General features: G+C 44.0%; 1 protein-coding gene across 1 annotated transcript; it reads right to left on the reverse strand.

The window, feature by feature from the left end:
• Positions 1 to 921: 921 nt before the first annotated feature.
• PLPPR5 (phospholipid phosphatase related 5) lies at positions 922 to 48,296 on the reverse strand. The gene is made up of 6 exons (XM_065669515.1): positions 47,979 to 48,296; positions 25,247 to 25,379; positions 22,819 to 23,069; positions 12,119 to 12,295; positions 10,354 to 10,473; positions 922 to 1,527 (listed from the first exon to the last, which is right to left on the reverse strand). Exons 1-6 carry the CDS (start codon positions 48,207 to 48,209, stop codon positions 1,495 to 1,497), a joined length of 945 nt encoding a protein of 314 aa, XP_065525587.1. The 5' UTR covers positions 48,210 to 48,296; the 3' UTR covers positions 922 to 1,494.
• Positions 48,297 to 72,089: the final 23,793 nt, after the last annotated feature.

The raw sequence follows: 72,089 nt of genomic DNA on the forward strand, positions 1-72,089 counted from the left end.
AAGCAGAGGTTCAAAGAATTAAAAAAGCAAGTCTTACCTGGATGACTATGTGGGAATGCATTAAAATCCATCATAAAAAAATCTATACCTGATTCTATGGCCTTATGCTGCAAACATCTTCTAACAATAAGGAATGCCCAGGAAATACATGGCCTTATGGAAAACTTAAGGCCTAGAATATTCAAAAGCCTGCACTGAACATTCCTGTTCTCAATGTGTCTCCAAGTGCCAGCACTGTACCAGCTGTTGGAAAACTTCCTGGAAGATGTTGAGAGCATCTTCAGCATCTACAATATTCAGATCCATTCGGTGCTCCGGTTTTCTAGGACAACTTCACTATGAATAGTCAAGCAAGGCTGTCTTTTGGAGGGAAGGATCAATTTGCTTATTCACAACCAGAACAGAGATCTAACAGCACTGCCTGAATTGGACGAAAAACCAATTGCACAGACTGACAGGATGGTTTTGCAAGAATCTGGCCCTGAAACACAAACAGAGATAGAAAGATTTATAGAGAGAAAATCTGCCTGTCCTGGCCACTGAGGCTGAAGGAAATGAATGAAACCAGTTTGGTTTTCCTGTGACTTCTCCAACAAGAAAATGGAGAACAGAAACTCATCTGCATGTTTCTCACTAAGCCAGTGACACTCATCGTAACACCCATTATCCCAGCACAGTATCAGGGTGTACAACAGATACAAGAAGATGCAGCCTTCCTTGATCATTTGTTGAAATTATTTATCCCATCAGATACGCTGAGCTAAGAATGGAGCCCGTAACCTTTCATGGGCTAGCATTAGTAATAAAATAGGTATCAATGATCAAACTTCCTATATTATTTTCATTTCTTTTAACCTAGATACATATATACCACCCAAGACATTCAAGAACTACAAAACAACAATTCAACTACAATTATGTCAGGAAAATATCCAAATAAATAAACTTTTAATTATGATACAATACTTACTACAGTAAAAATTGGCAATTTTTCTTTTTCTCTTCAAAAGCAGAAGCACCAGTCTTACATATAACATACTGTTGGAATGATATCTTACATGGAATACAGCGGAATACAATGTGCAAACAGCATTTTCATACAGAACGGAATATCTGTCTAGTTTATACACTGAAATCGCTTCAAATGGAAACAAGTTCATGCTGAATTAAAAACGTAGAGTTGAAAAACCAAAGTCAAACCAAAACATGAAGTGCTGCTGGAATAGGTACATTAAAAACAATGAGAAGCCAAAAGAGAATTAGTGCTCAGGTTGTCCCATCCCAAAGTAAACAGTTCATCTTTTTGCTAGGAAGTAAAGTGATGCTCTGAGATTTCAGACCTCTTTGAGATGCCGGTATCGTTTGAATGATGGAGAAACCAAGTCAGAGACAGGACTTCTAAAAACTTCTGGTTTGGGGTAACACCGCAATTATCGTGGGTGGGCTGTGAAAAGAGATGAAGTCCAATGGAGGGAATAGACCTCAGCGTCAACATCATGTAACTTCTGCAAAGGCCGTGATGTGGTTCTATGGGTTAAAGAAGAAACAAAGAGGTAAACCCCAGAAACCCCACAGGCAGGCAGCAGTTGCCGTTGTGACAATCCTTTTGCCTCTTTAGGGGCAGCTTTATGCTTCAAAACTATTGCAGGAGGATGGAAATCAAACTGGTTCTCACTGCATGCTCTCACTCACTCCCACTGCAGCTCTTTGTTAACTGTTGAAAGGTTGGCTAGGGAAGTGTGCTCAACAAAGTCATCAAGTGCAATAGTTCTACAGGATTTTAGTTTTAGATGGCTTTCTTTTTTAACTAAGTAACAATATGAATAACAGAGCTGGCTGGACTTGTACTGCTACCTTAGTCATCATTTATAGCAAAATCCCTAGAAATTAAAACAACAGGTTCTGACAGATTATAATATTCTATTCCAGTATTAATAAAATCATGGCATCCCAGACTGGTTTGGATTGGAAGAGACCTTATGACCACCCAGTTCCAACCCCCTGCCACGGGCAGGGACACCTCTCACTAGAGCAGGTTGCTCCAAGCCCCTGTGTCCAACCTGGCCTTGAACACTGCCAGGGATGGGGCAGCCACAGCTTCTCTGGGCACCCTGTGCCAGCACCTCATCACCCTCACAGGGAAGAGCTTCTGCCTTAGATCTAACCTGAACTTCCCCTGGTTCAGTATGAACCCATGAGCCCTTGTCCTATTGCATTCAGCCACTGAGGACTCATACTCAAAATTTCTATTTCAGAATCACTACAGTGTCCTCTTCCTTTGCAACGTTATTCTCTCCTCTTTCCTTCAACTGGACAATTCTTATGAGCACAAAGAATGTGCAATACACTACGAGCACCTACACAGCAAAGCTGCAGCATCCTGTGCTATTTGCCATGCTCTAACCTAAGCAAGTGAATCTGCAAACATTTGGTAGGTGAAGACTCAACCAACCGTCCAGTGATGTGCAGGATCCATAGGAACTGGATGTTCCCGTTAGGCACACAGTGACCTTGACTGCCACCATCTTTGATTAAACATGCAATGCATGAAATGAATCAAGGGAATCTTGATGTTAAGCCATGTGTTTGTTTCCCAGCACAAAAACAGACAGAGGGAAATAATACCATGCAAAGCACTGATTTCTGTCATCACCTCCCCTCCTGGAGCAGACCAAAGTCAGAAAAGAGGAAGTGTAAGGTGAAGAGGAGGGGGGATGTAGATAACCCAGTGCGAGTGGGAAAGATCTCCCTTTTTTGCTTAAGGGCAGTTGTTCAAAGTCCTTCAGAAAACCCCTTATCACACCCCATAGAAAATGCTGGGGAGAAGCAGCGGCCACCACACACGTTTCTATTTCTCAGTGCTAGATAACCTGTCTAGATATTTTCTGTCACCTTTCCTAAGAGAACACCACTAAATAGCAAACATCTATGTACATTCTTCTCCAAGAGAGAATTAATGTATTCTAAATGAATCCTTATGATTAAACCACAGCTAGCAGACTTGTCAAAAAGCATCAGAAAAAAGACTTTCAGTTCAAATGGTTGCAGTGGTGACAAATGCCACTGTTTCCACATTTTGATTCTGCAGAAGAAAAGCAAAATTAGATTTCCTAATTAGAAACCAAACCATTCACATTTCAAAGCATTTTAGCTGGCTGGCCATCTTCCGCTTTCAGTACAGGGAAGACGACATACTGGGTCAACCTCAATGACTCCAGAGTGCCTCTGAGGCTATTAGGATGTTTTCTTCATAGTATTTACTTTCTTTTTCTCCTTATTTAGACCTGAAAATCCTCCTGTCAGCTTAGACCAGTATCAGTCTAAAAGTACTCACTGTGCTAATAAGTAAGATGGTTGACAAATGAGGAACTGGAGGAATAAAACATCCTCCTTATTTATTTGAACCAATTCTTGCATGCCCTGCTGCATGTTCTTTAAGCAATACACATTTGTCTGTGATGCAGTGAACCAAATGCTCCTTCATGTAGCATTAATGCAGGACTAGATAACTATTATTTAGGAAAGGAGAATGTTGTTCATATTCCTGCCAGCTATACTACCAAAATAAGCAGGACACCATCCTTGGAAGGACATGCAGAGCATGGGCTATAACACCACAATAAACCTCAATAAACCCTCAGGAAGAACTGCTTAAGCTGCCGCTCATGGAGCTATTAATTTGGACCCTTGTGAACACTTGTCAATTCATTTCCAATGGACTCAGCAGGGCAATGCATAAGTAGGTCAGAATTAATCAGTTGCTAATGGCAAGAATCACCGTTACAGAATCATGCAGCTGTCTGAAAATGGTGCTTTTTTGCAGATGTTATCTCCAGCAAAGCTACAACTAAGCTTTGCTGAGACTCTTCACAGGCAAAACCCCAAACTAACAGCATCCCCCTTGAGTAACAACTGCATTTCAACTCTCTTACTATGCTCTTTTGCTTCTGCTTAGATTTACTGGGGCAAAGTTCAGTGTGAGAGACAAACCAGCATCAGCAGATTCACACAGATGCAGGGGACAAGCAACAAACCCCATGCACAAGACCTCAGCTGCTCCAACTCCATCAAAAATGATTTTCCCTACAGTATTCAAAAGAACTGGGATATGCTGAGGATCTGCTCAATGGCAGCAGTTTCCAGGCACACCAGCTTTTATAATGAATAATATAAGAAATAATATAGCAAATGGACAGGATCAGCTTGGAGTCAGCACCATGTGAACAAAACATGCTTCAAAGCCATGCTCTCACATCATCACCATTAAAAAGGAAAGCTAAAGGCTAAGCCTTCAGTGCAGGCTTCTGAGGGGTAATGATCCAGACCTGTGTATCTTCTGGTAAGATCTTAAATGCTAATTTATCACAGGACAATAATCATGTTACACAATTCTCTGGGTCAACAAAGTATATTTGATGCTTTTAGTGGACAAATAACATTTTTAGGGAAGAGAATGAGTTCAAGTGAAATTCCCCATTTAAAACGTGGCAGACCTGCACTGAATGCTGCCCCACACTGCATCTGCCTCTGCTTCAATTCCACACACACACTCATACGTTTGTTGCCTTATATGAAGATGTTCAAAACGGTCCATTCCTGATATCCAGGAGAAGAACCTAAGGATGCGTGCTTTGAGAGGATTTCGTTGCAAAGGATCTTCTTGATTGTTACTAATGCCTTGATTCTGTAACACCTACAACATGTACATTTGAGGATGTCACACTGAATATATTGCTCCATTTTCCATGTTTTATTTCATTTGAACATTAGACGTGGTGAGCACAGTTTGCATTCAAACAGAAGTAATTCTTGTACAATCCCACAGAAGCAGATTTAAGCAGAAGGGTAGGACATGAATGCAATTTCAAACGCTTGACATCAAAACAAAATTGCTTATGGTCTTTTCTGAGCTGCCTCTCCTGGGTACGTGTTTCTGTGTGTGAAACAATGCTGTATTGTACCTCCTTTAACAGACGTATTCTCAAGAGAGAACCATTATGACAACAGAAAACCTGCTTATAACGTAATGCAAGCACACATATCCAGTCAAGCAGTCCTGAGGATACACATATACTATACTATATACTATACCACTGCATGGATACCTATATGCACGCAACAGTATTTAGGCGCTTCTCAACTATTTTGAATCAACAGGAACAGACACAACCCCTCTCACCCATCTGCCCACAGTATGAAGAGCTAAAACATTTTTTTGTTTTTTGTGTTTTGCTTTTAGGCTGTGAGCTCAGTGAGAGGCCCAGGGACCAGACTGGGTCAAAGAGGTCCCACTGTGTCTATACACGTGCACATACCAGTGAAAGACTTAGTACCAAACTGGTTAAGACCAATTAAATAGCAGGTAACGCTGAGATTTAAGTTAAAAATACCCTTTTCTGACACTGTGATGAAATTGTTCTGTGTCTCATGCATAATCAAGATGCAGTAAATAGAAAAAACATTGTACCTTAAAAATAGAAGGGTAAAGCTTCACCAGTCATAAAACATTACCAGAATCCATTGCAGTATCAATACTTCCTATTGTTAAAATGTTTTATCACCACCGTTGCCTTTGGCACATGCACAATAAAACAAGAATTACAGTGTCAAACTCAACAAGACAACCCTGAGAGTCACTAGCAATTGCTATGATAGGCAATAAGAATGTCGTGTGAGGAATTCCAAATGTTTACCACCATTACAACTTGGAAATGGTTGAGAGAGACATGGAAAAAGACACAGAGAGAGCACCTAAACTGTCTTTTGCTTCTAGTTAACAGCGATGCTGGAGTCAGTGCTATAGATGCAGTGTAAGACACTTCATTGTAACAAAGAACAGTGACTGTGTTTGGGAATGTGGCTTGGGCACTGCTGACAGAAGTTGCACTTAGAAGGAATGCCAAGTAGAGACTTTGAGGATAAATGCAGCTTAGCTGTCAAACAGAACACTGCAAAGAACCCACTGTGCAAGTAAGTAATACTGAGCAGCTACAGAAAGCACTGATGATCAGACACAGTAATGTGCCATCACCCTATAGGAGAAGAATCACAGTGCCCCTCCTAACCCAACCTCTCACCCCAGTATTCTACCTACTGCCTCAACCGGTCCTAAACAGCTCCATGTTCCCTTTGTATTTGATTTTTTCAAAGCTAGAGTATTTAAAAACAAAAAGCCCAAAGGCTAAGAGAGTCAGCAGCTATGACAAGATGTGCATGAGCCCTCTGTAACCCCTGGCCAATTTCAAGTGACTTCAGTATGAGCTAATGTCAGTCTGCCCTGGAACAAAACCCAGAAAAAATAGGTTATGACTGCACTGAATGAAGCCGAACTTTCAGCTCTTCCAGGAACCACCCAGAATATCCTTATTTCCCAGTAACTCTTGCAAAAGAACAGGAGTCTCTAACCTTGACTGAGGTAGCAAGAGCACCTCCACTCTGTAGGACACACCAGCTAACTGAAACGTAAGTTGACTTGTAAGAGATTAAGAAGGTCGGAGACAGAGGAGAAAAAGGAGCAGATGGATGAGCAATGAGGCTGCTTGGCTTTCATTCTTTTCATTAATTCTGAATACGTCTGCCTTGCTGAGACAGCTCTGGCAAGGCTTCTTCAAGGAGACACTCTGCAACTACGGCTTGAGTGCATGAGAAGCGGGTACCCATGCAGAACAGCTTCATCATCTGCATGCACCACAATTAAAGACAAGTGTCACGCAAACAGTGATCTACCCATGTCATCAACCAGCAGCAGCTCAATTCAGAATATTACAAGTACACTTATTCCTATTTCAGCGCACTTCAAATGTAGCTCTTGACCTCCACCAGAACTCAGACAGTGGTGGCACAGTCAGCATGACAAGCATGCCAAGAGCATTCATTATCCAGCAGGAAAAAGCACTGGAATACCAAACATCAGATCTGGCAACACAACAATAAGGTGCTTCCAGGTCTGGGTGATGCATTATGTGCTTATATTCATTTACAGGTGAACTTATAATGAAATAGCAATGAGTGAGGTCCCATGTGATAGGAACATCTAATGAAGTTATTCTTTAAGGCAGCATCTTTGACTTGCTTGCTCCCAGATGCCCATATGGTTATTAAATACCAGCAAGAGTTGTATTGCCTCATGCTAGCACTGCTTTGCACATGATAACTTCCATCAGTCAGCATCTGTGCTACTCTTAGTAGCTAACTTCTGACAGGAAGCTGCCTTTGATACTGGCACAGGAACTTGCAGGCTGAGAATAAGGAAAAACAAGAGTTTCTGTAAGCCAAATGTAAATGTATGTGCATTCAGAATATGGAACTGGAACAGCCCTAACTGAAATGTAGTGAAAAGTAACTTGCACATGGCTAAAGTCAGCAAAGGCAAGTAGCACATGAATTATTTAGCACCCTTCTCTCTCCAGAGGAGAAAAAAGGATGTAAAAAAAGAAGGAAGCTAAAAAAGTAAAGGCTAAGTTAATAACTCTTGTAGTGATGGTAGTTAATGGAGATGGCTCCATTTAGACCTTAGTTCTACATAAGTGTTATTCTTAGTGCCTTTTATTTAACAGGGTCTGGCTTCTATCTAAAACTTTAGAAGCAGCATTGGGGGAAAAGGAAACATTCCACAAAGCCTCAACACCCGAATCACTCACATCAAGTAACTTTTTCATCAGTTATGTGGTGATTTCTGAGAGTGGAAACAGCAGAAAGCATTTTCCAACAACCAGCAAAGTCTCCATGCTATCAACTTCCCATCTCACTCTCTCTATTTGGAAAGCAGAAAGGCTTTGCAATATGGAAAAAGATGAACCCCTACACTGAGATCTCACCAAGTGTAACACCCTGATGATAGGCCCCACTTTAATTCTACACAGAAAAGTTCCATGGCAGCCAACAGTTACCCTCTGCTGCCACAGGAATACGGATTTGGAAGGAAAGAAGCTCATTCACATAACGGAGTCCCTGGGCAGGTCACAAATCATAGAATCCCAGACTGGTTTGTGTTGGAAGGGACCTTAAAGCTCACCCAGTTCCAACCCCTGCCATGGGCAGGGACACCTTCCACTAGAGCAGGGTGCTCCAAGCCCCTGTGTCCAACCTAGCCTTGAACACTGCCAGGGATGGGGCAGCCACAGCTTCTCTGGGCAATCTCTGCCAGTGCCTCAGCACGGGGAAGAGCTTCTGCCTTAGATCTAACCTGAACTTCCCCTGTTTCACTTTGAACCCATCACCCCTTGTCCTGTCGCTACAGGCCCTGAAGAGTCCCTCTCCAGCATCCCTGTAGCCCCCTTCAGACACTGGAAGCTGCTCTGAAGCCTCCATGCAGCTTCTCTTCTCCAGGCTGAACAGCCATCATCCTCAAGCAGAGCAAGCACTATTCCTGCCACCACATTCCCACACCCATAGACTTCCTCACAACACCTCAATCTTGCTTAGGCAAAGGCTCAGGAAAAGATCTTGCTCATCATGAGCAAAAGCGCATCAAATTGGGTAGAAATACTACGTTAACGTGAGGTCTGTATCCCAACCCCCCAAAAAATACAATTAAACAGCAAGAGAATGTACATCTATTACCTCTGCTGTCTTTTGAGCCTCAGAAATGGCTGCTATTGCAGGAGAGCCTAGCACGTAAATAAGACATGCTCTTCTTAATGCTGTATGTCCTAGGCCAACTGACAGCTTGTTTTGTTTTGACATGTTACAGAAAGCTTACTGAATGGGTGATTTGGAAGATACACATTCATCTTCTAAATGCTTGTTCAAGCAAATGAGACTCTGACCTCCTTATGACAAGGTATCAGCAGAAGGAGCTTAGACACATCTGGTTCAAAAAGCACATTAGATCATTCGGCAAAGAAACCTTCTTTCCCTTCAAGGAAAGGAAAAAGAAACTCAGAGCTAGCAGCACTGCTTACTGAAGGACAACTTCCACCACTTCCAGTGACTAAGACAGAATGGAAATGGTTAAAAGAAAAATTATTCATATTAAACATTTTTATTCATATTCAACATATGTTTGATACAAATATTAGGAATAATTTGGATTGGAAAGAATGCCACAGAAACATATTTTCAGTGCCCAACCCAGTGTAGAATTGTTTACTATCTTCAAACATGGGCATAACAGAAGAGATTGTAGGAAATAATGACAAATACAGTCATTAGAAAATTAAGAATTGCTTTCAGGCTTTGTATTAGTAGCTCAAACACTCCCCAGCTTTATATTAGTAGCTCAGACACTCCCCTAGTAAAAACACCTAAAATGTTTCATTTGGTTATGCTATTTCAGTGCTTGTTGATTTATGAAATTGTTCAGACAATCTTACCTAACACTTGCACAGTACAACATCATAGAATCATAGTAAAGTTGGGGTTGGAAAGGACCTTAAGATCATCCATTTCCACCCCCTGCCATGGGCAGGGACACCTCACACCAGACCATGTCACCCAAGGCTCTGTCCAACTTGGCCTTGAACACTGACAGGGATGGAGCATTTACCACTTACTTGGGTAACCTGTGCCAATGCCTCATCACCTTCACAGGGAAGAGCTTCTGCCTTAGATCTAACCTGAACTTCCCCTGTTTCAGTTTGCACCCATCACCCCTTGCCCTATCACTAACATCTTCAAAAAACATACACTTTTTAAATAGGAAACCAGATTTTTAACACATCACAATACTCATGCAAAAAGTCTGGGTGTACACAGGAGGCTACCACTAACACATCCTAGTCCAAAATCCCATTTGCGCTGGCTGGAGACCATGGCTTCTGTGCAGTCACTGTATGCCCCATGTCACTCCCTATTATCACTCCCTATTATTATCCACTACACTGTTTGCCCTGCTAGAGCACATGTCAGATCCCCCACATTGCAAGGTGGGTGCCCTGTCCTGAGGCCAGCATGAGAAAAGCCCCACAGCCCCATAGGTCCCCTGCACGACCCTGAGGACATATCCTAAAGAAACAGGATAAATGCCACTCATACCTGACTTGCACAACCCCTTGGGCTCAGGGGTTCAATTTTCCTTCTAAGCGTTTCAAGCTCTATGGACTCTCAGCCAAAGCATTAATCAAACTTACTTGAGGAACACAGGGAAACAGGGCTTCAGATCTATTAAGCCTGACTCCACCAACTTAGCAGTGGCTACAGCAGCAAACTGGACTGGTATGTAGTGATTGTTCTTGGAGGCGACATGAAAAGTCCCCCAAGGAATGTCTCTAAATTAATTTTTCCCTTCTTTCTTCCTCATGGCCATGGCTCCTTACTTGAACTCTGATTAACTCTCTTGTCAAGACAGTTTGGGGCCATCCTTCCAGGAAAGCTGCATTTTATATCGTTATTTTTAAGTAAGTCAGACATTACCTTTTCTAAAGGGCTTTCTACTCGGGGTATGCTGATCATGGGCATCTGGGCCAGATTATCCATATGAGAATGTTCATGTTCTGGCTGACGTCCTCTGAAGTTATTTACCACACAAACAACCTAGAAGGGATTAGAAGATAAATAGAATAGCTAAGGAACAACTCATTTCTTGGAGCTTTGATCCTGACATCCGTAACTAGGCAGAACTGACACCAGCTTTCGTCACAGTGGAGACACAGAAATGGGAAGTTCATGGTTTACAGAAAATCCTGAATTAACATTTCAAGACAAAAGATTTCCAACCAATTCGGTGTTACGTGCATTATCTGAGAACCAAAAAACCATCTTATCTACATGCAAATCCATTACCAAAGCTGAATAATAGCAATTATGAACAATATCATGAATAGATGTCCAGAGCCTGTGCAGCAGAATATGAACTTAAATTTCTAAGAAGGGCCAAGTACCATCTAAGTTTTGACCAGCAAAGACCTTCTCAAATGGACAGTGAGAAAAGGAGAATAAGAAGACAAAGACCATCTCCAAGTTTGAGCTAAGCTGTAAACCCTCTTAGGGCAGGGGTGCCTCTCACACAGGGATATTAGAATGTGATCTAGACCAGTTTGTTAGTGTTTCTATTAATTCAGACACTCATCTAAGCAGCAATGTTTGCACATTTGGTTTCCTCAAAACTCAATTAAATTGGATGCTACTAAGGGACTGATGCAGTATACATCAGAGACTGTGAGAAAATACTCCGAGACAGATTTCTAGTTTCTTTTCTGACTTTAGGGGCACAAACAGAATGGAAAAACTTAAAAATGTACAATCAAATATAACTCCTGGATAACTTCTATGGAAGGGAACGTCTGGAAGTGCGAGCAGGTTTATTTTAAAGGATACCTAAAGCTGCCCTCACATGTCTTAGAGATGCTAAGCTAACTCCCACCTCAGCCATCCTGGTGAGAGTCCTCAGCCAAGCCAAGTCTTCAGATCCAAGATCTTAAGATCAAGACTTTGAGATCCTAGAGTCAAGCTCAAAGGTGTTTTCATGGGGAAAAAATCAAAGGTGTGTTTATGACTATTCCAAGCTACCAGGCAGACAAACCTGCAGGCAGGGAACAGCAGTGACTATTCTGTGTAATAGCCTTGCAGTGAAGTTATCGGGGAAGATCATTTATAGATTAGCAGCAGCTTTCTGACACAGATCCTAGTCATTGGGAACTATGACTAACAATCTGCTTTTGGAACACGGTTCCAGAACAGGAAAAGGCTAAACAAGGATTTTTCTGATACAAAATAACATAGAAGGTCAATGTAAACTTGAATTAGTATGAAAGAAATTCAACAGGGTTACTTTAAAGCCAGAAAAGAAATGTTTATCTTATTGCTAGAATTGCCTCTTATAGCAAGTGTAGAGACCTTCACTGATTGCTTATTCCTCGATCAGTGTGGGTATCACTGTACTGAAATTCATACTTCATACATGAAATCATAAGTACAGGTTCTTCTGGAGGATCTGCAGTTTCTTAAAGTGGAGCTTGATGGAAATGCTACAATCTGGTTTGTAAGGAACTGAACAAAAAGATCATTGGATCAGTCCTTTCTTCACATTCCTGAGTTGGTGCAAATATAACTGAGGAAACTGGTAAGTCATTAAAAACGAGATTCAGAAAACCATCTTGTGCCGAGGCCCCCGGTTTTACGAGATACAAAGCTACGCACTGACTGTTTTCACACAGAAGTGACACAGATACACACTTACCAAAAATACTGCTATAGATATTCCGATAACAAATCCTGCTATTACATCTGACCAGTGATTTCGATACTCTGCTACTCTGTTGATTCCAGTAAGGAAAGCCATGCACATCAAGCCCAAACACAGAACAGGTTTTGCAAGCCTTGTTCCTCTGGCTTTTACTGTGTTGGTGATATACATCTGAAAATTAGAAAGGAAGACATTATAAAGCCTGATTGATAGCTCCCACTAAGTGCTGAATAAAAGCTCTGTATTTTGTTTGAATACACTACTTGTATTTATCTTTTCTTTTGGTAAAGAAACAAGAAATCAAGCGCTAACAACATCACACACTTTTCAGAGGGATATAGAACAAGAATTAGACCATACAGCAAAATTACATTTCATGTGAACCTAAAAAGCCCCCAAAAGAACAGGCAAATGAGTCAATCCTAAGCTATTACTCCCAATCTTTGTATTTATTTATGAAGAGAGGTACAGAGACTGATTTTTCATGGCACAGTGTTGACAGTAACAGCAAACCATCCTTACTCTGAAAGTGGCTACATCAAGGCCTTGTTATCATTACGAAATGCCATTCTTCCTCATAGTCAACTTCTCCAAGAGATTAAGTAGAGATTTATCAAAGAGCAGTGGAAATGGAGCTAAATGCCAGCATCTGCTTTTAGAAATAACATGTAATAGCTCCAACCAGCGCTGAACCAATAGAGCCTTGTGCTTCACAGATGGCAACTGAGGATGTTTAGTACCAATCCCTCCCGGCACACAACCCAATCTAAAGGCAGAAACTTTTATGCATCAAACTGAGAAATCAATGTGCCCTGCCTGCACTCTAACTCTCCCTGTGCATTACTACTGAACTAAAAGCACTGCTTGACGACAGAGCAGCTCTTCTGCCCCAAGGGTGCATTAATGACTAATAGCCAACACTTTCCAAGCTCTGATGGGCCAATGGAAGAAACCATAGAATTCCAGACTAGTTTGGGTTGGAAAGGCCCTTAAAGCTCACCCAGTTCCAGCCCCCTGCCATGGGCAGGGACACCTCACACTAGAGCAGGTTGCTCCAAGCCCCTGTGTCCAACCTGGCCTTGAACACTGACAGGGATGGGGCAGCCACAGCTTCTCTGGGCACCCTGTGCCAGCGCCTCAGCACCCTCACAGGGAAGAGCTTCTGCCTTAGATCTAACCTGAACTACCCCTGTTTCAGTTTGAACCCATCTCCCCTTGTCCTATCACTCCAGTCCCTGATGAAGAGTCCCTCTCCAGCACCCTTGGAGCCCCCTTCAGACACTGGAAGCTGCTCTGAGGTCTCCACACAGCTTCTCTTCTCCAGGCGGAACATGCATGAAAACCAAATCTTTAATTTCCATTTTCTTCAATCTTGGCTTTATGACTGCTTGAAAGTTGCCCCCTTTGATGAATTATACTTCAACTAACAAGATTTTGAGGAAAAAAAAAAGATGTTTCTGCAATTAGACCTGTGAAATCCCTAAAACCTTCACAGAGTTGAAATCTCTAGATCGAAGAATGTAAATATTTTCTCTGGAGTTTCACTGGATACTCCCCAAGTGTGGAATGCTGTGCCTTTGAACTGCAAAGGGAAACAGATACAGATGAATCTGCAATGAAGAACCAGCACCTTTTGGGCCAACAAATGGACAATGCTTTCTTTTTCCGTCCTGTCTGAAATGCAGCTGCATTTCCTGGGTAATCAGTTATGAAGTGCTGCAATAAGCCAGTCAAGAAGTAGTTTGGGAAGCATGGTTATAGCTATGATAAACTAAGTGAAGGAGGTAGGAGGCTGTCTGAAAGGAGCAACATCTGAACGCAATTTTTGTTCAGAAGCTCCATGTTTTAGAGGACAAATCAATGCTTAAGCTTAAAATCAGCTTTAGCTTATAATCACCCACTACTGCAATACAAACATCTTCAATGCACCTTACGTGATGGTCAGCAAACTAGCAGCAAGCTTTCAAGTAATGCAGACAGAGCAAAGCTGGGGCTGGGGGTGAGTTTTGAGGTGCGTGTCCAAGCCACATCTCCTCTGTTCTTCCTAGAGCATTTCAGAAACAGTGTTTCTCCATTCATTGACTATCCTTTTATCTTAGCGCCTCATATTTTCTCAGGCTCTCCTCAGTAAGTTACTCTTATCATGTGGAACTCTGGTAAGAGAACTGCAACTGGATTTCTACACGGCACTTGGTGTTCAGTGAACACCAAGTTACTCAGCAACCTTCTATTTTAGTGAGTCTCCTTGTATCCCTGGATACTACCACCATTATTCATATTCACATGACCTCCTAGAACATCTGGTGCTATGGAAAATAGTGTAATATCCTGAATATGCAGCAAGACCACCCAATTTCAAATCCAGTCTGGGTTAAGCTGACACTTCTTTAAGTGGCCTCAGTGATTTATTTCAGTTAACACCTGCTTATCAACCAAGAGGATGATCTCAGTTTTTATGAAGTCAAACCAGATGTGTGCGAAGCACTGACTCTGCAGTAATCCAGCCAAACTGCAGCAGTCCTCATTCAAAGCTAACCTGGAAAGCGCTCTGCAGAAAATCCTCACAATCTTTTTACTGTCAAGCACATCTCTCAAATGCCTACTCAGAGCACTGAGTGAGCAGAAACAACAGCAGACTTAGGCTGTGCCTCATATGAGTAGTAAAGACCTTCATTTGCTGAGTCCCTTCCTATACGTGCAGTCAAGACTGTCATGTCCAGCCCACTGTTGAAAATAACCTCAGAGTTCTGTCAGCACAGGTAACATTTCTCTTCTAGAAACACAGAATGGTTTGGGTTGGAAGAGACCTTAAAGCTCATCCAGCTCCAACCCCTGCCACAGGCAGGGACACCTCTCACTAGAGCAGGTTGCTCCAAGCCCCTGTGTCCAACCTGGCCTTCAACACTGCCAGGGATGGAACAGCCACAGCTTCTCTGGGCACCCTGTGCCAGCGCCTCAGCACCCTCACAGGGAAGAACTTCTGCCTTAGATCCAAACTGAACTTCCCCTGTTTCAGTTCTTTTCTTCAAAGAACAGACAGCACTGATGGTAATAACAGCATTAAATTAAAATATTATTCAAGAATCAATAGAAATAGGGTAAACATTTCCTGAAAGTGAAAATTCTGTACATTTGCAAAACTCTACACAGCAAATGCAGACTCTTCCAAGGCAAGATTCATAGATGTCCATTCTTAAACTTCATCCCTTGCAGCTCTAGTACAATACATTAACACTGTCAATTTATTCACAGATCTGATTTGCACTAAGAATAAAATATAAGTAAGCAGCTATTTTCTTCTTGATGCTGGAAGGAAAGCTATAAACCAGCACAATCAGCAACTGACAGCAAAGAAACATCTTGAAAGATGACAGCATTTTTCCTCTCTTACTTTTCATAAATATTAAATGCAGTATCAACAAAAGAAAATAGCTCAGTGATTTAAAACATGAGTGAGAACGAATGGCAAGTTCAGCATTACAAGCCCATTATTACGAGTCCATCTTTACAAATCCACCTCAGCTCCTTTTAAAAACAGAAACTGGGAGAGGAAAAATCTAATCAAAGAAATTGTTGAAATTAGCGAACGCAAGACCAACTAGCAGAGATTTTGCATGTAAAGTCAAGGATTAATACAGTAGTTGGAATTGATTTTGCAGCCTGCACGTTGTCCTGCGACATCAGGTCAGTGGTGAAGCTTCTCTTGAAGAACTTCAGCTATTGCTTTTCCTTCTTCCTGAAATAAGATTTTAGTATAAATAGATATAAAAGGTGATACCAGCAAGTAGACAGTGGCAGAGAGCCATGTAAGGAGGTGCATGTTATCTGACTGTTCTATAGGGTCATACATAGAGTCAGAATGGTTAGGGTTGGAAAGACCTTAAGATCATCTATATACCAATATTTACTGGCTTTTAAGGAAAACAAACATTTGTCCTTCAATCCTCAAGGTGATGGAAGTGAAATCTTCAGAGAACCTCATAAATTGAAAGGAGAACTTTACTTGAAGTGGGTTTGAAAACAGGTATTTGAAAGAGTCAGAATCACCACCAGCACCCCGAAGACAAAGCTACCTTTAACCTGAGGCTGCTGACATGACTGTCTCAGGTCACAATTTAAGGAATAATCATAGTGTTGGAATTCAGCTTGTAGTGGGAAAGCTTCCCAAAGCATCATGTTGCAAGTCTGACTCATATGAAGTATGTCCTAAACCTAGTGCAACCAAAATCATTCCAAAACCAGGTAAGAGGAGAACAGGACATATTTGTCAAGTATGCTCACCAACGCAAATGCCTGTGCCCACAAACACACAAGTAACAGGTCCCAGAGCCCTGTTCTAGTGAGAGCAGTGCTAGTTGTCAGGCTGGCTGAACCAGCCAGGACGGAGGTTAGTTTTCCTAGCTGATTCCATCAGCCTGGGGCCCAGGGATGCAGGTAGGAAGATCCCCTCTGCGCTTGCTATTTCAGTCCTCCCTGAAGCAGATGGTCTGGGGGACTGTCAAAGAGACAGACCAGTCCATTAGTGGGCAGAGAACAGTGACTCATGAAGCCACAAGCAGGAAGAGAAAGGAATCACGGTCCAGGCACCTATCCCAGGCAGTGCTACAAATATAAGGTCTGCCGTGTTTTATGTCGCTTTTATGATGTGCTTTCAACGTCAGGGCTGGCAAAGGGAAAAGAAAGCTCTAGAAATGCTGGACCTTACTATAAAGATTCCCATTAGGAGCTCCCCACAGCTGTAACTCTAAACAACTGGAGAAGGAAAGAAGCATCCTTCAATGTACCAGGACTGTAAGATACATCCAAATATTAATTAAAGCTAATTCAGTCTCCAGAGGCCATTATCTTGAGCAACTGAATTGTAATGAAGAACTGACTGACAGGGAATACCCCCATGTCTTTAGATAAATCCCTGGATCACATTGTAATGTTAGTTTACTATCCAGCTGGCAAGTAACTAATACATCCAATACATGAAGCCCATGATATATACTGTACAAGCGGTGTCAAGGGACACTTTCATTTGCTGTGGCAGACACTGCAAAGAAATTCCCTGTTCTTAACACTGCCCCTGAAAAGCAGCCAAGAGAATCCGTTAGTTCTTCAATTTCCTAACAGGAAAATGGACAACAAAGCTGACTCTACAACAAGGTGCCTCTGCTACTCCTTTTCCTCCTGAACACTCCCTGAAGCTTATCAAAGAAAGGCCTGTAACGCCTCTCCACCAGCGGCCCAAACAGGCACTTCAAGATGAAGGAGAGGCGAGACAAGGCTGGATGAAGGAGTGACACGAGGCAGAATGTCACCACGCTGCCAGCACTGTGACCCACACTGCCTTGCTGTCTTTTCCCAGTGACCTATAAACACAGTGAACAGCAAAGATGATACAGCAGAATGCCAGGAGCTAGAACCTTGCAGAAAGATGATCACAGCCCCAACAAGAGCTCTGCAGTGAGGAAAATGTCAGCTTTACCTGCTAGCCCTGCCTGAGGCTGCAGCTGAAGAAAGCTGAAGAAAGCCACATAAGCAGGCTACAGAGCTAAGGGCTATGTCAATTATGAAGACATTAAACCTACTCCACTGTCATTACAAATCCAAAGCAGGACTGAAATGTAGGCAGTAGCACTGAGTTCAAACATCAGCCTACAGAGGTTGGCTGCCAATTGCTCTTGTCCATTGCAATAAGAATAGAACAACAAAAGAGCAAGATTTTATAGAATGAATTGAGATTTGTCTTAAACTCCAAGTATCAATCCCCTAGGTCTGCAGCACCAAAGGGCTGCTGTTAGTCATAAGTCTTGTATTTCAATCCATGGAAATAGACTGACTAAATCTTCATATATCACTTCAGAAATCCTACTAAAAAAAAAAAGACTCATGACTTCTCATTTCTATGTCTCAGTTGCGGAAAAAACCCAAGTATGTGCATACTTGGCTGCTTCAGAATAGACCTCTAATTGTCCAGGCCGTGTCCACTTACATGTATCAAAGTGTGGCACATCCAATTATATTCTATGTCATAAACTTGCAGTATTTGCCTTAATACCTATGTTAGCAGATGTTGTTCCAGCTGAGAAAGGGTGAACTGCAATGCTGATAGGAAACAAAAGCAGATACACTCAAGTTATTATCCCAACTCAAGCAAAACAGAGCAAACAGAAGACCTAAGATGAGCTGGGCAGCCACCTAAGGAGAAATCCAAGTAGCAGCCAGAACGGTTGGACATTTTGGGATAGAGTTACAACATTTCATTTTGAAGACTGTGGTACCCTGTGAAAAATAATCCTGAAAGCCTGAAGAAGACAGGAAATACATCCTTAAAATTTTCTGCATTTGGAGCAGGGTAGAGAAGACACTTCACAATAGTGCTGCCATTCAGCATTTCCATTGCTAAGTCTTTCTTGATAGGTACTGAGGGAAAGGAGGCAAAAAAAGAGAGATCTAAATATTAGCAATACAATTGTTGGCAAAAGGCTGTACTTTGAGCAAGAGAGGAATTCAGAGTTACCATAGCAGCCACCCACTCTTGAAAGGAGGGAGGGGGAAAAAGAGGAAGACTCAAGAACTTAGATTAAAAAAAAGGAGCTTATTGTTAACAAGACAATGTGCACAGATGCCAAGAGATAAGGACCTGGCTGCACTTAGATAGAACGAGATAGGGGAATTAGTAGATATAGGCTTTGCTTCTAAATGGGTTGATGAGTGAAATCACACAAGTCTGACATTGTTTACTCCCAGCAAGGATCAGCTTGTTGCCTGTTTACGACTCTAAGCTGGTGTTTTGTGCACAGCTGGCTGAAACTCCCAGGGAGGATTCGGGAACAATCCCTCCCTCTCTTCCAAACATTTCTGCTAACCAAAAAGAATGTGCATTTTGTACCAGAGATTCTATGCTCATGAAATCCTAGCTAGTATGTGACCGTGCTCTCAGTAACTGTTGTACCACAGCTCACACAATGACCACGGTACTCTTTAAACCTTCTACTCGAGAGAACAGTGATGAGGAAGCTGTTATTCAGGGCCAGCTATCCTGATAAAATGACAGTGTAAGGACATGACCCCAAATATTGGAACAAGGAATTTCCTTCCCTGATTTTTAGCTGCAACCAGGCAATAGGATTAAAAATCTTAAGGATTGCCAATATTGCATCTAGGACCTACTTTTGCAGGCTACAACCCAGCTAAAATATGATAGCAATTCACTTTATTAAGTAGCATGTAAGAATTCAGAAGTCCTGAGAGCAGTTTCTAGTGCTTTAGTTAAATGACGACAGTGTTGTGTATCTATAAAGTCATGAAACAGATCACAACAGTTCTAATGGTTGATGCTGCTAACTACAATAACTACAGACAGCATAAGGTTTGCATACTCTCACTCATGTCAAAAGCCACTGATACTATAGGCATTGATTACCATTGACAGATATTACTCTTTACTAATGTCTACTTCTTATTTTTAAAACTCATTAATACTCTTTTCCTTCCTGCTTTGCAGTAGCTGAACAGTTGGTTTCCTTTGGTTACTATGATTCATGGCAACAGTGGAAATCCAACTTTACAGATGGATGAGAAAAATAGGAGCAATTAAAATGAAGAATGCTGGATATTGTCTAAAATAGCTTGTGCCAAATTTAGAGGTATGTTTCAGTGAAGCAAAGCCTTAGATATCTCCCCAAATAAAGACAATACTATGAGGAGTCTTACACTTGCCTCAAGTTAGAATAGAAGTTTATTGCTCATCTCTTATTTGCAGATAGCACTTGCCTGTACTAACTCAAGATCCACATGTCTTAAATAGACATTGCTCACAAGGAACCTCTGGTAAATGTGACTGTCGGTACTGCAGATTTGAAGCAAGTGGCTCCAGAACCATATTCACAAGTTCACAGAGTTGGCAGACTGTGGATGGGGCTGGGACCTTTGCCATGTTGCCAAGGATCAGTTTCCAGATCAACCAAGAATTAAAAGTCAGCTCATTAAATATATGCTCAAGAGCAACACACACACATATATATGCCTATATATATGCACACATCCATATATAGAATCATAGAATGGCTTGGGTTGGAAAGGACCTCAAAGCTCACCCAGTTCCAACCCCTGCCGGGACACCTCACAATAAAGCAGGTTGCTCCAAGCCCTGTCCAACCTTTCAAACATAACAAGGACCCAGTCTGTCTCTTCCCACCCTGACAAGAGTGCAAGCAATACAAAGTTCTTCTTCTGATTTCCTACAAAACCTTGACCTCTCTGTATCTCCTGCTGTGTATTTCCTCCTATTACTCTTAATTGCTTCTCCACACTTAGATATCTCAAAACCAGAGAACTGTATTTGGAACAATACAATACACACTTTAGAAACTTGGATCTTGCTTGTGGTTATGTTTGAGGTTTTTTTCTGGTCATATATTTTCTGGTTTAAAATCCTGACTTGTCTGCCAGGCTAAAGAATTCATACATGCTGGGTTAATAAAAAGGCAGTATTTCAAAACTAATTACTTCCAAGTTTTGCTCCTTTTAGCATCTGGCCAAAGGGCACTAAAGATCCCAAAGCTGGTACGAAGCTATATGGAAGATGACTAAACAGAAGCATGAGGTAACATTTAAATTCTTCAACCCAATTTGAAGAGCAATTAGCCTTCCTGTCCTGCCCAGAGATTATATCTATTTAAAGGCAACGACTACTGCAGTAACCCAGAATAACACACTCAGTTTGTGTTCTGGTTTACATTAAAACCAGCTGGTTGGAGATGGCATCAGTGTTGTTCTGGTAGCTCAGCTTCTGTGTTGCAATAACATGGAATGCTGTTTGTGGTGACCTTTCTGCTCATCATGCAATAATTGATAGCTGTTCAGCATCTTTGTCAGTGACATGGACAGTGGGATTAAGGTGCCCTCAGCAAGTCTGTGATGGCACCAAGCTGTGTGGTGCAGTTGACACACTGGAGGGAAGGGATGGGATCCAGAGGGACCTGGACACGCTGGAGAGGTGGCCAATGCCAACCTCATGGAGTTCAACCAAGTGCAAGGGCCTGTACCTGGGTCAGGGCAATCCCAGGCACAGCTACAGGTTGTGCAAAGAGACTCAGAGCAGCCTGAGGAGAAGGACTTGGGGGTGCTGGTGGATGAGAAACTGGACATGAACTGAACATGAACTTCAGTGTGTGTTGAGCCCAGAACCCCCCATGTGCTGGGCTGCATCAACAGGAGCGTGAGCAGCAGGTCGGGAGAGGGGATCCTGCCCCTCTGCTCTGCTTTCGTGAGACCCCACTTGCAGCACTGTGTGCAGTGCTGGTGTCCCCAGCATAAGAAGTACATGGAGCTGTTGGAGCAAGTCCAGAGGAGGCCACGAGGATGAGCAGGGGCTGCAGCACCTCCTGTATGGAGACAGGCTGAGAATATTGGGGCTGTTCAGCCTGGAGAAGAGAAGCTGCATGGAGACCTCAGAGCAGCTTCCAGTGTCTGAAGGGGGCTCCAAGGGTGCTGGAGAGGGACTCTTCATCAGGGACTGGAGTGATAGGACAAGGGGAGATGGGTTCAAACTGAAACAGGGGAAGTTCAGGTTAGATCTAAGGCAGAAGCTCTTCCCTGTGAGGGTGCTGAGGCGCTGGCACAGGGTGCCCAGAGAACCTGTGGCTGCCCCATCCCTGTCAGTGTTCAAGGCCAGGTTGGACACAGGGGCTTGGAGCAACCTCCTCTAGTGTGAGGTGTCCCTGCCCATGGCAGGGGGCTGGAACTGAGTGAGCTTTAAGGTCCTTTGCAATCCAAACCATTCCGTGATACTAAGAATTGAGTGAGAGGATAAGCCTGGCCACAGAGGTATGCACTGTCTCATCTCCCACTGACATTATTAGGGCAGCCCTCAGCCCGTCCAAAGGAACGAGAAAGGAAACTGAGAAGCACAGGTCAGGGAATAGACTCCCACAGGCATGTGCTGTTTACTTAAGAACAAGTCGTGCTTCTGCCAAGACGAGAATGACATGCACTCCCAACTAAGCCAGGCACAGAGCTACGTCTGTGCGATTCATTAGTCACTCTGCCTCCCCACACTTCTTAGTAGCCTCTAAACCAGCTCTAATACCAGCTAGCAGACACCTTTTTTCCCATCCCTGCTCATCACTCCCTGTATCAGAGAGAAGGAAGAAGAGCTGTAGTGTCTTGTAGCCCACCTCATTGCAGAATAAGTGCCAAGTGGACTTCACATGAGCACTGAGGTACCTGCAAATACCAATTCTGGCATGTAGAGACATACACAGATCTGGAGAAACCTGCAGAGATCAGACACTTACATAAACCCACTCTTCTGCTTTACCCCACCAAAGAATGTGCAATTCTACTAATCTGTACTGGGTTAAAACATGGAGAGGAACAACTACCAGTCACAAGCAAACCTTACCCTTATTCTTTACCACCCAGCAAACCTGGTTATCCTAAATCTCTCACCCCTTTTGGGCAGTTAGCCCTCTCAGCATTGCCTTAGCTTTCAAGGCTCAGAGAACCAGTACGTGTGTGATGCTCAGAATGAAGTCCAATGAACCAAGTTCTCCAAGCCCTCACCATAACTCATAGAAGATTTGCACACATAAAATCAGCCAACAGTTGTTGCATCTTCTCCCCATTCCTCCCTCCTCCCCTCATTGTGAGCTGTTTGCTCCCAACAAATACAGTGGTATTAAATCGTATAATATACTTACAGCCAGATACATAGCTGCATATACGCTTAGTGCTGCTTCTTTGGATGGGAATGTCTTTCTGGCTTTCATGATAAGGTCTGGATTTCCAGTACAGGCATGTACGCTACTGATGAACTGTGTATACTGTTTACATCCAAGTGCTGTATAGTTGGGTTTACAAAGTGCAAGAAAATGTGGTGCAAGATTCCCTGTTACTACTTGTCCAGCATTTACAAAGATGTCCGTAGCAAACAGTCCAAATGCGTAAATTCCTGAGGAGGGAAACAAAGAGTTACACTTAGTGACAATCTCACTCCAGGGCAACATATTATAGGATTTATCATAGTAAACACCAGCTCCTTCCATTCAAGAACATGAAAAACCCTCACATGTACCATACCCTAAAGATCCTGGCTCATGTTGGAGATGTACCTTCACAACCACATCGCATGTACCTACACACTTGATGTCTCTGCACCCTCCAGAGGGGCGTGCTCAGCTCTTATACAAGTAGCCTGCTTCCCCAGGCCCCATAGGCACGAATCTCCCTTGTTGAGGACAGCTAGCTACACTGGTATCTAACTTTGACCCATGTTCACTGAACAGCAGTGACAGAGGCAAATTCTTCACCCTATAAATCTGCTGGAGAACCAAGGAAGCCAGGCCGTGATGGAGAAGTAACCTGAAAAGTCACAACACAGACTGGACATCATTTTCTCTTCCCCTGCAGCTGTAAAGAAGCTGAAGTACTGAATAATTTAACATTGCCACGCATGAGTTGTCTTCATCTTGCCTGCTACTGGGTATGTCTCTACGCAGAGCATATTAATCACAAGATCAACACAGTGAGCTAAAGATCTATATATCGGAGGAGCTACTTATGCTAAAGAGGGTTTGTTTTCTGAGACCTATCAGCAAGACATTAAACACATGTACTCATTCATTAGAATGGAAATGCATGTATCTGATCACTTAAAACAGATGAGGTCCCTTCCTACTCTTTTGGAAGCAGAAAATGAGCTCTGGAAGGAAATGCAAACACAGCACCCTGACTGGGAGGCAAAGCCAGCAGTTCTGTGTTCAAATCCCACCTGAGCTACAGATTTCCTCATGGATTTCCATGGGCAAATCACTTTACCTTTCCCATACTTCAACTCACTGTGAATTCTGGCCATCCCAGCTACATGGGGCACCATGAGGGCTCTTCCAAGAGAAACACCACAGCAGACATGATCCCACAGAAACATGTGTGTTTCTACAGGCTGTTGTTTTCTCCAGCAAACCTAGAGGACTGTGGATGAGCTCTGGGATCCTGGCTGGTCGGCAGCATCACACTGACATTAATTCACTCGAGCTGCTTGATACTAGTGAGCAGTGGATTGTGGCTGGCCAAGTGGCTGCACAGAACGGTCCTCTCAGCAAACCCTGAGGGTGTGCACTGCCCCATCATAGGTGGGTGGCCACATCCATCACTTGGTGTGAATGCAATGGGTGGTGATGCCTCATCTCGTACAATAGTGCTTTCTTTAACTTCTGTGAGCAAGGAGAACCCCCCAAATGGGAAGGAAAAGCAGGCACTGATTGCACACAGAACAAATGGGGCAGGAGGATCTCCTCATCATCACCCCCCACCTCCTCTGGACCTATGCAAGACAGTCGGATTCTTAATGACTTTTAGCAATCCAGCAAGCAATGGGCTCTCAAAAGCAGGCCCAGCTGTTACACAAACACTGCAAATACAGACACAGCTGCCCATCCCCTCCTTTCCCCGCGACTGGGGCACGCAGGAGGATTAGCTGCCCCAAGGCTTCCTTCCTCCAGCTGCTTTGCTTAGATACAACCATCAGCAAACATCAGTGAGCCCTGCTATGGCAGCCCTGCACGTACTGAAAAGCAGCATCTGGGAATATTCAACAGCCATTTGGAGCAGCGGTACTTCTCCCTCTGAACACATTTACAATGAACTAAGTTGAAAGGATGACATATCTACTAAGGTCAATGGGAGAGTTACAGCTGACTTCAGTAGAGTGCAGATTTTGCTGTTTTCTAATAGGGCCTGTAAAATAATCTCTAGGCTCAGAAAGTACCTAAACTGTGCTTCAAACGTCCCCATGTCTTCAACTTTGGCTGCTACGTGTGTGCATAACCAAAAGAAAACTATCGGCTATAGCTATGGCACAAGGACATCTCCTTTCTCCAGGCCTGCTGGTTGTTCTTCCTCCTTGTGATCCCAATTTCTTCGCTTTTTACTGCTGCTTCTGCAACTGGTCTTTACCCCAACTTCCAAGAAGCTTCAGCTGCTACCCAAAAGGAGAGAACTCGCTGCACCTTAGCTAAGACTGCGCATGAAATGGTGTATGGCTATGTGAATGTTCTCCCTGGGTCAAAATTAAGACACAATCGATCACTATCAGCATTCAGAAAAGGAAAGCATTGGTTTTGCTCATACCAAGGAATCTGATGGTCCTGCGCACCAGTGGATTTATATAACAACAGTCTCCAGTTAATATTGTTTTCTCTTGGTTTTCAAAATCCTTTGTAGCTAACTGTAGACAAAACACTGCAGTTTCTCCAACGATAATCTTAGGGAAGGAGAAAAAAGGGGAGAGAAATGGTACATCAGGTTACAGCAAGTCAAACATAACTGGTGTTACAGAGATAGCTATGGCATCTTACAGAAACAAGACCAAACCAGCACAAAAAGATAATGTTAAGTGAACCAGATGTTAATCTTCTTATGAGGGAAACATGCATTATGGCTGTACTTTATTTGCATTAGAGGAGAATAAACTTCTATAACCAAGACTTGGAATTAACATAAATGAGTTTCCAGAATGAGGGGAAAGAGAAAGAAATCTGTCGGTTCAACACCACAGATTGCACAACACACAAGATGTGGACCAAAGCAAAAGCCTCACCCTGGGAAATGCTGAACATTTCAGTTCCCACATGGCTTTCACTGACACCCAGCACTTCACAGGGCTCTGAATTCTGAACCATGAGGTCTACAGGGGCAAATCACAACAGAGTTCCTGTTCACATCAGAGGACTGGTTTGCCAGGAGGTGTTTAACAGGGTTTGATGCAGATTTTGCCAGCGCAGTTTATCAGGTCTGGCTTTAGCTTTGCTCCTCACGCTTGAGCAAAGTGTCACCACTGATATTTTAACATTAAGCATGGCCTGTTTCACATTCATGACACCAAAATGAATAAAGTTCTCTATAGATCATTCACATTCTGGTTGGCAAAAAAGAAAAGAAATAAATGGAAGAGTACAGAATTTGAATGTAAAATATCCCCTCTAAGATGTGCAAGAAAACATGACCTTTAACTTCCTTATGATAGTTATGGTATTGAGATTTATTAGCCAAAGCCAAGCCTTAAGCATGGATCTACCTAAACCCATGACACTGAAGCTTTGCAGTGAGTATGATTAAAAGGACCAGAAGGGTCAGATACTGACCACTGTATTTCAACTCTGATTCACTGTGGTACTTAAAGGCAAGGCTCTTCCAGTAACCAGTAAAGCTTATTGCTAGGTACATGACACTGTGATAAACAGAAATGAAGACCAGCAAACTGAAAGTCTTCATATTATACATATTATACAAGAAATAATGCCATCAAATTTGATTCAGTGCCTAGGTTTTCCTAACCCATTGACCTAGCAGGAAATGAGAAACCTTTGCATAAACGACAATAGGTCTGCTACACACAGCACTGGTTACAAAAGCAAAACCCCCAAAAAAAACCCCAAACCAAGATGCAGAACAACTATGGGTGATGGCTCATAAGCACAGATTGTTGTCAACAGGAAGAATATGATTAATGGCCTTAATTATTTGTAGATCTACACAGATGACTTTGGGCTAAATCGTGACACACAGAGGAAGAAAGTGCTTCTTATACATAAAAAGGCACAAATAGCAAAAATCACTGTTGTGGCAAGCATGTGCAAAGCAAAAGCCAGTTTGTTACAGAACCAGTCATCATCCATTACTTCAGACTTGCTTTAGATCCTAGTGGCATTTTTAGATGAAAACCAAATGTCAATACCTGAAGTAACAACTATCCTCCTTCTACCTTAGTACAAGCAAATTTTCAGCTTACTGAAGTACATTCCTTCATCTATAATCAGCAAATGATGGGTACATGTATGAAACATAACCTTGAAATCACGGTCATCATTCTGACTCTGCTAAGGAGAATTCAGCCCAATGATCCCTTCAGCTTTCATGAAAACAAACACAAGCCCAGTTCCAGTAAGATTCATATAGGTGAGAACTGAAATACTACTATTTCCACTGAGAGTCACAGGAACTCCCTCCTTTTCTCTGGAATAATGAGCCATCAAGGATCTGTGATATACAGTGCTCAACCTAGGCAAGAACACCAAGAGCAAGTGTGCCAGCAAGCTCAGCTCTCCAGCTCTGAGCGGAGCCTGGATCTGCTGATCTAGGAATACAGGTCTTGTTGGCAGGTGGGGAAGTTGGGAGAACTGTTCATTCAGCTATAGGAAAGGAGATCCTCACTTCCAGACTTGCAGCAACCCGCCTTCAGCAGGTCTGTGCTGCTGGCAGCAATCCTTCCTTATAATCCCCTGTCTTTGATGGTGAGCTGGATGAAGGAAACGCTCTGCTCCAGGAACAGCAGGGAGCAGTGTTCAAGTTCGGAGTGGAGCAAAAATACCCTCAGAGTGGGTATGGAGGTGCAAGGGTCAGAACGATGCAGAACTTGGCTAAAGACAAAACCGTTGCTATATTAGGTCTAGTGCTCTACCCTCGGCAGTAATCAGAGAGGGATATGCCAGTGAGCACAACAGGTATTCATCTCTATCCTTTTGTGGCTTGGCTTTGATAGAATCCTTCTGAAATTTGGCAATACATATAGGTTCTGTGTTTTTCTGCACTGGCAGCTGTTCCTCTTCCATCCTTCAGCACAAGCACTGCTTATCTCAGTCATCAGCCTATTGAGGCTTCAGAAATGAAAGGAAAATCTTTTTCAATCTCCTAAGTCCCAGGAGAGGTTCTGTTTCCCAGCACAAGTCTTCTTTCCGGCACTACTGGCAATAATCAGCTCTACAGAGCAGAGGAAAGGGAGATCAACCTCCTTCTTGCCCATTAACACAATCCACGTGCCTGGTATATTTTAGGAAGGAAAAATTTCTGCATTCCCCCTGGCACAAGGACCACCATTAACCCCTTCCACTACATACGCAAGTTGCAACCAGTCAACAAATGCCATTTAACAGAACAGGATTACTTGTGTGCTTCTTGACCAAGTCTTAGGGCAACAAGTTTTTGCAGTATGCCAAACCTGACAGTGAAGAATTGCTATGGAGAATCTGACAGCTCTGACAACATCAATTTTTGGACAGAGCTACACAAGCTCAGCTATATAAATAGAATTTGCAATGGAAAAAGTGAAGGTATTAGAAGTTATCAGTTAGTGTGAGGTGTCCCTGCCCATAGCAGGGGGGTTGGAACTAGATGATCTTGAGGTCCTTTCCAACCCTAACTATTCTATGATTCTATGATTCTATGATTCTATAAGTGTCTTTTACCTTATTCTGTCTAACACAGTCATACTAATTTAGATCACTGTATGTATCTCCTGAAGTACTATCTGCATGAAAATCCCTAGCTTAACAGACATTTTAACAGCTGTTAAAAGCAGAGGCCATCCATCCATCCATCCCCAAGGCTGAGAAAACCTTCTGATATATAATTATAGCATGTAAAGTATAAGGAAAAGAGCAATTTTCACCTGAAGACTAACAATACAAGTTGCAGGCTTTTTGGTTTTCTAAAGACCATACATATGAATTATTTTGACAGTCCTTAGATAAAAACACAGTGTACATAACTGTCACAAGAAGGAATGAGACAAGAACGATCACCCTACAAGCACTGGCCTAGGCTCTGATGGGTGATGATCAGGCCCTTGATCTACTACAGCTTCCCTCTGCAGCCGCAGGGAAGGACCTTAGACCTGGTTCACAGTATAAAGCACAACAGGAACGACACAAAAATCACCCTACATAACAATATTTATTATTAATACATCCTTCATAACTAGCCTTTAGATAATCATTTCTTTTCATGGAAGCACAGAAAAGAAATATTAACGCAGCAGAATCTAAATTCCAGGAAAAGTTCTCGTATCCATCTCCATGGCAATCGCATCCTGTCTGCGATGTGACAACCCATTCAACAGTCAGGAACAGTGGGAGGAATGAGATCTAAAATTATTATTTCTTCTTATTTCACCTCTTAGCTCCTGATTCATTTATGAGCCGAGTGATTTCCATGGTGGTTCTGCAGTAATAATACATTCACTGCCAGCCACCCAATGCCGGTCCCCCTTTCCCTGTTTTCCACACAGGATACATACAGCGTTGAGCACTCGTTCCCTACACTGATTCCTTCCTCCCAGATAAGTCCAGGTTTTCTCTGTATTAGTCATTTTTCTGAATTCAGGCAAGCTGTTCTTAGTTTTAACACTGCATGTCAATTCGGAAACCGAGCTTGTCCTTCCCAAAATCATATATCAAGTATGCTCTTAACTGGGTTCGAAATTCCGAGCTCTTTTTCAACTTGAAATGTCAAACCTGACTCATCCCAAACCTCAGCACCAGAGCAACTCTGACCTTGTTGATTTTCCAGTGAACTGGCTCCCTAAACAACTTCCCTTCGTGTCAAGTATGGTTTACAACAGCCAGCACCTATATAAATACATGACCTAAAATCTGTACTTCTGAAATCCTAGTGAGATTTATTGTATGGATTGCCTTCTCATGCATGATGTTACTGCCTATCAAAACACAGGATTCAAGTGAAAATCGAACATTCATTTGGGTGATAAGCTATCTGAGGATAGAGGAATGCATTTAAACAAGATAAATAGGGAAGTTTAAGGTTGATAATTTCTACTTGGGATGAGCAATGGAATTTCTGCATAAACATTCATAGATCTTTCCAGATAACACCTAAAGATTTGGGCATACAAACGTTCATAGGGGCCAGGGAACGTGGTAGAACACACGACTCCCTCTCTGCCAATTTTCAGGGTTATGCTGTAGCTACAGCAACCACTCGGATGAGTAACGCTGAAAAACAGCTCTTGCGCTAAAAAGGCCACTAAATACTCATCCATGTTCTGAATTTATCCAAGTTAAGAAGAGCTGACAATACCGTGCACTGCAACTTCTCTTTGGACTTGTCATTTATTGTGTCTCCCTCATATTGGCATGACTTGAACTCTAAAAAAGGGTTTTGTGAGGCCATTGTCAAGAAACAGCATGGCAAGGGACTGTTGCTTTGGGGAATGAGCATCTCAGGCAGTCCACAGTGCTGCTTTTCTCTCTAGGATGAACTTCCTTATGCTTCCTTAACAGTCAGGAGGAGAAGCTGGGAACTGGAGCTACAAAGCTGGGGGATGCTCTCTGCATCTCTAGGCAAATTGTTATAATTTCAGTTGCATGGGCCCCCCACTCATTTCACTTACAAGTTCTCAAAGCGAAAGCGTGGGGTAGATTTCTTTGTCAAATCTGGTTTCCACAGGCTTTGTGGTTCCTGGTCTTTATTTTCCTTTCTTAACTTAAAGCAATGGGCCATTTCTGGCCTGTTTCTCCTTGAAAAATGCCACCAACATACCCCAGAGCACAGTGGTCTCAAGAGTCCAGAGAATCGAGCAACAGAAACCTTGGTCTTTAGTGATGCTGTAGCTAAGCTCCGCGGTCTGCTTTAAGCTAAAATTGCTGTGTGAGGTGACAGCTCTGGCAGGAAAAGCAGCAACAGTATTCCCAGCAGTAGCAATTTCAAGTTCATTATGCAAAGCTTTCCCTTGAGGCCGTTTTCTTTGTGTTTTTCTTGTTCCCATTGCTTCTTGCTTGCTTAAACCTGACAGCAAGTGCCCTGGTTGATTTTCACAGAACTGCATTTTTCTATAGGAAAAAAATGACCTGTAGTTTTGAGGAAAATGAAAAAATAAATCCTGGAGAAATCTGTCTGCTATTGATGAAATACAAAATATCCCCCCGTGCATTCAGCATGGACGTACAGGACCATGTGGCATAGCAGCTTCTGAAGGTCTGGAGAAGAGTTCTGAAAACAAAATTGCTTTTCTAGAGAAAGATGGGGTAAAAATACTCAGCCTTTTTTTCCAATCAACTCTGTTTTCAAAATACATATGCCTTTTTTTTTCGGTATATATTTGGTCATGGCCATTTACATCTACAGTCATCTAATAGTCAAATAATATCTGCTGCTTTCTCTGTGTTGCAGAGTATGGCTATACGCTACTGAACACCAATATTACTTCTGACAGGGAGAAATATTCTTTACTGCTCATTGCCATACAGAGCACATGTAGTGAGTACGTAACAACAGTAAAGGTTGCTCACTTCATGAGGTCTCTGTTACTATCTGAAAGCAAAAGGCACATAAACCCCAAGCACTGATAACCAGGGAGCTTCAAGCACATATAAGGCAGAAGCTTTTTTCTGTGAGGGTGCTGAGGCACTGGCACAGGGTGCCCAGAGAAGCTGTGGCTGCCCCAGCCCTGGCAGCGTTCAAGGCCAGGTTGGACACAGGAGCTTGGAGCAACCTGCTCTAGTGGAAGGTGTCCCTGTCCGTGGCAGAGGTTGGAGCTGGATGAGCTTTAAGGTCCCTTCCAACAAAAACCAGGCTGGGGTTCTGTGATAATCACAGAAACATGGACAATCCCATCATTCACTGAATTATGTTCATTCACTACCATATAACAGAAGAAAATTAAATATTTTTAAGTCCAGTGTCTCTGAAACCATCCTTCTGTCTTTTTCTCCCTTCTTTTTATTTTTTCCTAACCGAGCAGTTGCTCATGTATGCAAACAGCATCTCCTTCAGAACATGCCTGCCTTACCCGGCAAACAAAGCCTCTGCACAGCAGCACACTGTCACCAGGGCTGGAATCCCACAGTGCTAGAGCAAAATCAGGTTATCTAAAAGATCATTTAGAGAGGCAGTTACCAGGACCCTGCTATTGTGAGTATCTAAGAGAAGGGCCTTGTGCCATCACCACAGAGGGTGAATGCTGGCGTGTGACAGCAGGTCCTTCATTTGAAACATAGAGTAGCATCACAGAATGGTTTGGGTTGGATGGACCTTCAAAGCTCATCTTGTCCAACCCCCCTGCAATAACCAGGGACACCTTCAACCAGAGCAGGTTGCCCAGTACCACATCCAGCCTGGCCTGGAACATCTCCAGGGATGGGGCATCCACCACCTCTCTGGGCAACCTGTGCCAGGGTTTCACCACCCTCACTGTAAAGAATTTCTTCCTCCCATCCAGCCTGAATCTCCCTCTGTCCGTTTAAACCCATCACCCCTTGCCTTGTTGCAACAGGCCCTGCTCAAAAGTCTCTCCCCATCTTCCTCACAGGCCCCTTTTAAGAGCTGAAAGGCTGCAATAAAGTCTCCCCAAAGCCCTCTCCAGGCTGAACCCCAACCCTCTCAGCCTTTCCTCACAGCAGAGGTGCTCCAGCCTCTGATCACAGAATCACAGAATCACAGAATCCCAAGGGTTGGAAGGGACCTAAAAAGATCATCTAGTCCAACCCCCCTGCAAGAGCAGGGTAACCTACAGTACATCACACAGGAACTTGTCCAGGCGGGCCTTGAATATCTCCAGTGTAGGAGACTCCACAACCCCCCTGGGCAACCTGTTCCAGTGCTCTGTCACTCTTACAGTAAAGAAGTTCTTCCTGATGTTAACGTGGAACTTCCTATGCTCCAGTTTACACCCATTGCCCCTTGTCCTATCACTGGATATCACTGAAAAAAGCCTAGCTCCATCATCCTGACACCTACCCTTTACATATTTGTAAACATCATGTTGTGGCCTTCTCTGGACCAACTGATGCTCTGCAACAGCACCAGAGGGACAAGCAAGCAGCCCCATGGGGTGCTCTGGCCCTCTCTTGGTGGGTTGATTTGCTCCAGATTCAGCCCACTTTACCCACTGTGCTTGTCATCTCATCCCTTCCTCATGTCTCCTAAACCTTTTATATTGCTGTGAGACGATGAGTATCCACTGCAGTTCTCCAGGGGGTTAGAAATGGCCTGGACACTAGGAAAATAAGCTTCAGTAATGTTAACATGTCTGGGAACAAGGAAGTGTCTGGTACCCGACTCCAAAACTATCTAACTGCTGGCATGGTTTCACAATGCTGAGACAAGTATTCTCGGTGAGCACATTCCAAAAGGCAGTGGGTAACAGATTGTGGTGAGAACTTTGGGCTTTTCTCATTTTAGAAACTAACATCCAAAAGCTAGGGAAAAAAAATTATTAATCTGGAGAAAATTCTTCACATTTAGAAAAAAAAAAAAAAAATGAAAATCAACCCCAAATTAAGTAATTTTGATCTGAAAATGGTGAGAGGAAGAAAAAAGAATGAATTCAAACCTGCCTTCAAAAGGCATCAATTCACATTTCAAAAGACAAAGTTACTTCAGGCTGAAAGACTCCAGACAATGTTCTTCAAATAGGTTTGAAGTTGCTCTCATTTTCTTTTTATAAAAACAAGGATGCCATTATCCAGAGTTTCCAAGCTCCATGATTCACTCCACAAACACCTCTCCTTAGGAAGATGGGCTGTAATATGACCAGAGATCCACTGATTTCAGTCTACTGATCTCTGAATGGTACCTGAAAAGGGTTGTTGTTACGTACAAGTACTTCATTAAGGATTTTGAAAGAGAACTATTCATCAAATGTGGAGGTTTTTTGCAGGTGTTCAGCTTCACCCTTTAAAACACCATAATGTTGGAGAAAGAGAAACAAAATGTTCCAAGCCCTACCATTTACCTCCCCCATCAGAAGATGAATTCCATATGACATGTTCAACTCTGCACTCGGCTGTATCAAGGAAGTCTTCTATTGGACTTCAAGTGATCCATGTGAAAAAGACTGCAGTTCCTTACGGCCTGGCCTTGGTAAACCCCTTTGTTTCTTGCCAGTCCAAGAAAGCAGTACTTTGTTCTGTTTGTTGAGAGAGATTGGTTTCTTAACCCTTCTGCCCATCTTGAAAACATCATTCCTTGATGAGCACAATCCCAATGCTTATGATACCCATAGCAACGATCATCTCCAACAGCAATGTTACTTAATGCTTTAAACCTTAAATGATCTCCACAACTGCACTCTTCTACCCAGCATGAACATTCAGTTGCAAAATTCAATATAAATGGGCTTTCATCCCTGTTTGAATAAAAACTGATCACATAAAAGGCATCTCTTAAAGATTCTGCTCACAAAGTAGTGGTTTTACAGTCAGCATGTGACTGGAGCCAACTGTTCCCAGAGGCTCAGAGGAAGGAGAAGATCTGAATTTCCTGCTTTTCACACTGTCTTACTTCTATCTCACTTCTACTCCAGGCCAGCCGTGTTTTGGAGATACGTTACTCCTGCAATCAGAAATGCCATCCCCACCAAACAACTAAAACTGAAGGGCCACTGTATCAGTGTATTAATATAACCATGAGAAAACCATGTTGCACATATGATTAATGCCACAAAAATGGAATCGGGATTTTTGTGGCAAAACGTGTGTCTGCAAAACAAACACATGGGATTGGTTTTCACTCGTATTTGTTACTGTCAATTAGGATTGGATTCATGATGCCAAGTAGGCAGCTCAATGAAACAATTCTACACCTTTCTATTAAAAATAATCTTCACAATACAATAGCTTTCATTGAAAGCACACAACTAGCTCCACTCCTATAATGGCCTCTGTACAAGCATCTCTACCTTTACAATTCTCTTAGGCTAATTGCCAACCCATCACATACACTAAGGTCATTATCTTCTTCTAGTTGAAATCAAAGGTAATATCCCCACTAAATGAAAAGGGGCTGGATTAGCTGTGAAAACCTATGGCACTCTAGATTAAAACCAACACTGCAGCCAAAGTGGGGAAACATCTTGGCTACAAATGCCATCCCAAGAAGTTAAGAAAACAAAACTGGAAAGCTAAACCAATTTTACAAGGGAGTAGTACTAAATAGTTGGGAAAGAGGTTTAACAGGTCCAATATATCAGAAAGAAAAGTCTACAACTGTAATGCTCACTGCTGACTGTATTATCATAACATTATTCTTCTTAGAGAATACTTCCTCATCTTCATGTTGTGAGCATTATTGCAGGGTATCTGATCTAGAACTCTGACTTTAATCCCAGCCATCTCACACTGGGGTTACTTGTGCATAATATGTACACTCAGCATAAAACCAGCAGTAAAACTACTGAGTAACAAACCCTGAGAGCATTAATTCACATTTCTAGTGCCTGTGAAAGCCAGAAAGCAAATGACCAAATAAAAGCTTTTGAAGAAAAAGCAGAGACCGTGACTTGTATTGACAATAACACAGTCAAAGCAATGAATCCACGGCTCTACCAAAAGTAACTTCTGAAGCTTCCCTGACTTCCCTGATGTTATTCCTGGCATGGTCACTAGAGATGCTGGTCAGTAAGAAAGGGTGAGAGAGAAAAAGAGATCAGAAGTTCCTCTTCCAGGCCTGCCCCAAGCAGCCCAGATGCAAACCAAAGTGTGACCATTCACCTGCATCTCTTCCCTCAGACTCGAAAGCTGTACTTTCACAGTGTGCAATTATTTCTCCTTAAGAATGTTATTATAATTAATTAAGACACTGAAGTGGTGTTTATTAGAAACAGAATCTTAATGAAGGCACAGAAGTGGGAGTAGAGAACTGTTTATGAGCATCAGAAGTTTTAATAATTGCTTGCCTCTTAACAATGCAACGGCACTGAATTAAGCAGCTTCTTCACAGAACGCTGCGGAGCAGCAGCATGTCCCATTTGTCTTTATTTGACACATCTACACATTGAAAGCCTGCTTCAGGAATGATTCTGTACATCCTGCAGATCAAATACGGAGCATTTACTTTATGGTTTTCTGCAAATATGATCTGCACCACTCTCATCACTCTTTCAACTCTGCTACACACTGTCCATTTTACTGCTCCTGCCACGAATCCAGATGGCTGCAGATGTGCAGCTGGCAACACTATGTTGTCTGACCCTGGTTAGGAGTTTACACAATGTAGTGCTTGAATGGAGAGGAAGTCCCAAGTGCCCTCATTAGCACAGCAGCCAATGAGCTGAAATAGGAGCAGCAAGAGTGGGAAATCTTAGCAAAAAATCCCTCGCACAGGAAATGCCTCCAAGACAGAGGGGAGATTGTACGCTTTGCTGTGAAGACAGCAGAGTATAAAAACAGCTCTTTTAGGCATGCAGTGGTATTCTGAAAACTAATTGTGAAGACTATAGGCCAAAGTACGCCCAGCTACTCTTCTTCACTATGTGACTGTATCTCCTTCCACTCATAAACTAGGGCATAACGCTTTACCTTAATGCTTACCAAAGGATCACCTCCTTTGCACATACTAGCAAACGTGCTGCTGGTTTAATAAAATACCTTAAGAAAAGCTCAAGTGGGGAGAAAAGTGTTTTAAGGATGAATGAGGCTATTTAAGAATTTCAGATCTTGGGAAGCTTTGACACTGGCTGTCTTCAAGGCAGACTTGAGAAGAGCTGGCATTTCGTCTTCTCTGTGAAGGCAGTAAAGGGGTATTAGATAAAATACATGATCGTTATGTAAATGTGTGAACATTGGCTTTTAATTAGCAGGGGATGTAATCTCTCATTACTGGAGCAATTGAAGTTATTACTAGAAAGAGACATTCAAAGCATGCTGTGTTGAAAGGTGCTTTCACAAGCTCGGTGATATGATCCCTGTTCAGGTACTCTGGGGTGTGAACTCATTCTTTCAGGCATTACTTTTTTGCCATTACCTTTGAGGTTAACAACACAGGTGAGCTACAAATCAACCATGGAAACGTGACTATTTTGGGGCAGCATATTGTGCATACCCACATCTTGAGTTTTTAAAGGAATAGGCTCTGCTTTATGATTTCCTTTCTACTTCTGATCATGCAACAATCACAGTCCATTCAGAAGCAAAAGAAAGTCAGAGTACAACTGCCATATTGACTCTTGAAATGAACATAGCTCCATACAAAGATTCAGTCAGCATCACAATACAAAGGTTCAGTCAGCATCACAATATGAAGGTTCAGTCAGCATCACACTCATTCCCATATACTGTTCCATCTCAGGAAAGCCTTGCTGGTTCAAGCAGCATTGAAGCTTGCGATTAAAACTCACCAACACTGAGATAATCAATTCAAAATTACAACACACCTAGCTCTTGTTTAACTTTTTCATGCCCAAATCTCCCAGTGCTTTACAGAGAAGCCTGGTTTCACAATTGCCACATGACAGCTAGGCAGTAAAGGCTAAACGAACATCCTGCTTGGGTGGCCACATCCCTTTATCAAGGCAAAGCCTGACAGAGCTCCGTGCATTTATCCTGCCAGCTGCAGATGTCCACGAACTCCTCACATACCCCAAGACCAGTCTGCCTACAGATCTCATCTGCCTTTGCTAAATGCTCTGGAAAGGGTCCCTGTGACTGATTGAAGCGCTGACTTCAGTAGAGCGTGAGCACTTGGCAAAGAGGGCAAAGAGAACCATTGTAACAGCCAGACTGTCCTCACCATCCTTCACATGAGCCCGCTCATGGCCTTCAGTCAAATGCAGCACAAGCTCCTCATTCCTCCCTCGGGCCCTTAGGATGCTCAAACTCACATCTGTGCAGTTTGAAAGCACCAAGGCAGCAGCCTCCAGCCTGGCCAAGCCCAGATATGCCCCAACAGGTCCAATGACACCCCCTCATAGGAACAGGAGAAGCACAGACTGAGCAGTGAAGAGGTTCTGGACACTAAGGTCAATCTGTGTAAGTATGATGAAACTACTGCTGACTATATGCTGGAACTCCGGTGTGTCCACATGTTATTCTGCATAGATGTGAACTTCTGCACTTCAGACATCATCCAGGAGCAGTGTGACCATATGAGGTCCCACCAGCCGGCAGAGCCATGTTACGGACAATCCGCGCACCCGCTGTGTGAAATAAGGTACCATATATTATCCTGAGCCTTAATTAAAGCAGGTCAAGCTCAAATACTTCACCTCGTGCTCCCCACAGGCTGTAAGTTGCACATGGCTGGTTACTGCAGCTCTGCTGACCCATGATTAACAAATCTTTAAGCAGAATTAATTCAGTCATGTCTGAGCCCTAAATCGCTAAGGACAGGTCACAGAAATGCCTCGTACCACCCAAAATAAATGTGCTGGGAAGCTGGGTTCCACTTACTGGTTCTCATATTTAATACTTGATTTATAAAGAGGCAAACTACAAATTGACAAAAGAAAGTCTTCATAATATTATTCAGAGTTTGAACAACAACAAAGTATGATTCAGATCCCTTTTAGAGCCAGCATGAGACCTCCCAGCCTAAACCAAGGGGTGTTTCAAAATGTTATATAGAGAAAGGAAAAAAGAATCAGAACAGCAGGATACTGCTGAGCTGACTTCTGATCATGACAGGTTTTCTATGTATCATTTAGAAAACAAAAGCCTCTAGTTTAGCAATGAATGCCTTCATCCATACTCTTTAACACTTACATGGGTTAGAGGCAGGAAGGAATAATACTATTTGTAAAGAAAAAGCCCTTAAATGTGGTTCTGGACAACCTGATCTGGTTGAAAGTGTCCCTGCACACTGCAGCGGGTTGGACTGAATGAGCTTTGAAGGTCCCTTTCAACCCAAACCATTCTGTGATTCTACGAAAATAGAGCTCTGCTGCATATGTAACTGGCTGTACATTCATCAGTACATAAGGTTAATGACATTTCCATAGAAATATATAATGGATCATAATTAAACAATAGGTAATTAAGATACATTTATACAGTACATGCAAAATGACAGGGAACAGTGTATGTGGTCCAGCATGGGAAGCAGAAGTCTAATCCACAGTTTACTGAGTATAACCACCAGAGAGGGGTTTTATGGTGCTTCATATGGCATCCAGGATTAAGAGTCAGTTGGGAAGCAGTACTAAATGATTTATTAGATTAACAGTAGATAGTATATATATTTTTATGCATACACACACATAGTAAGTTTTCTACAGCAGATTTCTCAGTGTTTTCCACTGAAAATATTCTCACTTGCAGATGAATAGAAGTGATCTTAGCAAAGCCTGGTTGTTGACCAGAGATAGCAAGTAACTTTGGCTTTCCTGGGCCCTCTCCATTACCATGTTCACTGTACCATGGGTGTATATTAAGCACTAGCATATTCACAACAGATCTTAATCATTAAAGCAGCGCATCGCTTGTACCTGTGCTGGAGATGGGGTACATCCACCTGAGCTAGGCTTTTTATCTGTGGTGGGTGAGGTACCACACCTCAACTAAATAAGGACCATTTATGATGAAAGCTGGGCCATCACTCACTCCAATCCATCCCAGAGATGCTGCAACGGCACTGTAAAGCTCTTTAAACATCACACTGCTTTTAAGGCTGAAAACCACAACAGCTAAAGCTACTTACAGTTCTACTTTGGCTGTCATTCATTATGTATCATATGGACCCCCATCTCCCCAGTCCTGCATGATGTACAAGAATTGTTTGCTTGAGAAACTGATTCTTACTTAGAGCCTGCTCTTTTAGATTACAAACAATGCAGACAAATGCCCCCATCATGCGGGATTAGGTGGATTAACAACTCACTTCAACATAAGTGCATCGTTTAGAGGACAAGCAGGCATTCAGCTGCTGCAAACAGCCTTGTTCACATCTGCTTGCCACTTTCCTTCCAGAGAGCCCATCAAGGGATGAAGTATACGGCCTTGATAGCATTGGTGTTTGCAAACAGCATCACAGGAAGCACAGCAGAAGTTACACATTCAATTTGAAGTGCAAACATAACTTCTGCAGGCCCTGTTCGTATCAACCATAGCAGCATAGGAGGAAGACAGCCAAAGAATTCCCAAGAAAACCCACAATGGTTCTGAATCTTTTAGTGTTCCTCCTAGTTACAGCTCTCTTGGATTAGTGGCTTTATATTGGGATGAAAACACCATCAGACTATCAAACCATGTATTTATCTTGCTATGTGTCCCAACAGGCCAATTGTGACATCTGGTACACAAAGTTGCTGCAGACTTTAACAGTGTGATTTAGTTCTCACTCTTCAAAAAAGCCACAATGCAATTATCCCTTCTCAAAGGAAGGGCAGGACATAAATTGGCTCTTAGCTTTCATACCTCCTGCTGGCACTCCCCTCTTGCTGAAGCCCCCAGCATCTGCATATCCAAAGAGAAGGGCAGCAATTTTTACACATCTTTTGTCTTTTTTCTCTTGTCCCTCCCTCATAAGTGTGAGAATGGAAGGAAAAAACAAGCAAGGAAAAAGAAGGACCAAGGAAAAGAAGTTGCAGCTGTCCCCACTGCTTGAAACTATGAAGACGGAGGCCAAATGGGCCCCTCAAGAACAGTGCAATCACAGAGCAAACCACTCTGGCAATTCCTTCTTCAGGTAGTCTTCAGAGCTGTAAATGTGCCAACAAGAGAAGGGTACAGAAAGACACTTTAGCTAATCAAAGATATTCCCAGATTATTCAAATAGGTCATAAATCAAGAAGGTAAAGTGTTTGGATGTACAGTTGTAATCTGTTGCATTGCCATTGTCATTTCCAAAAGAGCATTGGGAGATGGTCAAATCTTGCAGCTGCCTACCTAGCTAAAGAAGATTACTGGCTCTCCAAAAAAGAGCAATAGCACAGCCTGAACACTTTGCTGGATGATGCCTTTAACTTGCTCCAGAAGATGGACATAAAAAAGGAAACATGAATACTGCACTACATACATTTGGAATTGCTTTGCCCTGTAACAGCGAGCTGCTGGCAACTCCGCACCCTTGTATTATTTATCAAGTTGCTTTGATTTCTTTCTGGCAAAAGTGACAAAACAGCTCAGTCTCCTCAGGGATGCAGCGAGGCCATTTCTATTTCAAGCAGCAGAGCACGAGAAAAGTCTGGCTGATTTTGCCCCTATGCTTTAGTTTTTCCCAGTAGGATAGAACCCCAGGCTGGTTTGGGTTGGAAAGGACCTTAAGATCACTCAGTTCCAATCCCCTGCAATAGGCAGGGACACCTCACACTGGACCATGTTGCTCAAGGCTGTGTCCAACCTGGCCTTGAAGTATCAAACTGTCTACAGAAGCTAATGCAACCTGGTACCAGCCATGTCATGGCTTGTACACCATGGGGACATTCTTTGATAACTACAGCCGGTTAGGGAAGGATGGGATCCACCTGTATAGAAGAAGCAAGGGAATCTTTGGCAGCAGGTTGGTCAACTTGGTGAGATGGGCTTTAAAATGAAGGGCTTGGGCAGCGGGGTCCAAAGTGGCAATGCTCACACCATCGCATCCAATTGGGGAATAAGCCAACACACACAACACGGGGACTAAACACAGAGAATTACAGATGTGAGCACAGTCACAGGGCCATGACCTCACTGCAATTAGACATGGTGGGATAGCTCGCATGACTGCAGTGCTGCCATGGACAGCTACCTACATTTTAGTAAACACAGGCCAGCAAGGTGAGATGGTGGGGTTGCTTTTTAGGTCAGAGAGCAGCTGGAATACATCAAGCTCTGCCTAGGAGTGGAGGATGAGCAAGCTAAGAGCTCCTGGGTAAGAATTAAGGGGCAGCTAAACATGGGTGACACTGTTGTGGTCAGGAAGTCAATGAGACCTTCTGCAGACAGCTAGAAGTAGCCTCACAATTACAGGCCCTGGTTCTCATGGGGAATGGGCACGAGATGAAACACAGGAAGTTCCATTTGAATATCAACCATAGAATCATGGAATCAGCAGGGCTGGAAAGGCCCTTTAAGCTCACCCAGTCCAACCATTCCCCAGCCCTACCAAGGCCACCACTGACCCATGGCACTGAGGCCTCGCCTCCACGGTGTGTGAATACTTGCAGGGATCGTGACTCCAGCCCTGCCCTGGGCAGCCTGTTCCAATGCCTGAGCACCCTCTGGGGAAGGAATTGCTCCTCAGCTCCATCCAAACCTGCCCTGGTGCAGCTTGAGGCCGTTTCCTCTTGTCCCATCCCTTGTTCCTTGAGAGCAGAGACCAACCCCACCTCACTACAACCTCCTGGCAGGTAGAAAATAATCAGCCTAAAATAGATGTAAGAAGCATTGGTGAAGGCAGTGCTTTGTTCTGACTAAGGTCAGGAATGAAAAGCATCTCGAGCCCTCAGGTATGAGGTAATCTGACAGATTCCCAGCACAGCAACTTCAGAGAGGACATTTCCAAAGATACGTATTCCCCAGAACTTTAATTCCAGATTGTGTTTCTCCTGAAGATACGACAAACCGATAACAGAATATTGGGATGTCCCAGAAACAGATCACAACCCAGCACCCTTTTTCATGTACAGCACTAAGTTACACCAGAGTAGAACAGTTTCAGGGAACTACAGGTTAACTAAAAGCTGCGCTGACAAGAGCATTTGGAAAACTCAACCTGATAAAATCCAATCGGTCCCTGACGCCACAGCACATGGCATCATAGGTGCCAGAAGGAAAACAAGATAGGAGCATGCCCAATCACATCAGACAGACCTATGTGCTGGAGCACCTCTTCCAGGTCTCTGCATATCCTTCAACAACTCATGAGCTGCTCAGACCTGGAACTATCAAGAGACCAGCACTGAAGAAGAAAGAGGCTTATGAAACCTGTGCTGATCCTTCAAAAGGCAGCTTCTCTTTCTCCCTATTCACAGAATGAATCTGGTTTTCTTGAAGCATGAGTGTAGAGCAAGTGCGATACCTGCACAATGATGGTGCATCTCTCACTCTACAGTATTTTCTACCAGGAATCAAAATTCCTTCCTCAAATGTTGGTGGAGTCACCGTCCCTGCAAGTGTTCACACACTGTGCAGACGAGGCCTCAGTGCCATGGGTTAGTGGTGGCCTTGGCAGTGATCGGGTAAGGGTTGGACTGGATGAGCTTAAAGGGCTTTTCCAACCTGGTGGATTCTGTGATTCCATCAGAAAGGAGAAAGTGACTGACTAAAGCTAAGCCGAGGCACAATGCCTGATTTCACACATCCACTCTTTGGTTGCCCATGCCCATTTAAAGCTTCATCCAGTCTACTAAAAACCAACAGACTATGATACTTTACGTCTGAATGGCAGCTCTTTTTTCTATGATGATATTAAGAGGATTATTCTCAACCAAATTAGTCTTTAATTGGTTTACAGAGAAAACAGGAATACGCTAAGAATTCACTTAGGCAAACAGTGTCTATTTTATGCATAAATACCGTAATCATCCACTTGTTACTTGAAAATAAGAACAAACAACATTTGCATAATAAAACTGCTTGCACATCTTAATGAACGTGTGTCATTATCCCCTCCTGGCTTTTCTACCACAGTCAGCGTGCATCTTATGTCCAATACATTCAGCTTTACACCAATCACTGCTTAAACACTTTTGACATTTTAAGTAATCCATATTAGCACTGGACTCATCAAAAGAATCCTTAAATACAGTTAACAGTATTTTAGAGCTATCAAACTTATTAGGATCTACCAGAAAGAAATAATGCAAACCTGATCACCCTATAGATTCTGAGAACACAAGAAATGGGCCTCACAGATCTACAAATCACTTCTACTGGAAGCTAAAGGATTTGACTGACGTATATTTCCCAAGCTACATCTGTCATAACGAGTCTAAAAAAGCAACCAGCCCACTGAGCAAGAACTGGCACTTTGGGAAATGGCTTAAATAGCTCTGAGCTCTCAACTAGCACTTTCATGCTTCTTACATATCTGAATAGACTCAAATCGAGTGTGTTTCTTCTCACCTTCACATTTGGCTTAAAGAATAAAATAGAAAAAGGAAGACAAAAAAAAAAAAAAAGGGGGGGGGAGAAAAAGTGACTTGAGAATTCCTCAGTACACCAGGGATTTCTGGACATTAGTGCTATGGAGAGTAAAAGGATGGGAGTACAAAGCCAGCAGTACGCTTTCAATCCTGAGTCACAAAGACAAATGCAAGGAAGTGAGCCCACAGGGTACTGCCTCTGCAGGAGCCTCATTCTTCCATCACAGCATCTCCTACTTAGGGCTTTTATATTTTTCCAATGGCAATTTCAACCTCATCTGCATTTTGTAGAGCATTTTACTCTTAGGCTGCTCCTAAGCAAATACATCCACTCACCCAAGGCATTACTTTACCTACGCTTAAAGTCTCCTATGACTTAGAAGACCTCCCATAAATAACAGTCTAACATTGGAATGAACCACATATTTTGTTATATGTTAATATGCTGTTGGTCTCAGCTTTTATTTAATAAACAAACCCCAAACAAACAACAAAAACCACCACCAAAACCCCATAAACCAACCCAAACATTTGTTCCCTCAAAATTTCCCAGTGGAAGAACTCAGAAGCTACAGATATAGCAGATAAGAAACAGTGCATACACCCTTTAGAGACATCCACAGAACACAGAAAACCAATGTTTTAATGTATGCTGCTTCATTCATGGAACCTGCATTAAAAAGCTGGGAAACCAACAGGAAAAAGAGAAAAGATGAAGCTCTTCTCATCCTACAGAGTGGCTGCCTTTAGGGGCTTCCTACAGATGCTGTTATACTTGTGAATCATAGCAAGGTTTGGGTTGGGTTGGAAAGGACCTTAAAGCTCATCCAGTTCCAACCTCCTGCCACAGGCAGGGACACCTTCCACTGGAGCAGGTTGCTCCAAGCCCCTCTGTCCAACCTGGCCTTGAACACTGCCAGGGATGGGGCAGCCACAGCGTCTTTGGGGCAACTCCGAAGCTGCAAGGACTTCAAGCAGAGATGTCTATTAGTGGACAATAAATTCATTACTGTTGAAGTGAATAGCACAACCATTACACTTCTTACTAGCTTCTACATGACCTAGGAGATACTGTAGAACAGAGTAGTTCATTTGGAAGATCATCTAGTCCAAGTGCCTTACTGCTTCAGGGCTGGCCTGACTGCTTCAGGACTGACCTGACTTGTCTAATACTTTGTTAATACTCAACCAAAGACTGTATGTATATAAACCCAGTAAGTCCCAAGTGCAGAGTACAAACCTGTCTTCCTTCAGTCCCAGTTTTCCCTTCCCACAGCACAGCACCCGCGAGTCAAGCATTACAGTAGAGTAAGCAATCTCTGCTTCTGCCCCAGGACTCCACTCTACAGTTCAGATTCCTGAGGAGCTATGACCTGACAGCCAACTGCATTTGTCCTTGGATGGCATGGGGAAAGCAGACAGACTCAGGGATATAAGCACGGCAGCAATGCTGCACTAGGGATAAAGGAATAGATTAGGAAATAGTGTTTTAAAGACTAACAGGAAAGTTTCCAGGCTTAACACACTGATCACAGGTACATCCCTGTCAAGTGATCCAGCTCATTAGTTACGCCTCAGCACAGGCATGCTATAGAATCATAGAATGGTTTGGGTTGGAAAGGACCTTAAGATGATCCAGCTCCAACCTCTGCCACAGGCAGGGACACCTCACACTAGAGCAGGTTGCTCCAAGCCCCATCCAACCTGGCCTGGTTGCTGCCCTGTGACCAGACACACTCAGCTCTACATCATGTCTTGACACTCGGATCTGCCACTGCGGCTTTGGTGCGACACAAGTCCTTTGGACAACCAGCTCTATGACAGCCTCCCAGCAGCAAGAGACCCATTGCTGACAAGATGGTTGTCAAGACAGATCCAGCTACTGGTACTTTAGTTGTGGAAAGAGGAAAGTCACTGGAAAAGAGCTAATTCAGTCTCTGATTTCAGAGCAACTTCATTTAAACTCAATGCAATGGAGCCATCAGTTGAGTTGCATTAAAAGAACGTGAACGTCCTTGAAGCACTTGGCTCCAAATCAACATCCCATAGAAAGCCAAACCAAACTCCAGTTCCTCCAAAGCCCACAGTAAAACCTCTTTGCTGCTCTATCTCAAAACTCCAGAAACAACATTAACCTCATGCACCAAACTAACAGAAAGAAAGAAAACAAAAAAAGGAAAGGGAGATGGTAAAAAACCCCTCTCACAATCATAGCATTTAATAAACTCTATTCCATGACAATTCACTTCAGTTCCATCCAATTTCATCCATAGAGATCCATTTCCTGCACTGGTCTATGTTTGTATCTTTACAGGCAGAAATCTGGCTTTGTTACATGGTTCATCTGGATACGTTAGTTATAAGGAAAAGAACTGAGGTTACACAAAACAGCTATATTCAAGCCATCACAGAGCAGAAAAATGAAATTAAGAGAACCTAATTAATCCCTGTAATCTTGGGAAGGATACTGAACTACTGCTAAAAGCAGATGAGTTGCTCTGGTGAAGGAATGTAATCTTCAGCATTTCTTCCAATGAAAAGAACAAGCAAAGGCAATGTCTGTATCTGGCACAACCAAGCACGCGCTGTCCCATGCAAACACTAAGTTCAGGAGCATTGGCCAAGGAGAATCAGAGCGGAATCCTACCTGAAGCCTGAAACATGTTGCTGTTACTAAGTAACATGAATGATTAGGCTTTAATGCTGTTGAACCCATGAGATTCCATGGGGCTGAATTCTCTAGTTCATAAAATTATAATTAAAAGAAGAAAGTGCAACACAGGCACCAGCATCACAGCCTGCTATTCCCTGACCCGTCCCCCCCATCCCCCCCGCTGTGCATGCCATCTGTCTGACTGGGGGAACAAGCACACTTCTATAGCATTATATTCTTCTCTTTTCAGCAAGGCTCATTACGAGACAGCCAACCCAAAATGTCATGGTGATTTCTCTGATGTAATCATCAGGCACCTAGGAAATGAATGGAAACTCCCAATCCATTCTGGTGACACAGATTAGGAAAAGGAGGTGCTCATCATGAATAGCTGACATAATCTTTATGGCTTCCTGAGCCAAACAAAAGAAATAGAATTAAAAGCAAACCAAACATCAGATGGGAAACATCAGACAGGAACAAACATCAGACGGGAGTAACACCACCACCCAAAGCAAACCTTTAACATCTCAGTGCTATTGGGGGTTCCAAAGAACAAACAGGTCAATCAAATGGTCAACTAATTGATGTTAAATTAAAAAGGAAACCAAATGGCTACGGAACATGGTTTGCCAAATGATGCCGTTCAATCCTTAGGAAAAAAAGAACAAAGTCTGAAATGCCAAGGCTCAGCCTGACCATGAGGTTTTACGTTGGATACCATCTGAGACCTCATGGTGCTACAATGCAAAAGGGAATTGTGGCTCGGATCACCTTGAAGCTTTTACTTCTCATATTTGTTATATTTTCCTGAAAGGAATTAATCTGTGAAACTAACAATTATTAAGAGGCCTTATTTTATCGGGTTTTTTTTATCATTCTAATACTTACAGCTGATTAAAATAAACTCTTTACAAAGAGTTTCTCTACATGTAACTGTGCATGCACCTGAGCAGTCTATATATAACCCATTCCTGATGGTTAAACACTCCCATCTCATTCCCTCTCTTAGCCTTCGCTCCACAGCACGGTCAGGGATTATTAAATGATGCTCATGTCCTTGCTATCTGACAACACAACCAGTACATACAGCGACTCAAAGGGAACACATTCCGCTGCTTTTCCCTCTTGGCTATTTTCCCCAAGCCCCAAAGAAAATCAATGAAACAAATCTTTTAGCTACACCTACTTAAACCTGACTGACAGACGATCACATTCCATTAGAGACACACAGGTTTAGTTCGCACACACAGCAGTAACCGTGACATACAGAGACAACTCAATCCAGCAGAACTGCTCCCTGCGCCTTGCACGTACCACTTCACCCTCAAAAGCCCAGGCTGACAAGGGGTTTTCTGGTCAGCACTGGGTGAAATATCAGCAAAGCGGCTGCTCACAACCGCGTCCCCTCGAGCGCACCCACCGACAACCGACACACGCTCTGGAAAACGTTATTTTCACCAAAAAGCCCTGAACGGGGCTGGAAATCCCGGCACCAGCAGTTACATAAACCGTGCTAAAAATAACCTCCGGAGGCGCGGGGTGGGCAGCGGGGCCGGGGTCGGGTCCCCACCGGCCTCAGCCGCTCCGGAGTCCAACAAGTCGCCCGAGTGGGGTCGCGGTTGGCCCCTTCTTACCACCAGCACGGGCACGCCTGCGGTGAGCGAGTAGAGCAGCACCGGGGGCACGGCGCTGCGGTCCTCCGGGCCCGGGTAGGGCTTTCGGTACGCGCCGTCGTAGCAGAAGAAGCCTTGCACGTTGACGGCGAAGGTGTCCGTGTACTCGAAGTAGTAAGCCAGCATCACGGTCCCTGCCATGATCACCATCTGGAAGTAAAGCATGCTGCTGAGCGGAGAGGGCACTCGCATGTACGTGGGCTCCGGCGGCCGCCGCGCTCCGCCCGCTCCCCGGCGGCATCCACGGCGGCGGCGGCCGGCAGCGCTGGGCACAGGGCAGCGGGGGCCCTGCCCGCCGCTCCGCCACCGGCTCCGGCTCCTGCAGCGGGCGGAGCGCGGCGGCGGGAGGAGGCGGCTTCGCCCCGCCCCGCCCCGGAGCAGCCGCGGCGCCGGACCCCGGCCCGGGAGGGAAGAAGAGGAGGAGGAGGAGGAGGAGGGAAGGGGCGGCCGGGGGCAGCGTCGGAGCGGCCCCACCCTGCGGACGTAGTTAAGGACCCCCTCGCCTCCTGCGGGTCCCTCGCTGGACACCGAAGTGCACGAACCAGTGCGAGGGCCAAAGGATGCTCCCGGAACACTGGGACGTACCCGGATCGCGGCTGTTTGTAAATGGCTCCAACTGGAAATACAGACTGTGAAGTATACGGGTAGCTATGAAAGGAAGTGATGTTTAAAGCCTTCGTGTAAAAGAAAACGGGTAGCTGGACATGAAGCTATCCTCAGCTAAGTGATGTCCCAGAGTAAGCCCTGTCTGCTCCAGGGCTGGGAAGAAATTATGCATAGACTCACAGAAACCCAGACTGGTTTGGGTTGGAAAGGACCTTGAGATCATCCAGTTCCAACCCCCCCGCCACGGGCAGGGACATTTCACACTAGAGGAGGTTGCTCCAAGCCCCTGTGTCCAATCTGGCCTTGAACACTGCCAGGGATGGGGCAGCCACAGCTTCTCTGGGCACCCTGTGCCAGCGCCTCAGCACCCTCACAGGGAACAGCTTCTGCCTGAGATCTAACCTGAACTTCCCCTGTTTCAGTGTGAACCCATCACCCCTTGGCCTATCGCTACAGCCCCTGATGAAGAGTCCCTCTCCAGCATCCTTGTAGCCCCTTTCAGACACTGGAAGCTGCTCTGAGGTCTCCACACAGCTTCTCCAGGCTGAACAGCCCCAGTGTTCTCAGCCTGACTCCATAGGGGAGCTGCTCCAGCCCCTGATGGCACTTGTGGCCTCTTCTGGACTTTCTCCAACAGCTCCATGTCCTTCTTAAGTTGGGGACACCCAAACTGCACACAGTGTTCAAAGTGGGAGTATATACAAACACAACAGAGTTCCATTTGAAGACACATCTCTAGCTCATACACATACACTTAGGGATAGTTGGCTGTGCCCAATGCTTGTACAGCTTCACCTTGTGTAGGCTCTATTCTGGATTCCCAAAGCCAAGAGTCAAAAAGTCACTTGAAGGTCACCCCCGCCTGCCCCAAAACATTATATGGCCAGGAAACAGTCTTTAAAAGGGATACCTTCACCTTAAGGATTCCATTTGGCTACTTAGCAAAGGCTGTTAGAAATAACAACTGAGACTTGATTTATAATCAAATGGTTTGTAACATGTAATCATTCTTACAGTGCTGTACTTGGCCTTTAACTGTTCATTTTCCTCCCCTCTCTGAAGAATCCTGTTCCCATTCAGTGATGCTAGTCTCTCTGCATTTATTTTTAACCAGCCCTAGAAGAACACACTCTTCATGCCTGGATTCCACATCCAGGCTATTTTTATGTCTTCTTAACATGCTCCCCAGAAAAAGCAATGTTCCATTTACATGGCACTCTCCAGGCTTCCCTTCCTCTGTGAACAGTATGTAGTGAGACATGAGACACCTGGTGGTCAACTCTGCCTAGCACAGAGCTTATCTTCCTCATTTCTTCAGCACAGCCCAGTAGCCATTACCATACACATAAAAACCTAAATTTCATCCCAGAGATTGCACAGAAACACCCCACCACCACCACCACCACTGTCAGGACCTAAGGCCTGATCCAAAGACTGAAGTCAACAGCAGGACTGCAGTGAGCACTAGGCTCAGCTCTTCTGTTCTGCTTGAATGGATGGACCAGAGAAACTGGCGTTTCTGTCAAAAATAGGCACTGGAGGGAATCAACCTTTTTCCAGTAACCAGCTAATGAAGTACTCCTGCATTTTGCTATTACAAGCCAACCACTATTACAAGTATACCAATGGAGCTACTGCATGTAGGAGTTAGAGGGTATAAAAGTCCTGGTTTTACAAAACCTGTTTGAAGCTGCTGTCAGCACCTCTGATGGATTTGGGAAAGCAGATTTTGGAAGGAATCACAGCAGGTCACATAGTCCAACCACCCGCTCAACACAGCTCCTGTTGGTGCTCAGTCCAGTCAACTGCCAAGTAGCTCAAAGGATGGAGATCCCAGAACCACTCTGGATATCCAACCACCGACAAGGAGAGCGGTTTTGCTTTGTACTCTACCTGAGACACAATGTTAGCAAGTATATGCTGGCTGCCACTAACTGAAGCGCAAGACTTAAAGGAATTATTAAGGGGCATGACAATGAAGAGAGTTTGTCTTCATGCTTTTCTGTTACTCTAATATTTAACTTGAAAGCATTTAAAAACAATGTGCAACTAACAATCTATTGGATACAAGATTCACTTGTATTATTCGGCTCAATCTGGTGCCCATGCTTCAAATACTCCAGGTGGACTAGCAGTTTAGTAGAGTTACAAACCAGAGAATACAGGATTTAAGGCCAAGAGGAGGTTTAAAGTCACTTTCCTCGGTAGTCATCTCAGAGCTATCTGAGTCAACGCAGGTCACTGCGGAAAAAAATCTGAGGCATCAAAACGTCAGGCTCTGGTTTTCATCCCAAAAAAGTGGTGCTCCATGGGAAATGGATTGGTTATCAACTTGGTGCTTCACTGAGGAATTAAGGGAATTAATTATTCCCCTTCTCAAACCTCCAGGTTTTAAAGATCATTAGGTGAGAAAAGCAATGAGGTCACCTTATTGAGTAGCAAGCGGCTCAACTATGGAGTAAATGACCACATGCCAAAAAGCTTTAACGCAGAAGGCATATAAAAAAAAATAAAAATCTTTTTTTCTTTGAAAGCCCTGTAAACTTACTGTTTCTGAAAATACTGATGGACTGTTATGTCTTTTTATAGAGGTAAGGCCTGCCCTGGCACTGTCATCCCCTATAGAGTCATAGAATCACAGAGTGGTTTGGGTTGGAAAGGACCTTAAGATCATCCAGCTCCAACCCCCTGCCATGGGCAGGGACACCTCACACTAGAGCAGGGTGCTCCAAGCCCCTGCGTCTAACCTGGCCTTGAGCACTGCCAGGGATGGGGCAGCCACAGCTTCTCTGGGCACCCTGTGCCAGCGCCTCAGCACCCTCACAGGGAAGAGCTTCTGCCTTAGATCTAACCTGAACTTCCCCTGTTTCAGTGTGAACCCATCACCCCTTGTCCTATCCTTTCTCAGCCCCTTCTTCCTCCACTCCCGTTTAAAGTATTTTCTTGCCTTAGAACAAGTGTGCAAGGCTTGGTTTCTTGCAGGTGATGAAGTTCAAACCTGGGTTCCTTCCGTCTGACTTGCCCCACTTGAAGAACATACACGCACTTGATCCTTGCTGCTATTCTCCTCATAGAAGTTGACTGTTGCACGATGCAGGCTGCTATTTGTTTCAACAATGAGGGGCAGAAATGCTTGGCAATGCACAGGGGAGGCAGGTCAAAGCTCCACAAGCTGCTTAGACAAAAGCAAAAAGACAATCATATTGCTTTCTTTTAATACTTGTATGCAAGGCCTGCGCTTGCCTTCCTGGACATGCAGGTGCCTGATCAAGTAAAACCAGAGCTTTACTTTTCATTATAATGAACATGATGTTTATCTGCTGCATGGTTCAATATGTGAACATGTATTAAGTCAAACAAACAGAAGCACAAGAACACAGTCTCCAGTGACTAATGCAGCCAGCAAAATATATTCTGATAAATAATATCACAGTATTCCCTGCTGCTTTATGTCCATTCCATGCAATGACAGCAGAACGGCAGAGAAAAGGCCAGAACCCACAAGTTTTGTTTCAGAAGGCTATTGGTAGAATTGTCAGTTGAAACTCAAGTGACAGACAGGGTTTGGAAAGTATGTTTCTTGGGAAGAGCACCACTGATCTCAGAGCAGGAGTCCTCCTGATATTCCTCATGGATTTACCTTATTCTTTTCATTTACTACTAATTTTAAGTGAAATATCAGCTCAAGGGACACAAGTGTAAGCAGCGCAGACAAAGGGAAACCTTAGCTTCACTGGTCTGCAATACTTTGAAATCGTGACCTTCATTACAAGGGGATCTTTCCAATTTCAAACCACATTCACTACCCTTTCATGTGCTTACATCAGCACCTTTCATAGCATTTTCTAGTTCTATATTGCTATAGCAAAAGGGAATAAAGAAACAAAAACAACTCAACAAAACCTGCTCAATGGGAAGGAAACTAAGAACTGGTATTAAATAATCCACTGCTTTTCCCTTTCTATTTACCTCTTTCATGCTTTCCCAGAGTGCCAGCAGCTGTCATGGGAATGCCATGGCCACTTCCCTGTTACATCTCCACACTACTACAATAAACCAAGCTTTTCTGAAGGGAATGCTACATCCGTGTTGATGGCACAGCAGCAGGGAAGAGACAGAATGAACCAAAATCTTAAGATACTTCCAGGCTTTATCCTTTATCCAGGAACGAAACTGGGAAAAACCCCCTAATTTGGCAAACAGCAGGCAAGGGATTTACTTGCATGCAAACTTTAGAAGAACGTTGTGTAGTACTTTGTTATTTGATACAATTTGGTTTTACTCTGCCAATACACAATGTATTTAATATATTTAATGACAGATACTGTTAAGAGATAACTAAAAGGACATTTTGTTTAATTAAATTGTTTCATGATATGCAGTGATTTAAGTCCTAAAGGCCAGGGCATATAAATGCTAAGATCTATGCTTGTAGGACCATCATAATGCAAGAGAAAAATCACTTTCTAGCAGTTGGAGCAGAAGCAGGACAGAGTCGGAAATGGGGGCTGTGCCCAGAACACTTGCAGTATGATTCAAACAAGTTAGGCACCAAATAGAAGCTTTTCATATGGTCTTAATACCTAGTTGATGGAGACAACTCTAGTAGGTGACTAAGCACCACTACATTGGGGCAGGATGAATCATCCTCTGAAAATGTCATTCAATCCATCCTAAGAAATACCAATTTCTGAAGATAGCATTTACAACAATAACGAATCGAGTTCTGATGACTGGCTTTGACTAGCACTCTTCCTTTAAAGGGCTCTAGTGAGATATGATCAATTTTACCCTTAACATTCACTGGCACATAGCTCAACTAGCTCCACAATAGGAGCGGTACTTTTCAAGAGTTACACAGAGAGAAAAAAAAACAGTCAAATTAGCAGCAGCACAAGCATTAACATTACATTTGTATTGCAGTTTTATGTGCAGCTAAGCCCTATTTCCACAGAAGATAACATTTTGCCCTAGTAAGCTTGGGCACCTCATACGGCAAATATCAGAGAGAGTGAGCAGATGGAGATGAAACAAAGGAGGAGGAGGGGGACAAGGCAACCATGAAATGATTGAGTTTGATATAATGAATAGCAGTCATAACACATTCATTACCTAGTCAGTGTTTACATCAATAAGAGAATTAATCTTCTTAAATCTGCTTGCTATCTTCAGATTAAGTATTCTTGCAGGGAGTTCTTCATAGGTGAGAATTGAAATTTGCTATGCCAGAAGGACACCATGTACCTCTGAGCTGCACATCCTCAGAACTATAAACTGTACAAGCACATCTACCACGACAGTCTCAAGACAAAACACTACAGAACACAGTTTTGTCAATGGGAAATGAAACAGTCACATCTGAAAGCTCAAATAGTGATTATTTAATCTTACCCAAGATGAACTTAGGAAAACAACCTATTTGGAAAATGATCACCGCAGCTCTGAGGTTAACTTCATGGGCAGACACATCTTCAGTAACTGCAGTGCTGTACAAACTGATGGAAAACTTGGAACCTTTGGCATAATTGGCTCCATAAAAATCACAGACTCACAGGAGTGACTGAAGGGGCCTCTGGAGGTCACCCAGTCCAACCCCTGGGCAGCCTGTGCCAGGGCTCTGACACCCTCACATAAAGAAGCTCTTCCTTATGTTAAGGTGAAACTTGTCCTTGTGTTAGTTTATGGCCATTGCTCCTTGTGTTGTCGCAGGGCACCACTGGAAAGGGTCTGACCAACCTCAGGATTTTGCAATAAACTTCCTCATCTCATTCACCCAGAATGCAAGCATTGTTATCATTGCTTTTGATGAAAGAAAACTCCTTTCCAAGGTAATCAGTGATTCCTTGGAAGACTGATGCAACAGATACTGAATAGCAGCAGAGCACTGCTGCCTTTCCTATGTGCGGTAGTCAAGTGGCGTCACACACAGACCTGCCCTGTGCAGTGCAGTGTATGTGTCTGTGCAGCCCATTTTGTACATAATCCAACATTAGCTCAGACATTTGTAGATCACCTGAAGGTTTTACAGCCCAATCCTGAAACTCCCTTTACTGAATTAATTTCAATCATTTGAATACAGTGGTTTGCTGTGTTGTAGTTTGCCTTCTTTTTTATACCTTTTCATTACAAAGAGTAAGGCTAATAATACAACTTATAGAATCATAGAATAGTTAGAGCTGGAAAGGACCTTAAGCTCATCAAGTTCCAACCCCCCTACCATGGGCAGGGACACCTCACACTAAACCATCTTACCCAAAGTTCTGTCCAACCTGGCCTTGAACACTGTCAGGGATGGCTCGGTGTCAGATTCAAACCGGCCATCAAGGGCCACTCTCGATCAGTTGCTGAGGTGAGTAGCTTGAGAGAGGACGCCTGCAACACCGGAGCGGAGAGGGGAGAGATCAGCGTCCAGGAGCCTCACCTCAGAGCGACAAGAGCCACTGAGGAGGGAGCCTCAAGTCCTCAACAGGACTTGCCCAGGACTCGGAAGCTCAGCTCCCGCGAGGGGCTGACTCACAGGGGGCGGAGCCAGGAGGAGTGGCACCAGCTGGGAGTGGCTAAAAAACCTTCCCAGGGAGCGCGGCGAACAGAGCCGGCGAACAGAGAGCGTCGAGGCAGAGGGTCGAGGCAGTTTGCGCGGGCAGGCGAGCGGGCAGGGAAGCGTTCCATCCGCCTCATCGAGAAGACTCGCCTGGAGTACAGGAGGGGAAGGAGTGCTGAGGGACGTAGACGGATTGATTGACCAGATAGATCATGGTTACAACACGATCGAAAGCTGTAGTGAGTACTAATGTGGGTATCCAGACTGAGCCTTCCTGCAGACATGCAGCTGTGCAGGTCTCTGGCTGCAGCGAATGCCTGAGCCTGGCACTTGTATTGGAGGGAGCCAGTGATACTGCTTGTGTTCGCTGTGAGCAAATAAATGACCTGCTCAGGCAGGTGGCTGAACTGAGGGAGGAGGTAGAAAGGTTGAGAGCCATTAGAGAGTGTGAAAGTGAAATAGATTGGTGGAACCACACCCTAAGGCAAGGGCAGAGGGAAGTGGTTCAACAAGATATGGATCCCCTTCCCTCCTACCATCAGACAGAAGGAGAGAGCTTAATGGACAAGGATGGATGGAGGGAGGTTCCTCCTCGGAGAGGTAAGCGAAAACCCTCACAATCCCTTCCTCCCTCCCAGTTGCCCTTGAATAACAGGTACGAGGTCTTGGAAATTCAGGGCCAGGTGAATGGAGATGGTGAGGCAAATCTATCTAGTGAGTCACCCAGGGCTAGTCACTCACCCACATACCTCAGAACTTCCCCAACCAAGAAGAAAAGAAGAGTAATTGTGGTGGGTGACTCCCTTCTGAGGGGAACAGAAGGGCCCATTTGTCGACCGGATCCACCCCACAGGGAGGTCTGCTGCCTGCCTGGGGCTCGGATTAGAGATGTTAAAAAGAAGCTCTCTGAACTGGTGCAGCCGTCTGACTACTACCCGCTGCTGGTTTTTCAGGTTGGCAGTGACGAAATTATTACGAGGAACGTAAGGGCGATGAAGAGAGACTACAGGGCCCTGGGACGGCTGGTTAAAGGGTCTGGAGCGCAAGTGGTGTTTGCCTCCATACCTGTTGCAAGCGAGGGTGAAGGGATATATAAGAAGACTCTGCAGGTTAATGTATGGCTACGTGACTGGTGCCAAAGGCAGGGGTTTGGGTTTTTCAGTCACGGGCTGCTGTATGGGACACCTGGTTTGCTGGTGACAGGCGGGATACACCAGTCCCAGAGAAAAAAAAGGGTTTTGGGGCAGGAGTTAGCAGGGCTTATTGACAGGGCTTTAAACTAGTTAGGAAGGGGGGAGGGGATTTAACTGGGCCTGTTGGGGACAAGCCCAAGAGGAACATGCTAGGGATTGAAGGATGGCAGGCTAAGGAGGACGATCAATCTCTTGTTTCACTTGTGGGAAAGGATAGCTCTTTAGACCCTGTCCCCCAGGGGAAAAAGGGTACTAGGACTGGCTCCCTGAAATGCCTGTACACCAATGCACGCAGCATGGGGAATAAACAGGAGGAGTTAGAAGTCTGTGTGCGGGCTAAAGGTTATGATCTAGTGGCAATTACAGAGACATGGTGGGACAGTTCACATGACTGGAATGTGGTCATGGATGGCTATGTCCTTTTTAGGAAAGATAGGTCAGCGAAGCGAGGTGGTGGAGTTGCTCTTTACGTGAGAGAGCAACTAGAATGTATTGAGTTCTGTCCGGGGTCGGATGAGGAGCAAGTGGAATGTCTGTGGGTACGAATCAAGGGGCTGACTGGCACGGGTGATACAGTTGTGGGGGTCTATTACAGACCTCCTGATCAGGACGAAGGAGTTGATGAGGCTTTCTACAGGCAACTGGAAGTAGCCTCGCGACTACATGCCTTAGTCGTCGTGGGGGACTTTAATTACCCCGATATTTGCTGGAAGACTCACACAGCCAGTCATTCACAGTCTAGGAGGTTCCTCGAGTGCATTGATGATAATTTCTTAATGCAAATGGTGGACGTACCAACTAGGGGAGCAGCGCTGCTAGATTTAGTACTCGCCAACAAGGAGGGTTTGGTCGAAGTGGTGACGGTCAATGGCAGCCTTGGCTGCAGTGACCATGAGATGGTGGAGTTTAGGATCCTGTGTGGGAGGAATAGAATACCTAGCAAAGCCACAGTTCTGGATTTCCGAAGGGCCAACTTTGGCCTCTTCAGTCAACTGCTAAGGGAAGTCTCATGGGAAAGTGTACTAGGCGGTAAAGGGGCTCAAGATAGTTGGTTAGCATTCAAGGACCGCTTCTTCCAAGCTCAGGATCGGAGAGTCCCAATGAGTAGGAAATCAAGTAAGGGATCTAGGAGACCGGCGTGGTTAAACAAGGAGCTGCTGGGCAAACTCAAGTGGAAAAGGAGAATCTATGGATTATGGAAGGAGGGGCTGGCCGCTTGGGAGGAATATAGGACAGTTGTTAGAGGATGTAGGGAGGCAATTAGGACAGCTAAGGCCTCCTTGGAACTCAATCTTGCTAGTCGGGTTAAAGACAATAGAAAGGGCTTCTTCAAATACATAGCAAATAAAACTAAAACAAGAGGCAATATAGGCCCACTGCTGAACGAAGTGGGTACCCTGGAGACAGAGGATATAAAGAAGGCAGAGGTGCTGAATGCCTTCTTTGCCTCTGTCTTTACTCCTGCAGACTCTCCCCGAGGGCCCCGGATTTCTTTAGCCCCAGAAGGAGTCAGGACAAAGGAGGAGTTTGCTTTGGTAGATGAGGATTGGGTTAGGGATCAGCTATGCAAACTGGACATCTGTAAATCGATGGGTCCGGATGGAATGGACCCACGGGTGCTGAGGGAGCTGGCGGAGGTCATTGCTAGGCCACTTTCCATCATCTTTGGTAAGTCGTGGGAAATGGGCGAGCTGCCTGAGGATTGGCGGATGGCAAAGGTCACACCAATCTATAAGAAGGGCAAGAAGGAGGACCCGGGTAATTATAGACCGGTCAGCCTTACCTCCATCCCTGGAAAGATGATGGAACAACTTATTCTTGACTCCATCACTAGGCATATCAAGGATGAGGGGGTCATTAAGAACAGCCAACATGGTTTTATGAGGGGGAAGTCATGTATGACCAACCTTATAGCCTTCTATGAGGAAGTGACTAGGTGGAGGGATGATGGTAGAGCGGTAGATGTAGTTTTTCTTGATTTCAGTAAGGCATTTCACAGAATCACAGAATCACAGAATCACAGAATCCCAAGGGTTGGAAGGGACCTAAAAAGATCATCTAGTCCAACCCCCCTGCAAGAGCAGGGTAACCTACAGTACATCACACAGGAACTTGTCCAGGCGGGCCTTGAATATCTCCAGTGTAGGAGACTCCACAACCCCCCTGGGCAACCTGTTCCAGTGCTCTGTCACTCTTACAGTAAAGAAGTTCTTCCTGATGTTAACGTGGAACTTCCTATGTTCCAGTTTACACCCATTGCCCCTTGTCCTATCACTGGATATCACTGAAAAAAGCCTAGCTCCATCATCCTGACACCTACCCTTCACATATTTGTAAACATTGATGAGGTCACCCCTCAGTCTCCTCTTCTCCAAGCTAAAGAGACCCAGCTCCCTCAGCCTCTCCTCATAAGGGAGATGTTCCACTCCCTTAATCATCTTTGTGGCTCTGCGCTGGACTCCTTCAAGCAATTCCCTGTCCTTCTTGAACAGAGGGGCCCAGAACTGGACGCAATATTCCAGATGCGGCCTCACCAAGGCTGAGTAGAGGGGGAGGAGAACCTCTCTTGTCTCCCACAGCATCCTCATAGATAAGCTAAGGAAGTGTGGGCTTGATGATCAAGTAGTGAGGTGGATCGAGAACTGGTTGAAAGGAAGAAGGCAGAGAGTTGTGGTCAATGGCGCAGAATCTAGCTGGAGGTCTGTGACTAGTGGAGTTCCTCAGGGGTCGGTGCTGGGACCGGTGCTGTTTAATATTTTCATCAATGACCTGGATGAGGGAACTGAGTGCACCCTCAGCAAGTTTGCTGATGACACAAAACTGGGAGGAGTGGCTGACACACCAGAGGACTGTGCTGCCATTCAGCGAGACCTGGACAGGCTGGAGAGTTGGGCGGGGAGAAACTTGATGAAATTTAACAAGGGCAAGTGTAGAGTCTTGCATCTGGGGAAGAACAACCCCATGTACCAGTACAGGTTGGGGGTTGACCTGCTGGAAAGTAGTGAAGGGGAAAGGGACCTGGGGGTCCTGGTGGATAGGAGGATGACCATGAGCCAGCAATGTGCTCTTGTGGCCAAGAAGGCAAATGGCATCTTAGGGTGCATTAGAAAGGGAGTGGTTAGTAGGTCAAGAGAGGTTCTCCTCCCCCTCTACTCAGCCTTGGTGAGGCCGCATCTGGAATATTGCGTCCAGTTCTGGGCCCCTCTGTTCAAGAAGGACAGGGAATTGCTTGAAGGAGTCCAGCGCAGAGCCACAAAGATGATTAAGGGAGTGGAATATCTCCCTTATGAGGAGAGGCTGAGGGAGCTGGGTCTCTTTAGCTTGCAAAAGAGGAGACTGAGGGGTGACCTCATCAATGTTTACAAATATGTGAAGGGTAGGTGTCAGGATGATGGAGCTAGGCTTTTTTCAGTGATATCCAGTGATAGGACAAGGGGCAATGGGTGTAAACTGGAACATAGGAAGTTCCACGTTAACATCAGGAAGAACTTCTTTACTGTAAGAGTGACAGAGCACTGGAACAGGTTGCCCAGGGGGGTTGTGGAGTCTCCTACACTGGAGATATTCAAGGCCCGCCTGGACAAGTTCCTGTGTGATGTACTGTAGGTTACCCTGCTCTTGCAGGGGGGTTGGACTAGATGATCTTTTTAGGTCCCTTCCAACCCTTGGGATTCTGTGATTCTGTGATTCACAACTTCCTTGGAAAACCCATTCCAGTGTCTCACCACCCTCACAGTAAAGAACTTCTTCCTTATACCCAATCTAAACTTCCCCTGTTTAAGTTTTAACCCGTTACCCCTTGTCCTATCACTACAGTCCCTGATGAAGAGTCCATCCCCAGCATCCTTGTAGGCCCCGTTCAGGTACTGGAAGCTGCCCTGAGGTCTCCATGCAGCTTCTCTTCTCCAGGCTCAACAGCTCCAACTTCCTCAGCCTGTCTTCATACGGGAGGTGCTCCAGACCCTGATCATCCTCGTGGCCTCCTCTGGACTTGTTCCAACAGTTCCATGTCCTTTTTGTGTTGAGGACATACAACTTACCAGCTAAATGTTCTGTATTTAGCCATTAAGGGCACACACTTGCTCACTCTTCAAGATTCTATGTTTTCAGTATGAAACTGTCATCAATCTGAAAGCGTAGATGTATGAACGAAGGAAATGGCCAGCCCTTTCTGTGGCTGCCACATATAGAAGCTCCAGCATTCTCCAGTGCTTTCACACATGCTGGGAACACATTGCTCTAAGATCCGTGAGTAACAGTTGAAGGTACCAAGGAGATGGAGATAAGCTTAGTTTTAACTGAAAGAATCCTTTGCCGTTTTGTGAAAAACCATTCCCTGTCTACTTGCAGGGCTGTTGTTTTACAGCGTGGTCTCTATCTGGATGGATCCACCCTTTCATTTTTAAATTCCACACTTAAACAGAACAGAGACTAATTCTTAGCTCTGCACATTTGCCATCATTATCTTTTGCTTATACCATGACTGGTGAGTAAACTATCCTATGATACTGAGGAGGTGAAGGCAAAGCCATCCCCAAGTGTGTAAAAGAAATCAGACTGTCACTTTGACATGGCATTCTGCATGGAATTCTGAGGTCTTCCTTCAAAGACTGAGGATTCCTCAATTCAGGAGCAGCTGCGTAGTAAAACCTGCAGTCATCTCTTTCCATAACCAAGCTTGGCCCTTAGCAATTGTATAATGAACAAGTAAGGTATACAAGACCCCAAAGATACTTTCAAGCACATCTCTACATACGATGAAATTAAGCCACTTACTAACCTTCCTCTCAAAAGGGAAAGACAAATAGACTAATATAATAAATTATGCACCATAATCACTGCATATTCCAGCTCTGGTTATCACTTAATGTATGCAGTTCATCCTGGCAGGAGTCCAGTACATCCTCTGTAACTCTGTATTTTCTGCTGGATAAGCTCACACACAGTTGTGCAGCAGAACTACTTATGTTCTTACAAATGATACCAGACATTTCTCATTAGCATTACACCTGAAATCCCATTCCCAAGTTGGGTGTTATCTATTGCTTCATAAAATTAAGATAAAAAGCATAGAATGAGCAAGTTCAGGATACCTTCAGCTAGCGGTTCAATGGAGAGCAAGGTCCCAAGGAACAAAGGGATAGGACAAGAGGAACCAGCCTCAAGCTGCACCAGGGCAGGTTTAGATAGAGCTGAGGAACAATTCCCTCCCCAGAGGGTGCTCAGGCATTGAAACAGGCTGCCCAGGGCAGGGCTGGAGTCACCGTCCCTGCAAGTGTGCACACACCATGGAGATGAGGCCTCAGTGCCATGGGTCAGTGGTGGCCTTGGCAGTGCTGGGGTAAGGGTTGGACTGGATGAGCTTAAACGGCTTTTCCAACCTGGTTGACTCTGCGATTCTCTTTGACTTGGTCATCACTTCTCATCATTACTACCTCCCAGGCACAAGTACACTACTGAGCATTAGCAGGAGACTCAGGAAAGCAGCAAGGGAAGAAATAACTCCAACAGCTGCAAAGTCCCTTCTGAGAGACACATCAACAGCCTTGCTGCTTTGAGAAGTGAATCCTGAACCTTAAAGAGCAGCTAGAAAGGTAAAGAGCCAGAATAGTAATAAAATAATAAATAAACCAGCTTCTGAAGATCCTTTGTGGTAACTTGCTGTCACTGGCAGCATGAATTATGAATAACCACAGCTTTCAAGCTCTTTCCTACATTAACTTACTTGAGATTGCTTCTCATTCAAAAATATTCCATGTTTAACAAATTGTTAGGCTAAAGGGTAAGAAATTTATTAGATCTGAATATGAATATCACTGAAAACATGTAGATGAGGCCTTTAGTGCCATGGGTTAATGGTGGCCTTGCAAGTGCTGGGGAATGGTTGGACTTGATGAGCTTAAAGATCTTTTCCTACCTAGCTGATTCTATGATTCTATGATACAATAGGGGACACTGTCGAGTTATTAGGTATCAAAGTATACACTTGTTTGGTTAACATATAACTCTTTTCTTTGATCACTGCTTTTGGAAACCCTTACTCAATTCAAGGCCTCACTCATCCAGCTAGCCAGCTTAGTGCCATTGCTTGTCTGGAGTTAACAAATAGAAGTGGCAAGTTATCATGCAGGAAAAAAACAAAGAAGGGAAAAGAGGGAGAGATTTGTTCAAGGGTGCATTTACAAAGCTGGCAAGAAGACCAGAGGTTGAAATGATGGGTTTCTTGGGGGAAAATGGAGTTAAGTGGGGGATTCTGTAGGCTCCTGCCAGAGCAAAGGGATTAAAAGGTCACGTTGAGGCGTGCCACCAGGATGAGATGAAGACAGCTTGATCGTGCATAGGCAGCCTGGCTCTTGGGAGGCCTGGCTGGTGGTGGAGGAGTAAGAAGCCTGTAACACTGGGACAGAATCAAGGAATATAAAGGATCTTCAGGATTCATTTGGGGAGAGGATTAATTGATGCCTGCCAGAACCAAGATCAATGCCTGGTTTCTCTTATGACTGCCTAGCGACTTTGCTCTTACGGCCTTACAGAATCACGCAGACTTTTATACCCTTTCACATTGCCAGAAGCTATTGTTCTTAGAAGCACATAAGGCTCATTTCCTTTGAACTGACTGCACTGTGCTAACATTGTAAATATGAAGTACAACTACCTCCAAAATAGAGAGGCATTAAAACATTAGTAGTGTTTGGTCTTCCCTCCCTCTCCCTCCCATAAGACTTCTGTTGATTTAAAGAGATTAAAATCAGTAGGAGCTCTGAGTACAGAACATAAGGGGCTGCAGAAGCAGATTCTCACTCAGCAGCATGAAACCTGACCTTTGGGAAATGGTGTGGGCAGTTGCTAACAGGATACAACCATCTGAGGACACATAATTTTTATGGCATTAACCTTTTCTTCATAGAGCAATGCCAGTAGCCAGCATGCTTAATACTGCTTCTACACTAACTAGGCCAGCCTCCAAATTGGATGTAAGCAAATTATTTAGCTTATTATTATGCTCATGTCCAGAGTTTAATTCCATTAGAAACATTTAAAAAGAAAAGAAAAGTCATCTTACAGAAATGGGAACAAGAGCAGCTCACCTTGGCATTACACAGCCAAATATTAGGAAAACCATGAAACCACGCATGATATATTATGTATGAGTCTAAAAACTGCACAGCATCCACACAGGTTTTCATCATGCACTCTCCACTGAGCATCCCGACTGTCTTACAATAATGTTGCACCTAGCAACTCCAGAAAGCAGGTTCTTTGAAATGGGGCTGCAGAGCAGCTTGGGTCATAGAATCTTCCCCAAAGATAGAAAAAAACCCTTGGAAGGAGAAATTTTCATTGCAGTTGATACACAGCAATTAAATCCTGCACCAATGGCTAGATCTTACTAGTTTTATGTAATGAATAGGTACTTCTACATCATCTTTTCATTTCAGTTCTCAAGAAAAATACCACCAGTGTGGTTATTTTAAAGACAGAGTATTAAAGCTTAGAAACCAATGGGGATAGTTATTCTATACAAGCTCTTAGAAAAGACTCTCACTGCCTAAAAATACCCTTAAGCATACTGAAAATATCCCACAGAGAAAGGGAAGTTCAACTCCTTGTTCATGCCCAGTGGGTCCAGAACTCACGATGCCCTCCCTTCCTCTAGGATAGCCAGCAGGAAAGGTAAACCACAACCTCTTCACTGAATGCCAGGAGGTTTTCTTCTCCCCGAGTTTCTCATGGTCAGGGCTGGAAAAGTCATTACAGCAGAGAGAAGAACCAAAATTCTGGAAATCTCTTTAGACTTCAAGACAATGGCAGAAAAAAAACCATCATTGATGGATTAGTTTCACTCAGATTATAGCTCCTGTGGCTCCTGCTGGCTTTGGTATCTTCTCTTCCTGCCGCCTTGCACTTTGATTTCTTTCTTCTCTGTAAAACAGGCATCATGAAAACAAGGAGAAATGGTACCTGGTTTCTGGTATTGACTATCATAATCCTGGTCAGTACCAGTAGGTGAAAATGAACCAAGAAGGAGATGTGGCTCATTCCTGCACTGCCAGGGGAGACTGACACAACCCTTACTTTTACTTGCATCTGGTTCTCTATTATTATCTGCTACACTGAAACTGCTTACTAGGGTGTTCCTGGCTTTGAGAGCTAAGCTCAGAAACTGCTTGGGAAGATGCCATGACAAATAAGGAACATTTTTTGAATGGCTGTGCTTTATCCATTTCAAAGAGGCAGCATCTTTCCAATGCTTGCCTTGTCAGTAGAAGACATTAAAAAGTTTCATTAGCACAATTAGTGCTTTTCATCTGCGCTGGTCGCTTTCCTCTCTGTTGCGTTGCTCTCAGTGAACGATTAGTGTGGAAATGTTCCCTATAAATGCTTAGCATCCTGTTAGATACGGTTGGAAGTTGAATTTTTCAGGGCATTGTCAAGTAAAACATGTTCCTGTTCTTGAAAGTAAAATACTACACAGATAGCCAGAGACCCCTGGGGGCTGTTTCTAACAGTGGACTACTCCTGCCTAGCAAAGACAGAACAGAGAGGTATTGTGGCACATACATTTTCCATTGCAAAGCATTACCAAAATGAATTACAGAAATTAGCAACTGAAAAGAACTGTGAAAGAATTGCTTTTCCACAAGCTATTTAAATGATCAGAACAGCAAATGTGGGTTAATCAATACATGGCAATAACATCCATAAGGCTCAGATTCTGAGCAGGTAGTTTTCTCTTTTCACAAAGGAAGAGAAGAATCTATTGGAATGAGACCCACACACAGCTTGTAGAGGTGCATCTCCCTCCATGCTCTTTGTCAAATGATTAATATATCTAATTCAGCAAGATTTTAAAGGGACCAACCTTTTTCTTCCTGTTTTTGGAATGGGGTTAGAGGACAGTCAGTCATGACAACTGCTCTGGAAGCTGATCTATCCGTAACATCCTGGACAAATTCAATGACAAAGACTGCCTAAGCAGTTCCCTTCCTAGTTCAGAGCTCATGTTATTGCCCTAAAGCAATAAATCTTTGTGCCTCCTGTTAGGATTGTATTTGTATCTGAGGTCATAAGCCAGGAGTAGTTAATAGCATGCAAGATCAGTAAAACCAATCATCTCTCCCAGTCCAGATGCTCCAAGAAATACACAGGACAGTCACAAGTCTATTTTCCCTATGTGAAAATGAGTCAAAGGGAAGGAATGAAAGGAACAGCTTTCCACCAAGCAGCAAACCAAGGACAGCCAAAGGCACTGAACGCTATGGAGCAGGGGGTTCAGCTATGCTTCATTTATTTCTGTATTATTTATGCATGAAGACAGGCTGAGAACACTGGGGCTGTTCAGCCTGGAGAAGAGAAGCTGCGTGGAGATCTCAGAGCAGCTTCCAGTGTCTGAAGGGGGCTCCAAGGATGCTGGAAAGGGACTCTTCATCAGGGACTGCAGTGATAGGACAAGGGGTGATGGGTTCACACTGAAACAGGGGAAGTTCAACAAATATAGTTAGTAAAAGCAGAAGCCACACTCTATTCATCTAAGAGCAGACTCCAGGATCAACATCTAGTATTTCACTTCAGTGCAGTATCTTTAAGATTCATTGAAATAAAACCACGTAAAAGTCTAGATTTAAAGAAAAAATGTATTTTGAGAGTTATAAATGACACTAAAGATTGTCTGACAAGTTGAGATGTGAAGAATGGCTGTTTTGATGGGAGATGTGAAATACTTTTTACTTCCTTCCTTGCTGGCTTTTCAGTCTCACTATAAATTTGAACAACTGCAGTTCAGTCATTCACATGCAACCAGTTTCTGCATCCTACATACTAATGCTAAATGCCTTCCTGACCAGTTTTTAAGACTTCTGACAAGCTACTTTGATACTGGAAACCAAAGAAATAAAAAGAGGAGAAGAAAATGGGAAGCTGAGAAAATGACACAAGAGAGTGATTACAAATAATGTCCTTCTTGGGCAGAAAATAAATCCTTAGCACCCAAAGGGTAAAGGAGAAGCTAAGATTGACCTTCTGCTGTTGAATCGGCTGTAAATTGTCTGAGTCATCTTCATTTTCAGCTACGAGAAAGCTCACAATTCAATGGAGAATAAATTGCATAAAGAGCTCTGCAGAGTCAGAACCAAAGCAGAGAAAAATGTCAGCCAGGATCTCCTGAGAAGCATGAAAAAAAGCCAGTGCTGTGTTGCTACAAAACATATGCCTAACCAAAACTAAGAAAGAACAAAGCCTGTGAGGACAATTCAGAGTTCTGTGCTAAGAAAGCAGAAATCTTTGGGGCCTACAAGGATGCTGGAGAGGGACTCTTCATCAGGGACCGCAGCAACAGGACAAGGGGTGATGGGTTCCAACTGAAACAGGGGAAGCTCATGTTAGATCTAAGGCAGAAGCTCTTCCCTGTGAGGGTGCTGAGGCGCTGGCACAGGGTGCCCAGAGAAGCTGTGTCTGCCCCATCCCTGGCAGTGTTCAAGGCCAGGTTGGACACAGGGGCTTGGAGCAACCTGCTCTAGTGTGAGGTGTCCCTGTCCATGGCAGGGGGTTGGAACTGGATGATCATGAGGTCCTTTCCAACCCAAACCACTCTGTGATTCTATACATTAAGGCATCCCTGGCAGTGTTCAAGGCCAGGCTGGATGGAGCCTTGAGTGGGATGGTTTAGTGTGAGGTGTCCCTGCCCATGGCAGGGGGGTTGGAACTAGATGATCTTGAGGTCCTTTCCAACCCTAACTATTCTATGATTCTATGTGCCCACTGCCAGAATTAGTAATGTTCTGATTCCTGCATTCAAAAAAGTTTAGTAATTTCTAAAAGTTCTCTAGAGATGCCAGTGAGGATATTTATGTGCACAAGTGGAGAATAAAAGAAAAGCAAAGCAGAAAAAACAGATTAAATAGATCATTTAAATAGTACCACATAATGCTTTCAGTAGGAGAATGCCTTAGCCTACAATTGCACAACTGTCCAAGATTACAGAAAGTGTGCAGCTGGTGATATTAACCAGTTACAAGATCAGTACAGTTAGGTTTAGGTTAGTTAAGACTAAGTCCAGCAGGCATTCTTGACAGCTAACTGCCATGTGCCGGCTATCTCAGTCCAAGTGAGACAGCTGAGGTTACCTCGTAGCTGTTTTGAGCACACATTAGAAAGATAGTAAAAACACTAAAGAACAAATGGGTTCAAACACTTAAAGGTACTAGCAGGAAAACAATACAGAAACAACTACAGAATTCAATGTCTGCTGCAGAAAACCAAGTGTAAATGATGCCTTGAACCAGCAGAGGCTCTTGACAGCAATAGCATGTAACAGATGCTGGCACAGCTCAAGTTCTGCCATGCAGATTCAGGTTTGGAGCTTTCGAAGTCTTACAGATTTCACACATTTCGGTCCATGGGCAGTCACGTGCAAACTTCTGGTTCCATCCTCTAGGACTGACAGATAAAAAGGTGTTTATCTCTTTGAATTAGACTGATGAAAGTATCTGGGGCAGGTGACAGAACACCCAAGTGCATCTTTGCTCTCAGTTGTGAATTGAAGGGGACAGAGGTTTTTGCAAAGGCTGACAGCAATCGCTTACAAGGCTGTTCGGTAGGGAAAAGCTGACATTTGGAAAGGCAAAAAGCTCAGTGTCACCAGAAGGATGACGTCTGCAGAGACCCTGGTGTTCTTACTGTGGAAGTTTTTGTGCATTTCATCTGTTCAGACCATTTTTCTCCCAAGGTTATAAGTAAGTTAGGAAAAAAGCTCTGCTAAATACTGCAAGAAAGGCCAAGAGCAGAGAACCTACATCTACCAAATAAATTATCTCGTGATGTAACACATCTCATTGCTTAGCAGTGTCAAGTCCATGCTTGGGAGCAAGCTCTAGGAAGTGCAGGCAACCTCAGTATGTCTTGTTGCAAGAGTGAAACTACTCTTAGCATTCCCCTAATGTAAATAACTCCGATCTCCACCTTCTCTTTTGCTGCTAACCTGCAGGCTGCTCATGATAAAGGCACATTTTCCTGAAGAGAGTGAAATAGAACCTAACATGTAACCATTCACTGTGCCTCTAACCCTAACCCATTCACCTAACCCTAACCAGCCCAGTCCAATGAACTGTGTGGATAAACCAGGTCTCTACAGCCAATCGCCACCAAATGACAATCACCACTACTGCCACTCGTACCTCATCATTTCCATTCCCTTTTATCAGTACAGAGGACTTGGTTTTGTGGCTCTGCGGCTGCAGATACCTGAACCCTTACCTGGTATCTCCTTTTGCTCTCCAGTTACAACCTAAGTGTAAGCACATCTGTTGCCTTATCATGTCTTTTATGTATAGGAGTGGACTGATTTCTTCTTCCAGAGATGTAATGTACAATGAGACTTTTAAAGGAAGGCTGAGAAAGCTCGTGGCCCTTTTCACCACCCAGATACTTAACACAGGTGCTCAAATACTGCAGACTTCTCTCACTCAGTTGCTTTAACAAAAAGAATTACAGCTCTTAGAACATTTGGATCACCTTTCGATGCTGGAGAGCAATGACAATAAAAAGTGATTACAGAATACAGTGTTACTGCAATGTCTGTTGTCAGGATGCTCCACCTGAACATGAGCAAAAACTTCTTTAACTTCTTTACTGTGAGGGTGACTGAGCATTGAAAGAGGTTACCCGGAGAGGTTACAGAGTCTCCTTCCCTAGAGGTAATCAAGAGCTGCATGGACACACTCCGGATCAACGTGCCATAGGTGACCATGCCTGACTGGGGAGGTGGGACATCCGGTGGCCCCTTCCAGCCTCAACCACTCTGTGGCTCTATCCGTGGATCTCATCAAACATGAGCATAGAATTGTTATTCAGGTTTTACAAATAATGAGCCAGAAGCTGAATAAGGCTCAGCCCCATCCCTGGCAGTGTTCAAGGCCAGGTTGGACACAGGGGCTTGGAGCAATCTGCTCTAGTGGAAGGTGTCCCTGCCCGTGGTCTTAAGGTCCTTTCCAAAGCAAACCATTCTGTAATTTCCCCAATATTCAGGCACAAGAATCATGTCTCCTGATCCCCACCTGCATCTCCAGTGGCTATGTGCAGTGTCCATAGTGGCTTCCAAGACATAAATTCATACAACAGTATCAAGACATCAGAGTTTTGGATCCCCTAATGCCATGAGATATGATGATACAGAGGTCACACATCTTGATGCTGTCTCAGTGGGACACAGCACAAGCAAGGAAAGACAGTGGATCTGCAGCGATGTGTGTTACAGTGGATCACCAACACGACCTTAAAGCAGTGAACCTGAACTGGCAAGTTACACAGATAGCTAAAACATGACAGAAATCATGCCAGACAATGAAGCACACTTCTATCCACTTGGAAGAAACTTCCGAAATGTGCTGATAAAACCGCCACTGCCATTTAAAAGGCAAAGAGAAAGATCCCAAGGAAGGTAATACTTTCTTCAGTAAAGGGCACTCAAATCATGATATTTACACCATAAATAACTTTTCTTGGGCATGTTGCTATATTCTTCTTCAATTTATGAGGTTCTGCAATTATCAGGTATCTCTAAATGTACCACAGGAGGATCTAAGCATCCTACAGTGGCCAAAATGGTGTTTTCCCAGGCCCAGTGTGAGGTAAGGAGGCGGGTACCAAGACACAGTGAGTCCAGGACCTAGATCCACAGGGGAATCCTAATGCTCCTTTGGAAGTCCAATATTAAGCACCACTGAAACCCCTCGGAACAACTGCTACCAAACAGATGGCCTAAAATCCATGTAAAAATAACCACTTGACTCTGCAGTAAGGCTCAAGTGGCAAGTCTGGCTGAGCAGAAAACTGAATGCAAATCCCCCACTCTCCCTCAGCCTAAGCAATATGCATCTGAGGATGTGCTACTTCCATCTGCAGTCCACAGAATCCAATTGATATCAGTGTGCACAAGTGAAGTCAGGAAAGATTGTGCTCAAAATATAACTTAATCATCTCCCTCAGGCTCCCTTATGCCAACTCAGCTGGCAACCCCGGGAGAACCATTAGAACACTTCATTATAATTAGCATGCATTAAAAGATAAGCAAAATGGTGCCTTCCCATATGGACCCAGGCTGAGAACATTGGGGCTGTTCAGCCTGGAGAAGAGAAGCTGCATGGAGACCTCAGAGCAGTTTCCAGTGTCTGAAGGAGGCTACAAGGATGCTGGAGAGGGACTCTTCATCAGGGACTGGAGTGATAGGACAAGGGGAGATGGGTTCAAACTGAAACAGGGGAAGTTCAGGTTGGAGATAAGGCAGAAGCTCTTCCCTGCGAGGGTGGTGAGGCGCTGGCACAGGGTGCCCAGAGAAGCTGTGTCTGCCCCATCCCTGGCAGTGTTCAAGGCCAGGTTGGACACAGGGGCTTGGAGCACCCTGCTCTAGTGTGAGCTGTCCCTGCCAGTGGCAGGTGGTTGGGACTGGATGAGCTTTAAGGTCCTTTCCAACCCAAACCAGTCTGGGATTCCATCATTTTATACATGATCCAAATGTTTTGGATGTAGAAATGCCTTAAGAGAAACTCTGCCAATATAAAAGGGAGCAACTACCCTAAACTGAGTTAGCAGTGCAAAACCTGCCCTACAAGGAAGCTACGTTTTCTTTCACACCAAGATTTTATCAGGTTCCACAAGATATATGTTATGTATTATATTATTTGTTACAATGCAGTTTAGTCCATTCTCCGGAAGTGAGCTTGCACCTAGCAGGAAATGGAGCATTTCCACACAGCCATAATGAGGTTAACCAAAATGGGGATACAGCCACAGCATCCAGGCCCTCCAAAACCCCTGCAAGGTGGCAAGTTCTGCTGAGTTCATGGTGGAGCTGAAGCAATCCACCTTAAGGTCATATCAAATAGAGCCAAAGAGATCCCCGCTGTGCTGCAGCTCCAGCCCCACTGCAGGGCTGGAGCTGGGGTCAGTTCTGCTGTACTTGGGTCATAACTGGGGTCAGTTCTCTTATGAGCACGATCTACAAGCATCAGAATAAAGAAATGGAATTTTTTTATGGGGCCTCAGTAAGAAAAGTCTCAAAAATAAAAGCAAAAGAAATGAAAACTGCTTTGGGTGGTGCTTAAGTTACTCAATACGTATTGTATCAAAATGCCTCCTGTTCCTGACAGACTGAATGACCTTGAACAACTAAAGCAACTTTCTGCTTCACTGGTCCTTATCTTTATAATAAAATGATGATCTTCACTTTCAAGTGAAAGGTGGAGTAAGACTGATGAAGAGAAAGATTTCTAGACTGATGGAGCAGTATTATCAAGATTTAATCACCAATATCCCTATGGGTCCAGCTCAGAGATGATAGAATCACAGAACCCCAGACTGGTTTGTATTAGAAGGGGCCTTAAGCTCTTCCAGCTCCAGCCCCCTGCCACAGGCAGGGACACCTTCCACTAGAGCAGGAAGCTCCAAGCCCCCACCAGCCTGGCCTTGAACCCTGCCAGGAATGGGGCAGCCACAGCTTCACTCTCCTGGATCCTGGCCTGTGGCCCTTCCGAACATCACATCTACTTCCAATGGAATTGCAGGCACAGGGACCCCATTCATCCCTTCTCATGAAAGAACTGGGGAAATAAAACACAGTATGGGGACAGCAACGTTCATGAGAGCTGCCATACGCGATTGTCACCGAGCAGGGCAGCCCATGGGGAGACAAACAGAAATGTGCTGGGAAAATAGAAATCAAAACTTATCAGTTCACCT

Source organism: Lathamus discolor, chromosome 3 (assembly GCF_037157495.1).
Source record: "Lathamus discolor isolate bLatDis1 chromosome 3, bLatDis1.hap1, whole genome shotgun sequence".
Classification (NCBI taxonomy): domain Eukaryota; kingdom Metazoa; phylum Chordata; class Aves; order Psittaciformes; family Psittacidae; genus Lathamus; species Lathamus discolor.

Bases quoted from the DNA above. Each gene is read 5' to 3' on its own strand.
- PLPPR5 (XM_065669515.1), bottom strand. From the start codon at position 48,209: ATGCGAGTGCCCTCTCCGCTCAGCAGCATGCTTTACTTCCAGATGGTG. The intron at 25,380-47,978 runs GTAAGAAGGGGC...TCCTTCCCTAAG, and splicing joins CAGGCGTGCCCGTGCTGGTG to ATTATCGTTGGAGAAACTGC. The intron at 10,474-12,118 runs GTAAGTGTGTAT...AATCCCTTCTAG, and splicing joins TATCTATAGCAGTATTTTTG to GTTGTTTGTGTGGTAAATAA.